General features: G+C 34.7%; 2 protein-coding genes across 2 annotated transcripts; one reads left to right on the top strand and one right to left on the bottom strand.

Annotated features, from left to right (window-relative positions):
• Positions 1 to 32,934: 32,934 nt before the first annotated feature.
• Positions 32,935 to 38,501, bottom strand: LOC148941910 (cuticle protein 19-like). Its single transcript, XM_089103412.1, has 3 exons — positions 38,439 to 38,501; positions 36,266 to 36,376; positions 32,935 to 33,370 (listed from the first exon to the last, which is right to left on the bottom strand). Exons 1-3 carry the CDS (start codon positions 38,442 to 38,444, stop codon positions 33,008 to 33,010), a joined length of 480 nt encoding a protein of 159 aa, XP_088959538.1. The 5' UTR covers positions 38,445 to 38,501; the 3' UTR covers positions 32,935 to 33,007.
• Positions 38,502 to 62,042: 23,541 nt separating this feature from the next.
• LOC148941909 (uncharacterized) lies at positions 62,043 to 69,835 on the top strand. The gene is made up of 3 exons (XM_089103414.1): positions 62,043 to 62,163; positions 67,450 to 67,557; positions 69,414 to 69,835. The coding sequence occupies exons 1-3, from the start codon at positions 62,158 to 62,160 to the stop codon at positions 69,774 to 69,776; spliced, it is 477 nt and encodes a 158-aa protein (XP_088959540.1). The 5' UTR covers positions 62,043 to 62,157; the 3' UTR covers positions 69,777 to 69,835.
• The last annotated feature ends 2,254 nt before the right edge of the window (positions 69,836 to 72,089 follow it).

Here is a 72,089-nt window from a genome sequence, read left to right as displayed (position 1 = left end):
AAAATAAAATAGAAAAACACACATCCGTGATCTTTCTTCTGGCAAAAAGTAGAAAATTCCACATTTTTGGTAGATAGGAACTTGAAACCTATGTAGTAAAATTTTCTGATACGCTGAATCTGATGGTTTGATTTTCATTAACATTCTATGAATTTTAAGGGGTCTTTCTTCCTTTTTTCGTAAATCAGGCAAATCTTTTCAGGCTCGTAACCTTTGATGGGTATAAAAAATAACTTAATAAAACTTATATATTTAAAATCAGCATACAAATTCAACTCTTTTAATACATCTATTGGTACAAAAATTCTATTTTTTAGAGTTTTGGTTAGTATTGAGCCGGGTCACTGCTTAATTTCAGTTTTTTTACAACGAAACGTTTGATTTTCCACTTTCATAGTACAAGTACAACGCTAAATAAGAAAAAAATTCATTCGTACTGTAAATTGTTACTTTTTATCGATGGGTGTGACTATAATGTGGCTCGCGCATTATACATTAATAGCAATCTCTGCTCGGTCCAAGGTCAACTTCTTACAGGAGCTTGTAAAGAATATTGGGGATTTTATATGAAGAGTTAAAGGTTAGGAAAGTTAGAATAGCGAAACTAAATGTGGGAAAACTATGTGAAAAAAAAAGTGAAAGTAACAAATTTATTTTCTAGAAATGAAATTGAAGAAAAACAGAGGAATTGAGTTAGTTCTAGAATCTCTCAGTATAGACCTAATACCATAGGATAGAAGAAAAAAAGAAGAAGACTTTAAAAATATGTATTAGACAAGCATTTTGTTTAGTTTTCAATATTATTTTTCAATATTCTTCAAGTGCCACCTTTTGTTAGAAACCGCCATATTGTTGCGAAATAAGTATTGCTGAGCTTATGAAGGCCGTTTAGGAGGTAATTCAGAATTACCTGATAAAACTAGAGCTTCTGGATCACGAGTGGGCCCACCTTCTCAAATAGTTATGTTATTATGTAGTTCTTTCTGTTTGTATCTGTTTTTCTTGCCAGTTTTGCTTTTTCTTTCTTTTCTTGTTTGTGCTCTTTCTTTTTCTGTTGATTGTCTTTTTCTGAAGACAGGTTATTAATAAAATTCACTATAAACTCTGTTTGTTTCTATTCGTCTTAGCCGAGTGGTTGGTGCGCTGTATTCTGAATCCTTTATCGGAAGGGTGAAGGTTCGAATCCTAGTGCATCCAATTATTTTGTTTGGGACGGGGGTCAGTGGTGAGACTATAAGCTCAGCCAGAATCGACCCAGCTCTGAATTGGCACCTGAAAAAATCTGGGGAAGGTAAGCAGGAAGGGTGTGTGAAAGCACACGATGGCTGGCCTACATCCTCCCATTGCATTTCCTGGCTGAAGGGCCTTGATCAGATCAGCACCGCTGATCTTAAAGACGGAGATCAGCACCGCTGGTTTGGACTTTAAGGGTCTATTACCGTATCCTTTACTTTTTACCTTTATCCTATTTATTAAAAAAAGAATATATGGAAGGTTCAGTTCTAATTCTCTTCCCATAGCTCTCGAAACTGTCCCAAAAATACCCAAAACTGTCCTTTCTGCATCCTTGTGGCAATAGCCATCAGTGAAAACAACCCTTTTCAGTGAAACCGACCTTTCTAATGCGTAGAGTCTACTAGCCCAATCCCTGGAGCTTCTGTTATAGAGGAATTAGGGTTGATTGTGTATTTGAGAAGTTAGTCGATGGTTCACCTTCTTCTTATCTGTATGTTTGCTTTCACCATTATACAAAAGACAATATCAGTAATATAGCCTCTATTGGCTCCATCATATCCCTCATCCGATATACTGTTAAAGTTGCTAACACCTTTTTCGGTATCATTCCAAGAATATGCATCCCGGTTTCGGAGAATTTCTTGGTATGTGTCCGAGAATTTCAAGAATGATGCGTTATCTAATCTTGCGTAATCATTCAAGCTGTCGGTGAGAAAATACAATACGTCCTGTGATAGCCCTCACATCTGGTCTTTTGATATAACAGCTGAACCAACAACATTTTAGCTTCTAAGCAGTTTTCCAAAGATTTTATGAAATTTATGTCTGATGTAGGAATCGAACTTGAGACCCATCATTTCATATGGTAAAAGAACAAAACGTTGCTTGACTAAGCCAACAAGTCATTGATTATATTATATTCTCAAAAATAAATTCTAGGCAATCACTGTATTGTTTCTAGGACGCAAGCCATCTGGTGTTAAGCGTCACTACATCGTAACAAGAGGATTGCGGAAGCAATTTCTCAATTGGGGTTGGATATATGGTAAAGGCTATCGGTGATTTGTTTCCTGGCACCTTTTTTTGGATCATTCCGAGAAAATGCAAACCACAGTTATTTGAGATGCTTGCTGGACAAACATATTCTTTTGATGGTTAATGAAACTTGTTTCGATCTCCAAAAATTGTAATGACTACAACCGGACAGGTATTATTTATGTATTGTAATGGTCCTGAGCACATCAGTTTTCCATTACCTGGGCATGCACATAAGTTTGGATCCCCACATTTCCCTTCAGGCCCCTGTGTCCCCTCCAGTACCCAATTATCTCCCCCCTGATTTTTTCGGGGGGAGGGGAACAGAATTTTTTGTTTTTTTTTATACACAGGAACGCAGTCACACGTATTACTCACAAATGTCATAACCTCCAGTCAAAGCAGAAAGTTTCACTGGAATACTCACCACATTGACTCCTTCAACAAAAAGATATGTTTCGAAGTGTTTCATATGTTCATCTATAAGCACAACCCCCTCTTCCCAGTTTCCAACAACACGTGCAGAAAAAGAAAACTGAATCTGGTCACTGTGGCCAACAAAAAAGAAACCAGCTATTGCAAGTTCTCTGGTATCAATGAAATCTTTTGACCACCTACTATTAAACGTCCTTAATCTAAAATCCTGTCGTTTAAGAGCATACCTTCCACTTCTGACAGTAAAGGTCGGGAGGTATACCTTGGTGGTTGCAGATGAAAATTAATCGTATCGGTCCAAAATTTCATTGCGTCCAGTTAAATTAGGACGCTTCACTGGAATGTTTCCCGCATCAACTCCTTGAACAAAAGGACATGTTTCAAAGTGTCTTCTATGTTCATCTATAGGCAAATCACCCTCCTCCTGATTTCCAACCAAACATGCACAAAAAGCAAACTGAACTTGGTCACTGTGGTCAACAAAAAAGAATCCAGTTTTTGCGAGTTCTTTGGTATCCCTGAAATTCTTTGACCACATTCCATTAAATGTCATTAGTCTAACCCTCTCATTTAAGAGCAGTGCATTTTTATCTGACCAAAATTTTTAGGATATACATTTTAAAACTTGTTTGTCATGATATGTGCAACTATGTGATACCTATCTTTAAATTTTGTTTCTTATACCATTCCAGTGCAAAACTAATATTGATCAAAACATTCAATGAATCAACTACCGTCGATGACGAAGCACATGGTACTAATAAGGCGGCTTCATAATAAAGCAAACAGTAGCTCAGAAATACAGGCACAAAGAGAGAGAAAGAGAGAGAAAAGTAAACAGCGACTCAGAAACACGGGTAAAGAGAGAGAGAGGGTGACAAGAACACCTAAAACACACAAAGTAAGAAACACAGGTACGGAGAGAGACAAGCAAAAAGCCACTCAAACATACTGGAACAGAGAGAAAAAAAAAGGCAAAAACACCTACAAACACTCACTGTCAGACAAAAAGGCAAGCAAACAGATGCAGAAGCAGGCAAACAGCCGCTCAGGCCCACAGGCAGAGAGAGAGAGAGAGAGAGAGAGAGAGAGAGAGACAAAAACACATTCAAAATCACAAAGTCAGACACAAAGACACACACAGAGACAAGAAAACAGCCGCTCAGACACAAAGGCACAGAGAGACAGATAGAGCAAAATAATGCATACAAACAAACAGAGTCAGACACATAAACATATAAGGACACACACAGACACAAGCAAACAGCCGCTCAGAGATACAGGCATAGAGAGGGAGACAGAGAGACAAGCAAACGGCCGCTCAGGCACACAGGCAGAGAGAGAGAGAAGCAAACAGCCACTCAAACACGAAGGCAAACAGAGAGAGAGGAAAAAAACAACACAAACATAATGAGTCATACACACAAACACACAAAACAGACGCAAAGACAAGCAAACACTTGGTCAGGCACAAAGGCAAAGAGAGAGAAACAAACAAACAGCAGCTCAGACACACAGGCGGAGAGATCATTTGCTAATAGAGCTCTTTTAGGGATAGACGAGTTGGTTGAATTACTTTTCTTTCTAGGTGGGCACCCACCATTAGAGTAATCCAGCGGTATTGCGCTGCCTGTGATTTTTAAACTCTCTCTCTGTGTGCCTGTGCGTCTGAGCAACTTTTTGCTTATGTCTCTGTACCTGTGTTTCTGAGCGGATGTTTGCCTGTCTCTGTGTCTTATTCTATGTGTTTGTATTTTTAACTCTGTGTGTTTGTATGTGTCTATGAATCTCTCTCTCTCTCTCTCCCTCTCTCTCCCTCTCTCTATCTCTCTTTCTCTCTCTCTCTCTCTCTCTCTCTCTCTCTCTCTCTCTCTCTCTCTCTCTCTCTCTCTTTCTCTCTTGCTCTCTTTCTCTCTCTTTCTCTCTCTCTGAGATAGCCATTTTGTTCAGCGTAGTTGATTTCCAGATAGAAAATATATTTTTGAGGAGGACATTCCCCCACAACCCTCACGGCAAGGGTATTAAGTTATGCCCTGGGGGAATATAAGGTTTTTATTGAAATCTTTGTCATAGAAACTTCAAAAGAGGCTCATTCGATTGGAAATTCAAAGGGCTAGTGCCCTTTTTAATAGTCGAGAGTGATTTGAAGGCACCTAGCCACCCTCTCACGCCCACCATTTTCCCAAACACATCCAACAAAAATTTTGAGATAGCCATTTTGTTCAGCGTAGTTGATTTCCAAATAGAAAATATGTTTTTGAGGAGGACGCACCCCCAAAACCCTCGGGGCAAGGGTTTTAAGTTATGCCCTGAGGGAATGTAAGAACGATGTTTTCACAATGTGCTATTTATTATTTTTCCTTTGGAGCAGGGCACTTGATATGAAAGGGGTCGTCGTAGAAACTCCAAAAATGGTTCATTCGATTGGAAACTGAGAGTTATAGTGCCCTTTTTAATAGTCAAAAGTGATTGGAGGGCAACTAGTCCCCCCACGCCCATGATTCCCCCAAACACATCCAATGAAAATTTGAGATAGCCATTTTGTTCAGCAATGTTGATTTCCAGGTAGAAAATATGTTTTTGAGGAGGACACTCCCCCGCAACTCTCAGGGCAAGGGTTTTAAGTTATGCCCTGAGGGTATATAAGGTTTTATAGAAGGCGTTGTCGTAGAAACTTCAAAACAGGCTCATTCGATTAGAAATTCGAAGGGCTAGTACCCTTTTTAATAGTCAAAAGTGATTGGAGGGCCACTAGCCCCCCCCCCACGCCCATTATTCCCCCAAACACACCCAATCAAAATTTTGAGATAACTATTTTGTTCAGCGTAGTTGATTTCCAGATAGAAAATATGTTTTTGAGGAGGACACTTCCCCACAATCCTCAGGGCAAGAGTTTTAAGTTATGCCCTGGGGGCATATAAGGTTTTATAGAATGCGTTGTCGTAAAAACTTCAAAACAGGCTTATTCGATTGGAAATTCAAAGGGCTAGTACCCTTTTAATAATCGAAACTGATTGGAGGGCAACTAGCCCCCCGCCCATGCCCATCATTCCCCCAAACACATCCAATCAAAACTTTGAGATAGCCATTTTGTTCAGCGTAGTCGATTTCAAGATAGAAAATATTTTTTTGAGTAGGACACTCCCCCACAACCCTCAGGGCAAGTGTTTTAAGTTATGCCCTGGGGGCATATCAGGTTTTTATAGAAGGTGCTGTCGTAGAAAATTCAAGACAGGCCCATTCACTTGGAAATTCAAAGGGCTAGTGCCCTTTTTAATAGTCAAAAGTGATTGGAGGGCAACTAGCCCCCCCCCTCGCCCTTTTTTCCCCCAAACACATCCAATAACAATTTTGAGATAGCCATTTTATTCAGTGTAGTTGATTTCCAGATAGAAAATATATTTTTGAGGATGATATTCCTCCACAACCCTCAGGGCAAGGGTATTAAGTTATGCCCTGGGGGCATTTAAGTTTTTATTGAAATCTTTGTCATAGAAACTTCAAAAGGGGCTCATTCGATTGGAAATTCAAAGGGCTAGTGCCCTTTTTAATAGTCGAGAGTGATTTGAAGGCACCTAGCCCCCCTCTTACCCCCACCATTTTCCCAAACACATCCAATCAATATTTAGATAGCCATTTTATTCAACGTAGTTGAAAGTTTTGGAAATTAGGTCTTTAAGGGTGACAACCCCCCACAGCCCCCAGGGCAAGGATTGCAAGTTGTGCCCTGGGGGCGTATTAGGTTTTTATTGAAAGCGTAGAGGCTTCAAAAGGACTCATTCAATTGGAAATTGAAAGGGCTAGTGCCTTTTTTAATAGTTAATAGTGATTGGAGAGCGACTAACGCCCCTCTCACGCCCACCATTTTCCCAAACACATCCAATCAAAATTTCGAGATATCCATTTTGTTCAACGTAGTTGAAAATTCTTGAAATAAGGTCTTTTAGGATGATAACCCCCTCAGAGCCCTAAGTGCAAGGTTGTAAGTTATGGCCTGAGGGCATATAAAGTTTATATAGAAAGTTGTTATAAAAATTTTAAAAAACGGCTCATTTGATTGGAAATTCAAATTGCCCTTTTTAATAGTCGAAAGTGACTAGAGTAATTAACCCCCTTCTTTCGCCCACAAGTTTCCCAAAAGCATTCAAGCAAAATTTAGAGATAGCCATTTTATTCAAAGTAGTTGAAATTTCGGGAAATTATGTATTTAAGGATGACAAACCCCCCAGAGCCCCAGGGACAAAGGTTGTAAGTTCTGCCTTGGGGGCATATAAGGTTTTTATAGATACAGTTGTCGTAAAACTTCAAAAAGGGCTCATTCAGTTTGAAACTGAGAGGGCTAGTGCCCTTTTGTAATAGTTGAAAGTGATTGGAGGGTAACTAACCCCCCTCTCACGCCCACCATTCCTCCAAACACATTCAATAAAAGAATTTCAGATAGCCATTTTGTTCAACGTAGTAGAAAGTACTGGAAATTAGGTCTTTGATAAGGACACCCCCCCCTCAGCACTCAGGCCAAGGGTTGTAAGTTATGCCCTGGGGGCATATAAATTTTTATTGAAAGTTTGTCGTAGAAGCTTCAAAAGGGCTCATTTGATTGGAAATTGAAAGGGCTAGGGCCATTTTTAATAGTTGAAAGTGATTGAAGGGCGACTAAAATCCCTTCCATGCCCACCATTTTCCCAAAGATATCCAATCAAAATTGTTAGATAGCCATTTTGTTCCACGCAGTTTAAAGTTCAGGAAATTATATCTTTAAGCAGGACACTCCCCCCACAGTCTTGAAAGCAAGGATTTAAGGCTATGCCCTGGGGGCATATAAGTTATTATTGAAATTTTACAAAATAGAATTTTGACAAAAATAGCCTTCACTCTTTGGACTGGCTAAACCAATCTGGAGAAGAACCCTCGAAGAATTCAAGATACAAAACCCTGCCGAAAATTTAGTCCAAAAGGAGGTGTTTCCGAAGCTATTGAAGCTCCTCTGGGATGAGCTGGCAAAGGATGACAGTGTCAACCTTCAAAATGGGTCCACAGCATGCTTTGACAGAAAGCGTTGCATCGAAAAGATTCCCGATAGGCGAAAAATGACGAAATCCGTGAAGCAGTTGGTGATTCTCTCATAACTTCCTTTGAAAAAAGGTGATTTGTCACTGTTGGTACTGTGTCGCGTAAGGGAACAAAGCTTAACAAGGCTCCTGGAAAATTACTAGCTGAATCGAGCGACAGAGAAGATGAAGATCTTGAGGATTCAAGGGCGAGTGAAGTGAAATTTGGCAAAGCTAAAATGAAGCAGAATAAAGGAAAGGGAGCTGGAAAAAAGTTACGAGAAGTCTTGAATCTAGACTGCTCATCAGACGACGCATCAGACACCTTGCTAGAAAAACTGTACGGCGATTCCAGTGAACTTAGTTGGGATGAAGGCCAGAACAGTGAACATGAGGGTGGTGACAACTCTACTTGTAAGAAGTACTCAAGTCTCCCAATTAAACTGTCTGACTTCTTTGCTGTGTTCTATAAGAAAGATTTCTACATTGGGCAAATAGAAGACTTTCCAGATGAGGGGATGGTAAAGTTCAAATTTATGGAACGTGTGAGCAATGCTGACTTCAGTTACAACTGGTTGAAGAGAGGTGATGTCAGTGTTGTTGAAGAAAGATATGTTTTCGCTGGACTACTCGTTCGAAAAGGACATGGACCCTTCCAAATTGCAGGGCATCGTGAACTTACAAAGTCATACAAAAAACTTTGCAAAGAACACAAATTCTAGCCCCCGGTTTTCCGGGATTTTTCTGCAAGTTCTGTTTTTTGACATGATCTTAGTCTAATTTTCTGTAATTTCGTTTTTAATTTTGTTCAATATAAGTGACCTTTTTTACATTGGATCTTAGAGGAAAAGGTCTGTAAATATGTGGTTGTTCAAACTTACCGAAACCATGGCCAACTTTGAACAAATTATGAAACTACATGAATAATACGTAAAAGAAAATAACGTCGTTAAAAGTTGGACGAAGTGTGGGTAACTTTGGACACCATTTTCAAAAAAAAAGAAAGATTATGGCCATGTGGGAAGGCACAGAAAAAATCCTTAAGGTCCACCCTCTTCAGCGGTCCGACATTCATATGGAAATGTGTTTCTAGGTTGTTATGTTACCATTTACAAAAATTTATTGCGAAATAAAGGAGAAAAAAAGGTACTTTTAGTTCAAAGTAACCCCGTTTAATGCCCTTTTTAATAGTCGAAAGTGATTGGAGGGCAACTAGTCCCCCATCCACCCCCACTAACCTATTTGCCCATTATTTTTAAAAACTAAATGTTGCCAGAAGATTAAATCAAATGCACCGTATTAATGCTTGTTACCAATAAGGCATCTCATCCATCCCAAGAACGACTGAGGGTATTATGTTAAAACTTTCGGGGCTACTTCTGCTCTTAAAATTTAACCAATTCAAAATAGTGTAAGTGTCTCCAAGCTATAAAATAAAGTAAACAGATTTTTTTTTTGCGAGTGGTATCAAGTTTTCTATTTCAGGTCAACTAGAGGAGGTATGAAACTAAATTAAACACTACTATTTGTGTCCAGATTTTTAAAAGGGTGTATGTTGTAAAAAATTCTGAAAATTTTTCTCCAGCATAAAATTAGCAGGTCAAACTATAAAGTCTTAAACAAAGAAAAGATTTAAAGTATTATTTTCTTTTCCCTGGAAAGACTATGTCAATATAAAACGAACAGAAATTAATTTAAAGAATACTTTTTCCACAAAATAAGTTTTTCAAAGAAAAGTAAAGAACTCCCATAAACCAAAAATGAGTAAAAATAAAGTCGAATAATCTACAAAGCGTGAAACTACCACAAATAAGCATCGATAAATAAATGAAACCCAAAACGAACAGAAATTACAATAAATAACCGAGTCAAACTCAAAACGAGCAGAAATTAACATGAGTAGGGCTTATAACCCCTATGCCTTCCCAAGGCCAGAACATAATTTGCAATTTACTGAAAAAAATACAAATGAATGTGCATTGTCAGTTCAGTATACATATAGTGATATTTAGTAATCAAAATGTTCAGATTATTTGATCTATTAAAGTTATAAAAGTAAAAACATTTATATTTTTTACTTTATTTATCGACACTGATTTGTTCATTTATTTATCGGGTTACATTTATTTATCGATGCTGATTTGTGGTAGTTTCACGCTTGGTATATTATTTGATTTTATTTTTTCTCATTTTTGGTTTAAAGGTGTTCTTTACTTTTCTTTGAAAAACTTATTTTGTGGAAAAAGTTTTTTTTAATTAATAACAGTAAAAGGAGTCTTAAAACCCCTATGCCTTCCCAAGGCCAGAACATAATTTGCACTTTACTGAAAAAAATACAAATGAATGTGAATTGTCAGTTCAATATTTATATACTGATATTTAGTAATCAAAATTCTAATATTATTTGATCCATTAAAGTTATGAAAGTAAAAACCTTTATATTTTTTAATTAATAACAGTAAAAGGAGTCTTTATCGCACTTGGTGGTCTAATTTTAATCTTCACTGCAAGTTTTTGATACAAATCACAGAACGTAAGGACTACCGACTTGTCAAGACCGCAGTTGTATACGCTTAACAGGAGTTGACTATGAAAACCGGAGTCAAATGCTTGACTTACATCTAAACCTGCAATAATAATAGATTTATCAATTCGCTCCCACTCTATAAGAATATTACACATAAAATGATGCACATATCCTCTAATGCTACCTTTTTTTAACACCAATGGGTTTCTGGGCGTGTAACATGCTCAGTTTATCTTATCAATTACTAGTATTTCAACAATATTACAAAGAACGGAAGCAACAGTAATTGGCTTATGCGAACTGCACTGAGATATGGATATTTCCCCTTTTTGATAAGTGGAGTGATGATACCGATACCAAAAGAATCGGGCAATAAACCACACAAGAATACCATTTGGTACATTGACGTTAAGTGTTCAAACAGTATCGGACTGCCATTCACTAGATACAAGCCAAAAATATTATCAACTCTCTTTGAGTTTTCTCAAAACTCTTTGAGTTTTGCTAATGGCATCAGAGACACTGGAGAAAGTTACTATAAAGCCCGGACTTTTAGTAGGCTCTGAGAGTCTTTTTCTAGTTCCTTAGCAAAACTCTGTTCAAGCTGGGGATCAGGTGCACAAAAATTAGAAGCGTAGTTGTCAGTGCATTCTTTCTCGAAGGGCTTACATGAGGAGGATCAGAATTCTTAATACCTCTGTTATTTTTCAGAAACTTCCATACCATGGAAGGGTCGATCTTGATTCGAGTTCTATTTTCTTTTATTATGTGAGCCTGGTTTTGAGCTAGACAATTTAAGAATTTGTATTTCGTAATCTAATTTTATTCTAGGTTGTTATGTTACCATTTGTTACCAACTAGGTTGTTATGTTACCAACTAGGTTGTTATGTTACTATTTGTTACCAACTAGGTTGTTATGTTACGAACTAGGTTGTTATGTGTACAATCTAATTTTATTCACTATGCCAACTTTAGGCCAACTATTGTCACACCACAACTGAAACCAAAACTGCAACTGACGGCGGGCATCACTAAGCTCGGGGTTTTCGTTTCACCTTGGTATTTCTGTTCCAATTCGAACTTTTCTAGTAGGTACAACTATAGTTTCGGCCACTCTCAACGTATATACGATTTCACAGCAATAGGTATTCAGTGATAACTGCTTGTCAGTCTTACCTATGCCCAAGTTAGTCAGCAATAGGTGATAAGGAGCTTTAATTTTTGACAATATGTTACTACAAAATAAATGGTTAGTTTGGACATCAATTTTTTGCCACTCCTGTTTTCAGACACAGCGGTTCTGATTCTTAAGTGGGGTACTAGGATTACTTGAAACAACGCGGAAGATATTTGAAACCGGTCGATGCTCAGAAACACTGATTGCATTGTTAATCCGGGAAAAGGGAAGAACTACATCCAAACATAGTGCAAACTTCAGGGCTAGATGACAAGGCCTGTCTTTAGAGTTCTTATGTGGACCTGCACACTGAGGGCATTTCTCCGGATTAACACAGTTAGGGGAAGTATGACCAAATGCTTGGCATTTATAGCACTGAGGGGACAAGAACTTGTATTCTGCAACAGGCAGCCGCTCATAGCCAATCTTAGGAGGACTGTCTATTGCTTTTTGTAAGTGTTCTCTAGTTTCGAATGTCAGCAGTCGACGTTCCTGGGGGAGTGCGACGAATAACGCCAAAATACTAACTTGATATTACTTTGGCATCTGCACTTTTATTAGAGTTAGCACTAGCTTCCGCAAGTTCCGTTGCGTCAGTTTTATTAGACATGGCAACACGCCATTAATCCTTTCACGGCTTCAAAGCAACAATACTTGAACTAGAATTGCCAGCTAAAGAGTCTAGAAAAATCTTACGGGCATTCGGACTGTCAAGATTTTTGGGGGGATTCTTTACGACCACTTTATAAGTTGGCTTTTCAGGCACTATGATCGGAGCAGAATTCTAAGGGACAGTCTTAATACTTTTTTGTTCGGCAAAATTTTTAAATTCCATATACTTTTAACTTTTAAGCCTTTTCTTTTTTTTTCATTTTCAATGTTTCATTTTTAATATAATTTTTAAGCAATTAACGTTAACTTCAATCAAACTAACATCAAATACCTTTCAACCCAATATTTCATTTGGACTAAACTGTCGTATACGGAGAAATTGCTAAAATAGAAAAAAGAAGAAAGAAAGACAGCAGCGCAAACCCTAAGAAGAATCACATAGTTCGTTGCAACGAGTTTATGTAAGAATTCACTCTAGCCAATTGAAACCGAAACTCAAGAAAGTAGAAACTTTTCAGGAACAATACACATATCAAAGGAATTTGGTTTTCATGGTAGTTCCAAAACAATCCTTATTTATGCTTTAATTTTTTTATTATTTGCGTTTGTCATATTACAAATCTTTTCAAGTGCTAATATTTCTAATGTGGTAATATTAAAAACATTCTATACAATATTGTATTATTGTTAAATGTTTTTCTGACTATTTATTATTCATAAATATTTGTAAAACATGATGTGTAGCTGGAAACTATTTTTATTTCATATAATAGTATATTATGCGCTTATATACTTCTAAATGCAAACAAACCTTAAAATAAAAATTTAATTTTTGGAAAGCTGATTAACCTTAAAAGATGGTAACTCTGATTTAAGGTTCCAGCTAGTTGGTTCTAATTAACTCGAAATTGAGTATACAATGATGATTTGGTTATTTAATGATTCAGAATTTTCGATCAGGATAATATACACACCGGTGTTCAGGGTTGCCACCGTCAGTAGGATTTTACTAGATCTAGTAAAAAAAAAATCTAGTAAATTTAGAGGATCTAGTAAATTTCCCGAAATTTGGCAAAAAGACAGGATTTATAGTAAACAAAACTTTTTTTTATTTTCCATGAGTTCAGCGACAAAAATTATCGTAAACATATGACAATTTACAATTTTTGCTTGTCTGTCTGAGAGACAGACAAGCAGTCACCTATTTTCATATTTTTCAGTCTCCTATAGTAAAAATCGATGTTTTTTTGCGCGTGCGGCTACGCCGCACGCGCAAAAAACATTTTTGAGCATTTAGTAAAAACAGATGCGATCTAGGAAATTTTTCCTCTCCGATTTAGTAAATTCTTCCAGGTCAGGGTGGCAACCCTGCCGGTGTTACCAAAACCTAGAAACAAAATGTAGCACTAATTGTATGAAAAATGTACCTAAGACAAAAAAAAGATATACCTTATCCCAAATTATTTTCCGCGTGTTACGAATCGCGTAACACACGGATCGTCGGTGACGTAAAGTACTATCTATAAAAATTTTGCATAGGACATTTTCATTCAGTTTCTTCCTCCATTCCTTTGTTTTTCTTTCTTTTCTAATACAGTACATTACTCCTGACAGTACTTGAAGAAATTGTTCGGAGTAACATATATTACTACAATAACATTTTACTACAGGCCAACAAAAGTCGTTGTTTTTCGGCCATTTACGAATATTTATAAACTTGGCAAATTTTAGCAAACATTTTCAAACTCAAAACGAGCAGAAATTAAAATGAGTAGGGCTCAAAACCCCTATGCCTTCCCAAGGCCAGAACATAACTTGCACTTTACTGAAAAAATATTGGTTCAAGGTTTAATTTTAAAATATATGTACAAAATAGACATAAATAAAGGGTAAACGCCAACGTTTTTACTTTTATAATTTTAATAATTAAAATATTATTAACATTTCGATTACTAAATATCAGTATATGTATATAAAACTGACAATGCACATTCATTTGTATTCTTTTTTATTAAAGTGTAAATTATGTTCTGGCCTCAAGAAGGCATAGGGGTTTTGGGCCCTACTTATGTTAATTTCTGCTCGTTTTGAGTTTGACTCGGTTATTTATTGTAATTTCTGTTCGTTTTTGGGTTTCATTTATTTATCAATGATGATTTGTGGTAGTTTCACGCTTGGTAGATTATTTGATTTAATTTTTGCTCATTTTTGGTTTAATGGAGTTCTTTACTTTTCTTTGAAAAACTAATTTTGTGGAAAAAGTTCTTTTTTTAATTAATTACTGTTCGTTTTATATTGACATAGTCTTTCCAGGGAAAAAGAAAATAATAGTTTAAGTCCATTCGCTTTTTAAGACTTTGGCCTGCTATTTGTATGCCGGAGAAAAATTTTCAGGAATTTTAAACAACATATACCCTTTTAAAAATCTGGACACAAATAGTAGTGTTTAATTTAGTTTCATACCTCCTCTAGTTGATCTGAAACAGAAAACTTGATACCATTCGCAAAAAATCTGTTTACTTTCTTTGATAGCTTGGATACACTTACGCTATTTTGATTTGGTTAAATTTCAAGAGCAGAAGTAGTCCCGAAAGTTTGAACATAATACCCTCAGTCGTTCTTGGGATACTGCTTAGATATCTTATTGAGAATTAGCGTTAACACGGTTCATTTTGATTTAATCTTAAGGCAAAATTAGTTTTTAAACATAATGGGCAAATGGAAGGGTGAGCGTGGGAGGAGGATTAGATGCCCTATAATCATTTTCCACTTTTAAAAGGGCATTAGCCATTCCAATTTCCAATCTAATGAGCCCTTTTCCAAGTTTCTACGATAAGTCCTTCGATACGAAGTGTCCTGGTCTAAATAAAAAAAAAATAAATAAATAATACATTATGCCAACATCGTTCTTTACATAGGCAGCGCGATTGCGCTGTCCATCATAATTTCTGTCCGTTTGAGGTTTTAATGTTGCTTCTTTCTTTCAGTAGAAACAATTTGTTTTTTTTTCATTTAATCACTGATCAATATTTACACGAGTCTGCAATTTGCCTAAAACTGGACACCTTTCCTGTTGCAGAATCTGAGTAATCAAATGCAGACTGAAACCATATGTCATCTCATTCAGAAGAAAAGAGGCACTCAAGTTCACAGCATTCACCTAACACAGTTGTCAACAGCCGTTTTAGTTAAGAGACTCAAATATAAACAATGGGACAATTATTTAATATTTGACAAGAATATGTATTTATTAATGTATCAAATCTATATCACAGCTTTAGACCTTGACTCAATTGCGAATGCCCCACCCGCAATTGCCCCCACCCACAAATATTGCTATTTACGTTAGTTCTACCCTGTGATGAAAGGACGATAAACTTTCTATCTACAAGTAAAATGAATCAATTTTTGCAGTTCTGAAAAAAAAGATAACTTTCACTGGTTTCAAAGTTTGATAACTACATTTACCACGCAGGCTCCTTTTTCCTTAATAAAAAGTTTTCAAACTGAGGTTGGAGATTCAAACTGATTTTCAAACTGAGGTTGGAGATTTTCAAACTGAGGTTGGCTTTTGTTTTTATTCTACTGGATTCCCAACCATCACGAATCCAAGTGTCATTATAGCTTGATTTTTAGTCTTTCATTTTCAATCGGTAAGATTTGATAGTTGATACACAGAAAGATGTTTTTGTCGACCTTTGGACGCCGGAAGTGAAGTGTCTGTGTACGAAAAAATTAAAATAGCTGACTGCTTTTCTGTCTCTTAACTTGACTATGCTGAACAGATCAGGGTGAAATAAAATATTTGTAGATGAAAGAATACAAACATAGGTACAAAAATACTGGATTGTACCACATTGTATAATAATTTTGTACATTTTGTAAAATGTACCATATTTTGTGGGATTGTGCCAGTAGAGGTGAAATGTACCAAAATGATACAATTGTACCACGTTTGGCATCACTGATACACACTTACTTTGATGATATTTGAATTAAAAACCTATTCTTAAAGAATACTTGTGTCGTATAGTATCGAATTAAACAAAAAAAAATTCAATTACATAAATATTTTAATGGGAACCCAAATTTGAAATTACTTGGGCTCTGCCAAAACACAACTGGCTTGCAAAAAATACAACATGTCAATAAGGGTTGTCGCTCCAACGAAGCTATTGGTACTACTCGGGGTGTCTAAAATATACTACCATGGCATAAAAAGTACCAGCTACCCTAAAAATAGTCGCATGTGACACAAGGAACATATCCTAAGGATCAAATCTTCTTTGAACCCTATAGTTTTATCTTTGTCTAACCCTGTAAGCCAGAGTTGTTGTTTTTTTCTATAACTAGTTCTTCTCAACTGACTGTTGATATGACAGAAAAGAGCAGCTTATATTGGATGCAACTACAAGTATAATTGTCTTATCTCTGGATGTTCACTTTCAACAGCATAAAAATTAAAGAATCCCAACGGCTAATATTTTTAAATTTGTAATTTTTGCCAGAAGAACGATCACGGATACATTTTTTTTTTCTTAGGGTGGATCGTAAAGAACCAAAATCTTAGAAGATCGGGAGAGAGCTCTTTTGAACAGATTTCAAAAGTTCTAGTGTCCTATTTAAATTATTAAAAAGACTGAAGGGAAACAAGCCCACCCTCCCACGTCCATATTTCCCCAAGGACTTATGATTAAAATTTGAGATAGCCAATTCTTCAATATACTTTATAAAGTTTAATGATTATGCCTTTGGGTATGACAAAACCTCCCACAGACCTCAAGGAAAAAGCTATAGTTTATGAAATTTCTCAATTGCTTGCATACAGTATTTGTTTCTGGGAAGTATTTGCTTCTGAATAAAAAAGTTCGTGGGACCAAACTGAAAGTTAGGGGTGATATGGCTCAAAAGCAGCCAAAAATCTAAGAAACAGTCTTGATAACAATAGATAAATCAACAGAATTAAATTTAGATAATAATTCAAAATTTACAAAATTTATAAAGTTTAATATTACCCATGAAAAGTTAAGAGCCCAGAGAAAATTTACCCAATTTTTTCAAAAAGGGGTAAAATACCCCCAGAAAATTAAGGGATATGAATGAAAATCATACCATCAGGTTCAGCATATTAGATAACACAACTGTAGAGGTTTCAGGCTCCTATGTACAAAAATGTTGAATTTTAAATTTTTCACCAGAAGAAAGATTACGAATGTGTCTTTTTTAAGGAGCGATTACATCGAACCAGCAACCTTAGAATATCGGCATGGAGGGTTTATCGTAAACTATAATTTCAGTACCCTACTTAAGTAATCAGAAATATTTAAGGGCAGCTAGCTCCCCCTCCTATGCCCCTTTTCTCAATAAGGTTGTCAGATCAAAATTCTGAGATAACCATTTTTTCAGCATATTCAAAAGAACTAACAGCTCTGCCTTTGAGGATGGCTTTAGGCCCCACAGCTCCCATGGAACGCGCTGCATGCTATGAACTTAGCCCATTGTTTGCACATAGTATTGGCTATTGAGAAGTATGTAGACATCGCATAAAAAGCGCAATTTCAGTGTAAAGAGTGAGGTATTGAGAAGTGGGCTGTCTTTTCATACACGGAATAATTTCTTTTTGTTTTAGGTTAAATGTTACTCCTTACTTTCAATTGGAAAAAAACTCGTTTTTAATTTAATTTCTGGTCGTTTTTCAAATAATACAGAGAAATCTATGATGCAACACATGGTAGCAACATTGCCATGGATTTTTATTTACTACCATTATTTGATAATTTATGTTTGTTTTAAGTTTTAATGGTGCTCCTTACCTCTAATTAATTTTTTTTATCTAATCTATGACAAATTTTCCAAAAATGCCAGGAAATCCTCCCCTCTTTTTTGTGTAAAATTTCTCCTGGAAAATTCCCCCACAAATTTTCCTTCCCATGGAAAACTCTTCCCGTGGAAAAAACCCTCCCCTAAAAAATCTCATCCTTATCATCCTAAAAAAAAAACTCAAAATCAAAATTTGCGGTTAATCGTAATTTCTTGGGAAAGTCGGAAAAACAGCATTTCTTAAGAATTACCATAATCAGTTTAAACAAAGGCAGATGTTCCACCTAATCAAAGGCAGCGCAATAGCGCTGCTTAAGTAAAGAACGATGTTGGAACAATGTATCATTTGTTTAGACCAGGGCACTTCGTATCGAAGGAGTTGTCGTAAAAACTTCCAAAAAGACTAATTCAATTGGAAATTGAAAGGGCTAGTGCCCTTTTTAACAGTCAAAGGTGATGGAAGGGAAACTGGACCCCACCCACGACCACCATTTCCCTAAGCACATTCAATCAAAATTTTGAGATAGCCATTTTTTTCAACATAGTTGAAAGATCCGGAAAGGATGTCTTTGAGGATGACAATCCCTACTCCACCCCCCCACCCCCACAACCCTCAGGATAAGGGTTGTAAGTTATGCCCTGGGGGCATATAAGATTTTTATAGAAGGTGTTTTCGTAGAAACTTCAAAAAGGGCTCATTCGATTGGAAATTGAGAGGGCAAGTGCCCTTAGTAATAGTTGAAGGTGATCTTAGGGTGAATGCCCTCCTCCCCCACCCATCATTTCCCTAAACACTTCCGATCAACATTTTCATATAGGCATTTTGTTTAACGTAGTTGAAAGGTCAAGTAAATATGCCTATGAGGATGACCCCCCCCACAGCCCTCAGGACAAGAGTTGTAAGTTATATTCTTGGGGCGTATAAGAATATTATAGAAAATGTTGTCGTAAAAACTTCGAAAAGGGCTCATTCGATTGGAAATTGAAAGGGCTTGTGTCCTTTTTAATAGTCAAAAGTGATTGGAGAGCAACTAACCTCCATCCCACGCCCACTATTTCCCCAAACACTTCCGAACAATATTTTGAAATAACCACTTTGTTCAATTTTGTTCGTATTTGAAAGTTTTGGAAATTGTGTCTTTGAGGAGAAAAACCCCCCTTCCCAGTCCTCAGGGTTTTAAATTGTGCCCTATGGTTATATAAGGTTTTTATAGGAAGCGTTGTCATATAAACTTCGGAGGGGGCTTAATGGATTGGTAATCAGAAGTTCTAGAGCTCTTTTTTAGAGTCAAATTGATCGGAGGGCAGCTACACCCCCCCCCCCCCATATACACACGTCGTTTTGTCCCGAAATGTATCTGATTGAAGTTTTGAGATAGCCATTTTGTTCAAAACAGTCTAAATATCATATAAAAAGGCTTTTGGGCCTGAAACAAACACCAGAGCCTAGGGGCAAGGGTTTTAAATTATGTCCATGGATTTTTTGAGGTTTTAATTGAAGGAGTGGTTGTATAAACTTTAGAGGAGGCTCGTTTGGTTAAAAACTGGAATTTCTAGTTCCCTTTTAAGAGTCAAAACTGATTGAGGGTAGCTAGTCTTCCCCCTTTCCGACAACCCCTCTTCACCAAACGAATCTGATTAAAATTGTGAGTTAGCAATTTTGCTCAAAATCGCCTAAAGGACTAAAACAGTACCTTTAGGATTGACGCAACCCCCCGTGCCCTTGGGATAGGGTTGTAAGTCACAGCCTGGGGTCATGTTAGGTTTTTATGGAATGGGTGGTTGCATAAACTTCAGAAGGGGCTCATTTGATTTGAAATTGAAAGTTATAAGGTCCTTTTTAAGAGCCAAAGTGATTTGAGAGCAACCGACCTCCCCCCCCCCCCTAGCTCTTCACTTACCCAAAGACATCCAATGAAAATTTGGAGATGGAAATTTTGTTCATTTTAGTTGAAGAGTCTGAGAATCCGCTAGGGGGGGGTTGGACACTTCCTCGGAGGTGACCAGGGAACAGGTCAGTATCTTAGTGGAGGGAGGCAGGATAACCATAAATGTACGCTTGAAAATTAGCGCTTTGCGGAAGGAATAAAAATAAAACAGTGTTGAGCTGGTGACGGAGAGAACGGTTCCCCTCCCTCGGAGTCCTCTCCCTTCGTCTTTCGTTAAATTTGGCAAGTTATTCTGAATCATTTTAAAGCTACAACAACGCCTAAAAAACTACATCTATTATCAATGCATCCTCTGAAAATGAATGCTACTATGTGTGAGCTGAAAGCTATTGTTAGGATAATGTGAAATATCCATAAAATTATCTTATGAAAAGGGGTATTTCCTTAAAAGCTCTTGATATGTTTTAAATTCCATGTAATATCCCCCCTCCCTTACCTTCAGGGGTTGCAGGCTAAAAGCCCCCCAGTTTTCTATAATAGATGGTTCTTTTTTGCGTTTATGATAATATGACATTTTCATCTTTTATTCCTTGTCGTGTTTTGTAAGATGTCTTTTTTATGTTTTATTGCTTGTCAATTTGTATTTTATTTTCATTGTCTGTGTTTTTAAGATGTAGTCTTTAGCACGAGTAAGACACACTTTTCTATGGATTTTAATAGAAAAGCATAGCGAGGGATTTCAACCACAGGTGAATTTTGTCTAGTAACAACGCGGGGGAGTTTTTTAGCTGGGGGGTATGTCTAGAAAGGCATTGTAGGGGATTTCAGCCTTCTAGAAATTTTGCCTAGAAAAGCATCGTAGGGGAGTTCAATCACCTGGGGGTGTGTCTAGACATGATTTTGCCTAGAAACATCATTTATTTCAAATATGTCCTGAAAAGATAACAAACATCAATAAAACAATGAAACATCAAACAACATAACCAACAAACAACAAAACCAAGAAACAACATCAACATAACATAACAACATAACATCAACATAACATAACATCAAACCACATAACCATCAACATAACAAAATAACCATCAAACATAACAACATAACATCAAACCACATAACCATCAACATAACAACATAACCATCAAACATAACCATCATAACATAATCAACATAACCAACAAACAACATAACAATCAAACAACAACCAGCACTCATAACAAACTAATATCAACATAACCAACTAACATCAAACATAATCAACATAATATAGCCAATAAACAACATAACCATCAAACATCAACCAACACTCATAACCATCAAACATCAATATAACCAACAAATATCAAACAACATAATCATCAAACAACATAACCAACAAATCACATAACATAACAGAACAACATAACACAACATCAACATAAAATAACCATGAAGCAACATTAACATAACAACATAACCATCAAACAACACAACCAACAACCATCAAACCACATAACCATCAACCTAACCAACAAACATCAAACAACATAACATAATAACATAACATGATAACATAACATAACATCAACAAACAACATCAAGAAAACCTAACCATGAAACAACATCAACATAACAATCAAACAACATCAAACAACACAACCATCAAACAACGTCAACAAAACATAACATAACAACAAACAACATAACCAACAAACAACATCAACATAACATAACAACATAACATAACATCAAACCACATAACCATCAACATAACAACATAACCATCAAACATAACAACATAACATCAAACCACATAACCATCAACATAACAACATAACCATCAAACATAACCATCATAACATAATCAATATAACCAACAAACAACAAAACCATCAAACAACAACTAGCACTCATAACAAACAAACATCAACATAACCAACTAACATCAAACATAATCAACATAATATAGCCAAGAAACAACATAACCATCAAACAACAACCAACACTCATAACCATCAAACCTTAACACAACCAACAAATATCATACAACATAACCATCAAACAACATAGCCAACAAATCACATAACATAACGGAACAACATAACACAACATCAACATAAAATAACCATGAAGCAACATTAACATAACAACATAACCATCAAACAACACAACCAACAACCATCAAACCACATAACCATCAACATAACCAACAAACATCAAACAACATAACATAACACCATAACATAACATCAACAAACAACATCAAGAAAACCTAACCATGAAACAACATCAACATAACAATCAAACAACATCAAACAACACAACCATCAAACAATATCAACAAAACATAACATAACAACAAACAACATCAAACAACATAACCATCAAACAACATCAACATGACATAACCAACAAACAACATAACCAACAAACAACATAACATAACCAACAAACAACAACAAACATAACATAACCAACAAACATCAAACATAACCAGCAAACATTTCTTAATTTCCCTATCTTTGCGTTTGAAATCCTGGATACCTATGCGCTTGAACCAATGGAGGGGGTACTACTAAGGCATACGATACCAAACAAGTGTGGGGGTCAAAACTGGAAATTAAGAGCAGCGAGACAATGAAAATCAACCTGGACAGCAAGAATCAAAACTTGTCAAAATTGAAAATGATAGCAATGATGATTCGGTTTGGGATTTTTTGCATGGATAAGGTCATCAATGCCTACCATACCATTGTTAAAAAACAAGGGTTCGGCAATATGTATTTCATAATTATGAAAGATAAGCCGAGGTGTAATGAAGCAAATAAATTGAAAAAGTTAGTGATGATGATTGGGTTTTGGATTTTGACATGGATAAGGTCATGAATACCTACCATGCCTTTGAAAATCAAAAATATGGACTGTGTAAATCGATGGAAGAAAAAGAAGTATTTGTCCCACCGCCTGAACAATTAAAAGAAACAAAGGTGGTGGTCACTGCCTTTCATGCCTTGTAAAATCAAAAATCTGGACTAGATAAATCGTTGGAAGAAAAGGAAGTTTTTGTCCCACTACCTGAACAATTCAAAGAAACCAAGGTTATACGACATGTCTTTCATAATGACAAAAGACAATCCGAGGCAAAAGTTAAAGGTCCAAAAAAAATATAATTTTATAAAGGAACCACTTCTAATTTAAGGTCCATTTGGACGTCATGACCTAAAGAAAAGGCTCAAAATGTCTGCTTTTAGGAGAGAAATGACAGTGAAAATCTATGTATAGAAGGCTGCTGCGTGCCGAGTGACGGGGCCCGGTGATATATATATATATATATATATATATATATATATATATATATATATATATATATATATATATATATATATATATATATATATATATATATATATATATATATATATATATATATATATATATATATATATATATATATATATATATATATATATATATATATATATATAACGAAGAGAGGTGAAAACGAAGTTCTAAGCAGTATATGCGCGCCCCTCCCACAAAAATTCTTGGTGGAGCTCATTGCGAGCCTTACTTTTTCCACCTCTGTGCCGGTATGCATGGGAATGTGATATTTTATGCTACGTAGATATTTTCATAAATTCCTACTCCCCTCCCTACCTCGTTCTTTATTTATCTGAAGGCTCGTGGAGAGCTAGCAGCTAGACCCCGGCACCACGCCGGTAACGGAAGACCGGTGGCGGCATGCCGACGGCGCGCCGCTGATAATTTTTTTTGCACCGCCACCGGTGAGTTGTCGGGGGCGCGCAACCGGCGCGATCAATGTTGACCGAAAACAATAATGTTTTCATCAGTTTTTCTCAAATCCCAGCTTGAATTTACAAAAGATTCGGGCCTCTTCATGAGTTAAAATTTCGCAAGTTGCTGGCTGAAAGCTGGTCGTCTTCGGCAGATCAGATTCTTATGCTGATTTCAAATATATAAACTTAATCAAGTTTAGTCTTACCCATCAAAAGTTACGAGCCTGAGAATATTAGCCTTATTTTCAAAAAAGAGGGAAAACACCCCCTAAAGTCATAGAATCTTAATGAAAATCACACCATCAGATTCAGCGTATCAGTTAACCCTATTATAGAGATTATTTGAAAAAAACTACGTTTTCTAAAGAGTTAAACAGGCTGAGTCACAAGTTCGAACCTTAAAACGCACCGGGATTAGGTGGTACAGTTGGGGGGCTGCCGCCCCCCAAACCCCCGCTTCTATATATGAAAGGGACTGTACCCTCCTCAACGCCTCGCTCTTTACGCTAAAGTTTGACTTTCTCACAACTCTTTTGTTTAAATAATAAAAACTTTAGCGTAAGGAGCGAGGCGTTGAGGAAGGCACAGCCCCTTTCATATACGGAAAAGGGGGTTTGGGGGGTGGCAGCCCCCCAACTGCACCTCCTAATCCCTGTACGTTTTAAGGTTCGAACTTGTGACTCAGCCTCTTTAAATATTTAGAAAACGTAGTTTTTTTTCAAATAATTTCTGAACGTTTTTGTACAGTTTATTACTTATTATTGCTTGACTAACTGTTAGCTGATCTTTTCAGGAGTTAAAGATGGGGGACTGCCACCTCCCAAACCCCCCGCTTTTGAAGATTCTTGTGTTAAGGCTTTTAATTCCTGAATGCTCAAATCAAATGCACAGTAAGATTTTGATCAGACACCCAAGGCCCCATGTTATCAAAGCAGTGGAGACTTACCTGTAACCTGAAGGCCGACTGTGATATTTTTCTGGAGACTCCTGTTGAGCCGAAGGATTTAATAGATTTGATTTTAAAAAAAAACTGTGCTTCTTTTTTAAACTTTAAATTCAATCTAAAAAAAAATTCTCTGACGGAGATACGAACTCAGATCTTTCGCCTGACAGTCAGGAATAGCAACAACTCTACCCCAGAGACAGTACAATATTTTTATTCTGTGCGATGTATTTTTGACGCAAGCAAATCACCACAAAACTTGATATTTGGTTTTTGGAAAACAGGGAAGGAGTGATCAGATTGGACTGAAATTTTAAGGATAAGCTCCCAGGCCCCAGGAAATTTTATCCTCTAGATTTCAGCCCGATCGAACAACGTTAAAGGGGGGCTGTGGTGGGAAAAATTAACATGGGCTCTTATAGGAAAACGAGGTTTTTCGTAAATGTAAATTCGGGGGATAATATTTTCGGTCTGAAAATATCAAAAGGCCCTAAGAGGTCGAATTCCGCTTCGAATGAGTCCTCATTCACCCGGATCCGTTGCCAACTGTGGCCTGTAGGCGTGGCTGATAAAAAAAAAGAGAAATGAACTTTAAGTAGCTATATTTGGTTTTTGGGAAAGGAGTGATCGGATTGAGCTGAAATTTCGAGGATAAGCTCCCGGGCCCTAGGAAAGCTTAACATATAAATTTCAGGCCTAATCGGACAACGTTAAAGGGGGGCTGTGGTCGGAGGGTCGAAACTTCCGGCCCACTTTTACCCATGAAGATAAAGTCGGAGGGGGTGAAATTTTGCACGTTTCTTAGTTGGAGCTTGGGCAACAAAATGCAATCACCGCTGTCGCTCTGCGACCGCTAGGACTGGAAATCGCTTAACATTGTGGTGGGTCGCCTCTTTATAGAGGCACAAGTGTGCGTCCTTGATTTAAAGAGATTTAATGCAAAAATGTGGAATTTTTTATCTTTTTCTGCCAGAAGAAAGGTCGCGGATGCATTTTTGACGCAATAAAGAATTGACACCATTTTTTTTAAAGTCAACCAAACGCCGCCGCCTCTGCCTGTGGAGGTAAGCGTGCGGCGCACCGGTCGCGTTGCGATTAGCAGCTCCGGCATTAAAACCTGCTCTTTTAGGCATCTGTCCAACCCTCACCAGCAGAATGACTCCCCCCTACATGATAGCCGATACAATTGCTCATCACTAAACCTAAATTCACAAAAAAATGAAGTTACTTAACTAAGTTAAATCCAGCACTGCCACCCTGCGGGAGTTACTTCTTCTGAGACTGGGAAGCATGAAATATAGTTGTGATACTTTTAAATTGATTAGTTTCCCAGAATTTTAAATTGATTGGACTTCTTTGAGGCGAAGTCGTAGTTTGGTGCCATAAAATAGCAGAAAACAACACCTTTCCGTGGCACAATCCTTACTGTCACTAAAAATTAACTTTTAATTTCCCTTCGAATGAGCTCTCTGCCAATTTTCTAGGACTTTTGGTTTGATACTATCACCCTTGAAAAAAAAAACAAATGGACGTGCATCCACGATCTGTCTTCTTGCGAAAAGGATACGAAATTCTACATTTTGCAGATTTGAGGTTGAAACCTCTATGATAGAGGTTTCTGGTTGAAACCTCTCGGGCTCGCGTCTATTAGCAGCTCGGGCCTTAAAACCTGCTCTTTTAGGCATCTGTCCACCCCTCACCAACAGAATGACTCCCCCTCCCCTACATGATAGCCGATACAATTGCCCATCACTAAACCTAAATTCACAAAAAAATGAAGTTACTTAACTAAGTTAAATCCAGCACTGCCACCCTGTGGGAGTTACTTCTTCTGAGACTGGGAAGCATGAAATATAGTTGTGATACTTTTAAATTGATTAGCTTCCCAGAATTTTAAATTGATTGGACTTCTTTGAGGCGAAGTCGTAGTTTGGTGCCATAAAATGGCAGAAAACAACACTTTCCCGTGGCACAATCTTTACAGTCACTTAAAAAATTAACTTTTAATTTCCCTTCGAATGAGCTCTCTGCCAATTTTCTAGGACTTTTGGTTTGATACTATCACCCTTGAAAAAAAAAACAAATGGACGTGCATCCACGATCTGTCTTCTTGGGAAAAGGATACGAAATTCTACATTTTGCAGATTTGAGGTTGAAACCTCTATGATAGAGGTTTCTGGTTGAAACCTCTCGGGCTCGCGTCTATTAGCAGCTCGGGCCTTAAAACCTGCTCTTTTAGGCATCTGTCCAACCCTCACCAACAGAATGACTCCCCCTCCCCTACATGATAGCCGATACAATTGCCCATCACTAAACCTAAATTCACAAAAAAATGAAGTTACTTAACTAAGTTAAATCCAGCACTGCCACCCTGTGGGAGTTACTTCTTCTGAGACTGGGAAGCATGAAATATAGTTGTGATACTTTTAAATTGATTAGCTTCCCAGAATTTTAAATTGATTGGACTTCTTTGAGGCGAAGTCGTAGTTTGGTGCCATAAAATAGCAGAAAACAACACCTTTCCGTGGCACAATCCTTACTGTCACTTAAAATTAACTTTTAATTTCCCTTCGAATGAGCTCTCTGCCAAATTTCTAGGACTTTTGGTTTGATACTATCACCCTTGAAAAAAAAAAACAAATGCACATGCATCCACGATCTGTCTTCTTGGGAAAAGGATACAAAATTCTACATTTTGCAGATTTGAGGTTGAAACCTCTATGATAGGATTCTCTGATACGTTTAATCTAATAAAGCGATCTTTGCTAAGATTGCTTGCTTTTGAGATCACCCCCGCGGAAAAAAGCAACAACAAATAAACATGCATCCACGATCTTTCTTCTGCAAAAAAAGAAATACAAATTCCCCATTTTATAGATTGGAACTTAAAACCCCTACGGTAGAGTTCTCTTATATGATGAATCTAATAAAGTGATTTTCACTTAGATCACTTGCTTTTTTGTGTTGCCTCTCCCTTTTTTAGAAAATCAGTCAAATTTTCTCTGTTTTGTAGCCTTTGGTGGGTAACAATAAACTAAATGATTTTTATTTGTTAAGAATGAGATTTAGAAGCCATTGCTTTTAATGTGTCAATGTTTCCAAAATTTCATTTTTTTTTTTATTTTGGTGAATGCCTAAGTCCCTTTTTACTTGCAGTTCATTACCACAAACCATTTGATAAGATTCTCTTGTAATAAGCAATTTTATTTGAACCTTCATTTTATTCAGTTGAATGTGATCATAGAAAGAACGAGAATAAATTTGAAAGATGGATTGTAAGTTTAAATTTAGTCGTATTTCGCTTACTCTGAATTTTTTTTTAAACATCTGAAGATATAAGGGCTTTCCGTATAAGATATAAGAGACATATTTATAAGATATAAGATATAAGAGACATATTTGTGTCACAAAATGGCATAAAAAACCATATTTCTGTGGCACAATTTTTTCTTACTTAAAAAGGGTGCTAGAACTTTAAATTTATGTTTGAAAGAACCTTCTGCCAGTCTTCTATATGCTGTCTTTGGAAGTAAAAGTAGTGGGTGATAAATCTTAGAAAAATGACATGGATGGAAAATCAGTCAGGGATATCTAAAAATTATGGCACCGAACAAAAATTAAGAAGACGCAAATTTTCATTGAAGGTGTACCTGTCCTTGGAATTCTGCATATTGCTAAGGTTTGAATATTTACGGGCCAAAAGCGTCATCACATCCAACTAATTACCATTGCTTATTTATTTCCACAGTTCTGCAAGGATCATCAACGATCTTCATCAACATTAGCAGTACTACATTCATCAACAACGATCGAAATGTAGTACTGCCTGAAAAAAATTATATGTTGAAAAAGCCAAAAGAAAAATATTTGAAAAACGGTTATAATGCATGGTATATCTAACTGGGTTCCAAGGGTAATGTTTTTATTCCAGTGACTGCACCACCGTAATACTTTTCCCGTATTATTTGGTATTTATCGAACAGTTCTTAAGGAGTAAGTAAGGAGTGACTAGGTCAAGTAGCATCCGAGTCTCTAAATGAGGCATAGAATAAACGGTTTTAATGCATGGTATATCTAACTGAGTTCCAAAGGGTAATGTTTTTATTCCAGTGACTGCACCAGCGTAATACTTTCCCGTATTATTTGGTATTTATCAAACAGTTTTTAAAGAGTAAGTAAGGAGTGACTAGGTCAAGTAGCATCCGAGTCTCTAAATGAGGTATAGAATAAACGGTTTTAATGCATGGTATATCTAACTGAGTTCCAAAGGGTAATGTTTTTATTCCAGTGACTGCATCACCGTAATACTTTTCCCGTGTTATTTGGCATTTATCAAACAGTTCTTAAAGAGTAAGTAAGGAGTGACTAGGTCAAGTAGCATCCGAGTCTCTAAATGAGGTATAGAATAAACGGTTTTAATGCATGGTATATCTAACTGAGTTCCAAGGGGTAGTGTTTTTATTCCAGTGACTGCATCACCGTAAAACTTTTCCCGTGTTATTTGGCATTTATCAAACAGTTCTTAAAGAGTAAGTAAGGAGTGACTAGGTCAAGTAGCAACCGAGTTTCCAAATGAGGTATAGAAATAACGGTTTTAATGCATGGTATATCTAACTGAGTTCCAAGGGGTAATGTTTTTATTCCAGTGACTGCACCATCGTAGTACTTTTCCCGTATTATTTGGCATTTATCAAACACTTCTTAAGGAGTAAGTAAGGAGTGACTAGGTCAAGTAACAACCGAGTCTCTAAATGAGGTATACAAAAAACGGTTTTAATGCATGGTATGTCTAACTGAGTTCCAAGGGGTAATGTTTTTATTCCAGTGACTGCATCACCGTAATACTTTTCCCGTGTTATTTGGCATTTATCAAACAGTTATTAAAGAGTAAGTAAGGAGTGACTAGGTCAAGTAGCATCCGAGTCTCTAAATGAGGTATAGAATAAACGGTTTTAATGCATGGTATATCTAACTGAGTTCCAAAGGGTAATGTTTTTATTCCAGTGACTGCATCACCGTAATACTTTTCCCGTGTTATTTGGCATTTATCAAACAGTTCTTAAAGAGTAAGTAAGGAGTGACTAGGTCAAGTAGCAACCGAGTCTCTAAATAAGGTATAGAAAAAACGGTTTTAATGCATGGTATATCTAACTGAGTTCCAAGGGGTAATGTTTTTATTCCAGTGACTGCATCACCGTAATACTTTTCCCGTGTTATTTGGCATTTATCAAACAGTTCTTAAAGAGTAAGTAATGAGTGACTAGGTCAAGTAGCATCCGAGTCTCTAAAAGAGGTATAGAATAAACGGTTTTAATGCATGGTATATCTAACTGAGTTCCAAGGGGTAGTGTTTTTATTCCAGTGACTGCAACACCGTAATACTTTTCCCGTGTTATTTGGCGTTTATCAAACAGTTTTTAAAGAGTAAGTAAGGAGTGACTAGGTCAAGTAGCATCCGAGTTTCTAAAAGATATATAGAAATAACGGTTTTAATGCATGGTATATCTATATGAGTTCCAAGGGGTAATGTTTTTATTCCAGTGACTGCACCACCGTATTACTTTTCCCGTATTATTTGGCATTTATCAAACAGTTCTTAAGGAGTAAGTAAGGAGTGACTAGGTCAAGTAGCAACCGAGTCTCCAATTGAGGTATAGAAAAAACGGTTTTAATGCAAGGTATATCTAACTGGGTTCCAAGGGGTAATGTTTTTATTCCAGTGACTGCACCACCGTACTACTATTCCCGTATTATTTGGCATATAACAAACATTTCTTAAGGAGTAAGTAAGGAATGACTAGGTGAAGTAGCAACCGAGTCTCTAAATAAGGTATAGAAAAAACGGTTTTAATTCATGGTATATCTAACTGGGTTCCAATGGTAATGTTTTTATTCCAGTGACTGCACCACCGTAATACTTTTCTCGCATTATTTGGTATTTATCGAACAGTACTTAAGGAGTAAGTAAGGAGTGACTAGGTCAAGTAGCATCCGAGTCTCTAAATGAGGTATAGAATAAACGGTTTTAATGCATGGTATATCTAACTGAGTTCCAAAGGGTAATGTTTTTATTCCAGTGACTGCACGAGCGTAATACTTTCCCGTATTATTTGGTATTTATCAAACAGTTTTTAAAGAGTAAGTAAGGAGTGACTAGGTCAAGTAGCATCCGAGTCTCTAAATGAGGTATAGAATAAACGGTTTTAATGCATGGTATATCTAACTGAGTTCCAAAGGGTAATGTTTTTATTCCAGTGACTGCATCTCCGTAATACTTTTCCCGTGTTATTTTGCATTTATCAAACAGTTCTTAAAGAGTAAGTAATGAGTGACTAGGTCAAGTAGCATCAGAGTCTCTAAATAAGGTATAGAATAAACGGTTTTAATGCATGGTATATCTAACTGAGTTCCAAAGGGTAATGTTTTTATTCCAGTGACTGCATCACCGTAATACTTTTCCCGTGTTATTTGGCGTTTATCAAACAGTTCTTAAAGAGTAAGTAAGGAGTGACTAGGTCAAGTAGCATCCGAGTCTCAAAATGAGGTATAGAAAAAACGGTTTTAATGCATGGTATATCTAACTGAGTTCCAAGGGGTAGTGTTTTTATTCCAGTGACTGCATCACCGTAATACTTTTCCCGTGTTATTTGGCATTTATCAAACAGTTCTTAAAGAGTAAGTAAGGAGTGACTAGGTCAAGTAGCAACCGAGTTTCTAAAAGATGTATAGAAATAACGGTTTTAATGCATGGTATATCTAACTGAGTTCCAAGGGGTAATGTTTTTATTCCAGTGACTGCACCATCGTATTACTTTTCCCGTATTATTTGGCATTTATCAAACACTTCTTAAGGAGTAAGTAAGGAGTGACTAGGTCAAGTAACAACCGAGTCTCTAAATGAGGTATAGAAAAAACGGTTTTAATGCAAGGTATATCTAACTGGGTTCCAAGGGGTAATGTTTTTATTCCAGTGACTGTACCACCGTAATACTATTCCCGTATTATTTGGCATATACCAAACAGTTCTTAAGGAGTAAGTAAGGAATGACTAGGTGAAGTAGTAACCGAGTCTCTAAATGAGGTATAGAAAAAACGGTTTTAATTCATGGTATATCTAACTGGGTTCGAAGGGGTAATTTTTATTCCAGTGACTGCACCACCGTAATACTTTTCCTGTATTATTTGGCATTTATCAAACAGTTCTTAAGGAGTAAGTAAGGAGTGACTAGGTCCAGTAGCAACTGAAGCTCTAGATGAGGTATTTTGATAATAATTTATAAATCAAAAGAATTTGCTTTTTATGGTGTTTAAATCAAAAACAAGATTTTTCAAATAAAAGTAAGGAGAAATATTAAAATTCAAAACGAACAGAAATCATTCCATATAAAAGGGGGTTGTCCCCCTCCTCAATACCTTGTTCTTTATGCTGAAGTTTTCTAATAATGAAAAAAAACTTCTTATTCTATGTAAGCAGTCCTTGTATTTCTTCTGGCAAAAAAGGTTCTATATTCTGGTAAATAATGAAAAATTCAACATTTTTACTAATGGGAGCTTAAAATGAGTACAGTAAGGTTCTCAAATATGCTGAATTTGATGGTGCAATTTTAATTAAGATTGGATGTGTTTCTTTGGCTTTTTGTTGGTGTCTTCGTCCATTTTGAAAATAAGACAATTTTCCTTAGGCTCTTTACTTTTGATGAGTGAAAATAAACTTAATGAGTCGTATTTATTTGAAATCCGCATAAAAAGCCAATTCTTTTGATGTATTTATTGATTTCAAAATTTTGATTTTTAAAGTTTTGTCTACAATTGAACCGAGTCACTGCTTACTTACAGCTTGTTACCACGAATTTTATATTCAAAATATACAAAATTCCTAAAGTTTAATATTACCCATCAAAAGTTACAACCCTTAGAAAATCTGTGTGATTTTAAAAAAAAGTGGGAAAACAGCCCCAAATGCCAAGGACTCTTAATGAAAATCCAACTATCATTGTATCAATTTAGCGTATCAAAACCCTAAGAAGAAATCCATTTCTCATCTGTAGAAATGTGGAATTTTGTGTTTATTGCCTGAAGAAAGATCACGGATACGTGTTGATTTGTTTGTGTTTTTTTTTTCTCGAAAAAAAAAAAACGGGTGATTTTATCAAACCAATGGTCCTAGAAGAAAGAGAGAGGACCATTAAAATGCAGATTCTTGATTATTCTGTATAGCCAGTCAGAAAAAATAAACCCAATATTTTCTGGAAAAGAAACTATAAGGTTTTCCAGATTTTAGAGGAGGTTTTGTAGCTCTTTGACAATTCTAATATCATCAAAATATCTCAATTTCCAGCTCTCACTGCTTCTAAAGCACATTCAGCTGAACTATGGAAACACGAAACAAGAAGTGTTGCTCCAAAAAACAACAAAATAGTTAAAACATCAAATGTGTTCTTATAAATTTTATTATCCATACTAATGCAAAAATATATTCATCACATTCTATATAAGGGAGATCTCTTAATATTTTGGCCTGTAGGCTGGGGCCTTGTAGGCGGGAGAGGGATATGCAGGTGCAGGGTATGCTGGTGCTTTGTAAGCAGGGGCTGGGTATGCTGGTGTTTTGTATGCTGGTGCTGGGTAAGAGGTTTTGTATGCTGGCTTGTAGTCATATTTAGCTTCACCGGAATACTGAACATCAGCGACATATCCGGTGTAATCATCAGCAGTATAGGTAACGGTCTGAACACGGCCATCTGGAAGTAGAGTCTGGTAGCTGCCTTTTACGTAACCATTACCATCTGAATTTTCTTGGTGGTTGTAGTCATTGTATGTGTAGTCGTCCTTCACTGCCCAAGCAAAGTCATAGGGAGCTGGGGCATACTAAAACAAACAAATGTAAAATCAGAAGAACTATAATCAAAGTGGAAAATTAACAAGAAGTTAACCAGCTGAAGAACTGCCATTCCAATTTATTTTTAGCGTAGGGGAGGGGTAAATCTTAAGTTCTAAATTGTTCCTATGGGCAGGGTAAAGGCCATAAATATCAGAGGCACTTCTTATGTAATACCTTGTGTTGGATATTTAGTATTATAATCTTATAGTTTTGTACGTAGGCATTTGCCCTCTTGACTCCTCCAAACGAATGTTCTTCGTAGAGGATAGATTTTTCTTATACTTTCAAAATAAAAATAAATATAAATTTTTCCTTTAACGCTGAAACATAAAACAACACCCAATAGATAGTTTAAGGGAGTTAAGATTAGAGAAGAGATAGTTCAACTTTTGTTGTTTTTCCCATTTTATGTTTTGTTTCGTTTTTGTATCCGTTTTTTTCTGTTTTCTGTTCTGTTTTTGTGTTGTTTTTTTTTCTTTTTATCTTTCTTCAAAGCCTTTTCTTCTTAAAGATTTTTGTTGGTTAGAAATCGATGATCGATGACCAAACAGTTCGTGGTAACGAACTATAGGTAAGTTGCTACCCGGCTCAATGGTAACCGAAAGTCTAAAAAACGGAATTTTGATACCAATAGATGCGTCAAAAGAATCAAATTTTTATTGTGATTTCAAATATATAAGTTTAATCAAGTTTAATCTTACCCATCAAAAGTTACGCGCCAGAGAAAATTTGGCTTATTTTTGAAAAAAGGGGAAAAGACCCCTTAAAAGTTATAGAACCTTAATGAAAATCACACCATCAAATTCAACGTATCAGAGAACCCTACTGTGGAGGTTTCCTGCTCTTATCTACAAAAATGTGGAATTTTCCATTTTTTTGCCAGAAAAAAGGTCACGGATGCGTGTTTATTTTTTTTCCCCAGGGGTAATCGTATTGACCCAGTGGTCCTAGAATATCGTAGGAGGACTCATTGGAACGGAAATTAAAAGTTCTAGTGCCATTTTTAATTGACCCAAAAAATGGAGGTCAACTAGGCCCCCTCTGACGCTAATTTTTTCTCAAAGTCACCCAATTAAAATTTTGAGATAGCTATTTTGTTCAGCATAGTCAAAATCTAATAAATATGTCTTTTAGGATTACTTAATTCCCCACATTTCCCAGGGGAAGGGCTGCAAGTTGTGAACTTTGCCCATTGCTTACATATTGTATTGGTTATTGGGAAGTATACAGACATTTTCAGGAAGGATTTTTTTCTGGTGGGGGGGCTGAAGGAGGGGCTTACTCGGGAGAATCTTTCCGTGGAGGATGTTTGTTTGGGGTAAGGGATATTTCTGTGGAGGGGGCACCGGGTTTCCAAGCATTATTTAAAAAATGATCAGAAATTAAATTTAAAAAAACAAGTTTTTTTCAACTGAAAGTAAGAAGCAACATTAGAACTTAAAACAAACAAAAATTATTACGTATATGAGGGGGTTCGCCCCCAAGTCATTACCTCACTCTTTACGCTACAGTTTTTTTTTTAGGTCTTTCAAAACAGCTATCTATTCTAATTAAACGGTCTTTGTTATTCAGGGGTTTGTGAATTAAACAAAATTCTAACTTTTAACGTACAGAGAGTGGTATTGACTAAGGGGAGAATCCCCTCATATAGGTAATAACATTTACGTATTAAAAAAAACAATAAAAAAAAACAAGCGATACGGCTCAATAGTAACCGAAACTTTTAAAAACAGAATTTTGATGTCAATAAATGTATCAAAAGAATGGGCTTATAATGCTAATTATAAATATATAAATTTTATTAAGTTTAGTATTACTCATCAAAGGCTACGAGCCTGAGAAAATTTACCTGATTTTTTAAAGAGGGGGGAAACATCCCCTACAAGTGAAAGACTTTTAATGAAAATCATACCGTCAGATTCAGCGTATCAGAAAACCCTGTTACATAGGTTTCAAGCTCATATCTGCAAAAATCTGCAACTTTGTATTTTTTGCCAGAAGAAAAGTATACGAATATAGAAGTTCGTTACGTAAGTTAATTTGTAAATTACGTCAGAACCAAATTTAGAGACAGCCATTTAGCAAAATAAAAGTAAAATTTTTATGCAAATTTTGTTTTCTTATTCAATGACGGTGAGCCAAAATAAAAGCTGCATTAACTAAAAAACGATCAGAAATGAAATTAAAAAAAACAAGTTTTTTAAGCTGAAAGTAAGGAGCAACATTAAAACTTAAAACGAACAGAAATTATTCCGTATATGACAGAGGCTGTCCCCTCCTCAACTCCTCACTCTTTACGCTAAAGTTTAACTTTCTCACAACTCTATTTTTGTTAAACAATAAAAAATTTTAGCGTAAAGAGCGAATAATTTCGCTCTATACGGAATAATCTCTATTCGAATAATACGGAATAATTTCTGTTCGTTTTAAGTTTTAATGTCGCTCCTTACTTTCGGTTTAAAAAACTTGTTTTTTTTATTTAATTTTATTAAGATTCGACAAAAGAAAACAAAGCAAAACGGCCTTGCCTTAAATATTTTATGCTGACTTTGTTTTGTTTCTTTGTTTCTTTACCTGTTTTATTTTTGCTTGTTTTTTTTTCGTTTCCTTTTAAGAAAAAAAGGAAATGAAAGCAAAGAAAACAGCAAACCACCATTTTTGTATTGCATCTCTTCATATTATTGAGTTTTACATCTCTGTAATGTGTTCTTTCATTTCCGCCTCTTTTTTTTATTCTTAGATCCAGAGTGGCTGCCCGCTTTCTATCATTTTTTGCTTTACGTTTTAATTTCTTTCCTGTCCCTCCTCTTTATTATTACTGTCATTTAGGCTATTAACATAAACAAAAACTATACTAAAAGTAAAAATAACTGGAAACTCACATCAGTTTTGTATGATGGCGTGTAATCGGGCTTATAACCAGAATAGCCTGTTGGTTTAGGATACTGAGGGTCAGCAACAGACAAGGCAATAAAAGTAGCTATGATAAAAGCCTGAAAATGAAAAATGGTTTAAAAAAAAAATAATAAAATAATTTATTCGTCCTTAATTTAGCTCCAAAAACTCCTATTCAGGACAAAAGTCTGAGACAGTGGCGGATGCAGGATTGTTTTAGGGGCAGGGGGCGCAAAATAGGTTGATCCGATAAATTTGCGTTAGGAACAAGTTAAATTAACGCAAACTTGTGTTAATTAAGTAAAATACACCACTTTACACAATACTAGGGGGCGCCACAGCGCCTCCCTTTGGATCCACCACTGGTCTGAGAGATAAGGATGTTATGCACTGAAGTGGAATATATTATTGGGTGGTATGTGGAATTTGGACATTTTAAGTACTTGATTTAACAATTGAATTTCTTCATACTGCCAGGAATTTGCATTTTTAATGTTTCTCTCTTTTTTATTTCCGTTTCTACTCTGTTGTTATTTTGTTGCAGAAAATAAATTGATTTTGTTTTTATTATTATTATTAAAATAGTAATTGCTTAACTTAAACCTCAATTTAAGTATGAAGAAAATCTCAGATTTGAATTTCTTTTCGGAATTTGCCACTTTTAGGCATTGACATGGATATAATGCTTTATCAGATATCAAATATAAGTTGATTTCCCTGAGATTAGTAGCTTGTGATATAATACTTTAGTATACTGTAAAAAACAAATAAAAACAAAAATTTTAGAATAGAAAAAATTTAACATTATCTCTGCTACGTCAATATTAATATGATAAATATTTTGGTAGATTTTGATAGAAGAAATTTAAAGTTAATTCAAAAGTTGTTAAATAAAAAAATGTAAAAGTACATTCCAAAGACAAGCTATTTTTATGCTTCTAAGTCACCTTTGATTCACTTTAAGCTACCTTATAACTGACTCTCACCAATTGCGGTGATGCTCTGTTGTCAGATCCTGCAAAGCTTTCAATCTCATTTTTCCCAAAAAAATTTGAGTTTTGCATCACCGAAGCTCGTCTTTTAAAGAAGTAAGAATTCTATGTTTTACAAGCCATCTTGGTCAAAAAATGCAAATGAAAAAAAAAAACGATTGATCCCCTACGAACATACATTTGTGCCTTCACTGTGGAACTATAACATTTTCGTACTTCAATACGAAAATCGCATTGCGATTACGAAATAAGCGTTGCTGAAATTCAAACACTGTAAAGTCATATTTAGATCTTTAAAATAAACCTAAATTGCAAAAAGAGATATATAAGTTTGTGAATAAAATGAAATCTGTCTAATTAGTATAAAGTCTTTGTAGCCTGATCACCAAAACTCGATGCTACTGCTACTACTACTCCTCGTCTCACCACAAAGCCATCTAAGGCCAACAGAACACAAAGCCGTTTCTGATATATTTACCTCGAGCGCTGTAGCTCATGAATGGCCTTGCGCCAGGAAGGTTTGAATGGCATACCATCAGAATTTCAGTAGAAAAATATAATACATATGGAAATTAGATTGTTTGATTGCTGCATTTATAAACCTACTTTTTGTTTCTTCTTTATACCAACTCAGCTAAAAAATTAATATCAATGTAGATTTTTATATTAATAATTAATTAATGTGAATTTTCTGTAATCTATAATACAGACTATTAAGCATTTTAGGAGATATCTACAAAAATTAATCATTTTGTATTGGTGAATACTGCTGAGAATATAGTCTTTAATTATTCTTTCATACTGTCTTACTTTTCTCTTTTATTTCTTAGCTTTATATTTTGTTCTTAATTTTGTCTATTACTCGATTTTTTTCATTTTCTTCATTTTTACTTAACTTTTGCTCTTTACTTAGTTATACTTTAACTTTATAATTATTCATAAAACTTTTCAATAGATGGAAGCAGGAGAAAATTGCCTTATGTTGACAAAACTTTTACAATTTTTGTTTTCACAGACAGAAAAGCATTACATGTATAGAAATAATCTAAAATTTCCACGCTTTTATATTTTCGCTCATCTTGGAGGGGAAGGGGGATTAGTACAAAGTCTTCCCCTCTCCTTGTGGGTTCCCAAACCACTAAATGTTAGTAAGTACACATTCTCTTACCTTCATATTTATATTAAGGTTGTAGCTTGATCACTAATTTTTCAAATTGCAAGTTAAAAACTGATACAAAAATTCAGTGTGTTAAGGTATTTATATATTTTGGTTGCTTAAGACCAACGCCCTTTCCACACAATTCAAGTTCTATGCTATTCGTCATAACATTTGACCAAAATATTATGAGCTATATTACCTGCTGTAAAAATTATAGGGCATTGCTGGTGGAACGTCTTATATCGAAACCCAAAAATCAAAAAGTGCTTTGTGCATAAAACAAACGAACTTGAACCTACCAGACTATGAGAAAAAGATTATAGATCTGTTTATAGTGAGTTTGCCACCAGGGGCGTAATTTGTTATTGGGCAGGGGTGAGCAAGTTCCCCCCGGACCCCAGTTTGTCTCCACTCAGCTGAAATTTAATGTCTTCAAAAATGTTATTGAAACTAAGATAGGTGTACATAATTAAAGCAGCCACAGAAACAAATAAGTTTTTTGTATACCTTTGCGTTTATGGTACTACAGGGCTTATTTATTTTTCTTTTCACTTGGTCATTTTCAATTGATTTGGGAAAATTGACTCCAGCTTCCCCCCCCCCCCATGATTTTGACGAAATTACTCCGAAATGACTAAATTTTCCAAACTGAATCCCTCACTTCTGTATACTTATGCGAAGCAAAACTAGGGAAGTCGATTTCGATACTCTTCAGTATCTAGAATAAATATATCATATTTCTAAATTCTGGCTCGTACTTACGAGTGATAGTAAAGTGACAGTAAAGAAACTTCTGGAGCTCGAAAATGATCACAAAATGTTATAATAAACCTTTATTATAATTGAAGCTACAAAAATCGTAGCTTCAAATAATTTAGGAGAGAACAGGTCTTTTAATTTTGGTCTAGTCAAGTCTCAAATGAAAACAATTTATAGCATAATAAACAAAAATATGCAATAAACAGGTTTCAGCTTCTTAAATTATAGTTTAAGATAATGTTTGAAAAAATTTAAATCATAATAGCTTTTTGTTATGAAGTAATTTTCTTACATTAATCAAACAGTTTGTTGTACCAAACTTCGTGTAAGGGGAGACTCGGCCGAATAGTAACCTAAACTTTAAGAAACGGAATTTTGATGACAATTAATATAGCAAAAGAAATTGGCTTCTTATACTGATCAAAATATACAAAATTCCTTAAGTTTAATGCTACCCATCGAAACCTACGAGCCTGAGGATATTTGTTGGATTTCTGAAAATAGGAAATATTTCCAAAAAAAAATTATCTACAAAACATGAAAGTATCTCCAAAACGCAAGGCAATCTCAATGGATACCACTCTATTGATTCAACATATCAATGTTCTATTTATACAAAATTCAGGTATTCCGTGTTTTTGCCATAAAAAAGAGCTCGGATGTGTGTTTATTTTTTCTTCTTTTTTTCCAATGAGTGATGGTATCGAACGAAGGGTCCTAGAAGATCAGAAGAGGGCTCTTTTTAAATCAAACTAAAAGTTCAAACTGCCCCTTTTAAGTTAATAAAAATATTAGAAGGTAACTAGCCTCCCACGCCCCTTTGTTCCCCAAAGACATCTCATCAAAGTTTTGAGACGGTGATTTTGTTCAATATAGTCGAAAGGTCCAATAGCTATTCTTCTGGGAATGGCATGGCCCCCTGCAGCCTATGAGGAAAGGGTTGTAGGCTTTGCAGTTTCCCATTGCTAAAGTATAGTATTTGTTATTTGAAAGTAAATAGAATTTTTTGGGGGAAAGATTTTCTGCGGGGGTATTTTCCCCCGGGAGAGTTTTAGATGATAAGGAAAGTCTATGGGAAAGGTACATCACGGAATAGGGAGGGGTATTACCCGGCAAGATGTGAAAAACGATTAGAGATCAATTAAAAAAACAAGGTTTTTCAATTGCAAGTTAGGATCGACAATAATAATTAATATAAACAGAAACTACTCCGTATATAAGGGGGATGCCCTTTCCTAAATCCCTCTTTACCCTAAAGTTTAACTTTTGTCACGAATTTTTAAGGCGGACTGGTCAAACACAAGGGTCGTTTAATTTGGATTATATGTCGATAAATAGAAGTTCAAATAGGGATAAAATCCTTTTAATAGACAGTGATGATGATAACAGTGATAGAAATTCACAAAAAATACTAGATATTTCGGTCATATATGCAGTGACCGTCATCAGTAGTATTTTTAAAGAACTTTAAGACATTAAAGTAAAGAGGGACGGATTGAAGAGGAAGAAGCCCTCCTTTTACGGAATAATTTCTATTCGTTTTAATGCTGCTTCGTACTTTCAGTTGAAAAAGCTTGCTTATTATTCTATTTAATAATACAATTGAACGTAATTATACGTTTGTTTATTGTAACACAAGATTGAGATCGCTTGGATGCGATAGCTGAACCCAATTTTTTAGAAAATAAACAACGGACACGAATTATACAGCGTTAAAGAGTGGTAATAGTGCAGTTGTTAGTCAGTTTACTCTTCGATAATTGCACGAAAAAGTTTATTCTTTAGTTTCATTGGTTCATATTTGAGACGTATTCTCTTAAGCCAATCATATCATTCCTTATCTCTGGAGAGAAAAATATCCCAGGCTTTTTTGAAACCCGATTCATTTTAAAAACTCCCGTTTAAAAAGCCAATAAAAAGAAGGACAAGTTTTATTCACAAGACCTTTTTAATTACTTCCTCTGTTTCAAATTAATTTTGGGGGAACGTGAGTGAAAAATCAGCCAAATATCAGCAAACAATATGGCCTAAAACAGCTTCAGAAGGTGTAGCTTTGCTTTGAAGGTTCTTGGGAATCAACAGGCTGCTAATGTTTGGATGTTTACAGACAAAAAGTGTTTTTACATCTAACTAGTTAGTTTTGCTTAATTATTTCTACAAATCACCATAGCAACACTGACAAAAATGTGGTACTGCCCTAAAAACTTCTTAGTATTGTAACAACTAAAAGAAATATCTTAGAAAATCACGGTATTCAGGTATAAATAGACCTAAGATAGGTCCAGTGGTAACTTATTTTTTATTTTGATGTCCTTGTTTCTTTAAAAAGAAACGAATGAATACTTTTAAAAAGTCCTTTAAGAGCAAAGGCACACGTTTTGATTTATAATAGACAACACCATGGGCGCCTGCAAGGGGGGAAGGGGGGCCATGCCCCTCCTCCCCGGAAATTTAGGACTATAAAGTAAATATAAGCGGACCAACGGAAAATGAGCAGAATAGGGGAAAAACATGGAAAAAATGTGTTTTGCCCCATTTTTATAAACAGTTAAGTCTAAAGGTATAAATATGTTGGTGTTTGATAACCCAGTTCAAAACAGTCGATATTGTTAAAAAATATCAGTCCAAAGGTTCGGCATTGCTCAGCAGAACTGATTGCTGGGAGTTTATATCTGAGTTTTTGTAAGTAGGCTTTTTTTTGTGCATTTTTTTGTAATTAATTACTTTTTTCGTTTTTATATACTTTTACTTTAATTAACATATTTTTTCCATTGCTTTAAAAAAAAATATTTATCTCTAAGCTTCATTAAATAAAAAGAAAGTTTTTTCAACTGAAAGTAAGGAGCAACATTAAAAATTATAACGAACAGAAATTCTTATGTGTGTTAGAGGGGTTTCCCCCTCCTCAATACCTTGCTCTTCACACTACAGTTTTTTGTCCCTTTAAAAATTGTTAATTAGTGTTCTAACCAAACTACCCTTGTGCTTCAGGAATTGTTTTTAAAGAATTGGGACAGAACTTAAACTTTAGCATAAAGAGCGAGGTGCTGAGGAGGGGCTACTCCCCTCATATACGTAATAATTTCTGTTCAATTTAAATTTCAATGTTACTCCTTACTTTCAGTTGAAAAAACTTATTTTTACTTAATTTCTGATCGCTTTATAAATGAGGCCAGGATACCTGGCTTCTCCTCCAAGAAAAAATACCCCTTCCCACAGAAATCTCCTCTGGGGAATTCAACCCTGGGAAAAATTTACCCCGGACAATTACCCTTAACATCTCCAAGGCTAAAATTTAATCGGTAAAGAGAAAGCAAAATATATACAGAAATTTTTATGGGAATTCTGGCAAATTCACCCAGTATTTCCCCTGAAATTTCACCCCCTGGAAACTTCCGTCTCCATGTAAAATTCTCCCCGTGCAAAATCCTTCCAGCAGAAAATTCATCCTCTCCTCCCCACTCGAAAAATGTATGCATACTTCTAATAGCAAATAAAACAATAGGTAAATTTTATAACTTAAAAACATTTCCCCAGGGGCTGTATGGGGTTATTTTATCTCTAAGGACATAGTTATTGGGCCTTTCACCTATGCTGAAGAAAAAAGTTATAACAAAATTTTGGTCGGACTATGTTGGGAAAAAAGTGGCACGTAATTTTTCTTTTATATATCTATTGGCATCAAAATCTGTTTTTTTTGGAGCTTCGGTTACTATTAAGCCGGGTCGTTCCTTACTTACAGTTCTTTACCACGAACTGTTTGATTACCACTCCAAATCCAAACAGAGATCATTGAAATATTGATCGTTTTTTCTGTGTTACCAAAAGTATTGTATTCATAAAACTTTACAGTTTCATGAAATGTAATTACAAAAATAGAAAAGGATTTTCAACTAAAGTAAGGAGTTAAACAAACTTAAAACTTAAAACAAACAGAAATTACTTATAAAAGTAATAAAATTCATAGAAACAAATTCTGATATATTTATAAATTCTTTTTTGTAAGCCCCCGCCATACAAACATCCTGGATACAGCCCTGTACATACGCATTATTTTTTTTAGGGGGAGAGGAGGAATAGTTAAAAGAATAATTTGAATTAGAATAATCAAAAATTAGATTAACATAAGAATTCAAGTGAGTAATTAACTCTTTCTTTGGTAGGGGGGGCTCCCTACGTACGCCTCTTCTATGAATATTTTCTTCTTTTGTTGAGCCAATTTCACAAAGCTAAATTATTTATTTGAATGTAGGCTACATTTTATTTACCTTCATTGACTAATAAGTTACTTATTTTTACTAAAAAATTATTTTTATCAAAATCCTTAATCATTAAAGACAAGCAATTCTAGTCGGTTGCTGGCTATGTTTTAAGTTTGATTATTAGAAAAAAAATACGTTTTCTAAAGAGTTAAAGAGGCTGAGTCACAAGTTCGAACCTTAAAACGTACAGGGATTAGGAGGTACAGTTGGGGGGGTGGGGCCCCCCCAAAACCCCGCTTTTTCAGCCTCTTTTGTTAAGATCTTTAAGAGTCCTCATTCACCCAGATCCGTTGCCAACTGTGGCCTGTAGGCGTGGCTAATAATAAAAAAAAATAATTTATGAACAAGTTTTTGAGGATATAGTCCTGCTGCTGCTGTGCTTCCGTCAGGGAGTAGAAATTCAATATTTATGCTTCTTTTCGGACTTAGCTAATATAATCAGAATCATGTCATGATTTTTTAGTATAAACTACATTATAAAGATAAAGATATATCTTATTATAAAGACACAGATATATATATATATATATATATATATATATATATATATATATATATATATATATATATATATATATATATATATATATATATAATATCTATATATATATATATATATATATATATATATATATATATATATATATATATATATATATATATATATATATATATATATATATATATATTATATATATATATATGTATGTATGTGTACACGTATGTATCTTATATTTTTTGGATATTAATTTAATTACAGCCTGAAAGTATAAACTGAAAATTGAAAAAAAAACGACATGTTGATGGAATTACTTATTACATACTAAAATTCAACACAAAAAGTAATGCCAGCGACAAAATGAAACCTTCAAAATGCAAAAAAAATGGAAAAGTAGCATATCTAAATGCTATAGTTAGACCTTATTTAATTTTTTGTTAGTACATACTAAAATAATTTAAATCATTGTAATTTAGCCATTAAACAGTCCGTAAAAAAGGCTCCATGTTTTTTCTCGAATATACACGTGCAGAAAGGTTCTAAAACCCTAAACTAAATGATACGTATATTGCGTTCAACCTTGACCGTATTTATTTATGGATTATAATAAGTTGTGTTTGAGGTAGTTCTCCGCTTACCTTCTTATTTTTTTTTTTTTTTTTTTACTTATACCAGCAAACATTTATAAGAGTAAATTTACATAAGAGTCGTAAATCAGGGCTTCCATTTCTTATTTAAGTCATTTGATCGATAAAATCTGACACTTGTAAGTCACTTTTTTCCGAGGGATTGACCACTTTCAAAATCTTGTACTCTTGATGGAGTATCATGCATTGTGCAAATGTTTCACACGTGGTTTGAACTGCAATACATGACCTAAAGTAACGTGATGTATAGAGAGTTTATCACGCGTGGTGGAACAGTTGAAGTTTTGAAAAGGAAGTCAGGTACTGGAGAGTGGATAAACCCTCACTTTTTTGTTTATTTTATACTAGAAAATCGTGACATGATTCTGATTATATTGACCAAGTCCGAAAAGAAGCATAAATATTCAATCTCTACTCCCTGACGGAAGCACAGCAGCAGCAGGACTATGTCCTCAAAAACTTTGCAGATAGGAGGAGACGGGAGCAAGAAATTGGAGTAGGATCAAGATTTGTAAATAACCAGAAATGGTTGAACTACATAAACATATACAAGGATAGAACAAAATTAGAAAAATGGGGCTTTTACCTAAAATCTTGGTGTCTGAGTAGCTGATCAAACTTAAAACATAGCTAGCGACCGACTAGAATTGCTTGGCTTTAATGATTAAGGATTTTTATAAAAATAATTTTTTAGTAAAAATAAGTAACTTATTAGTCAATGAAGGAAAATGTAAATAAATTGTAGTCTACATTCAAATAATTAATTTAGCTTTGTGAAATTCACAGAAGAGGCGTACGTAGGGAGCCCCCCCCCCAAGAAAGAGTTAATTACTCACTTGAACTTTTATGCTGATCTAATTTTTAACTACTCTAATTCAAATTATTCTTTTAACTATTCCTCCTCTCCCCCTAAAAAACAAAGCGTATGTACAGGGCTGTATCCAGGATGTTTGCTGGGGGGGCTTACAAAAAAGAATTTATAAATACATCAGAATTTGTTTTTATGAATTTAATTACGTTTTTACGAGTTGGGCAAACATTCCAGGGGGGTATAAACCCCCTAGCCCCTTCCCTGAATACGGCCCTGCCTTCGTGCCCGTTTTGAAGCCTGAGGAAATACTTTAAGACAGTTAATGTATATTCTTTTTCAAGTATAAAATATATTTCATAATTATTACAGGCCCAAATTTTGGTACACGCAGTTATGACCATCAGCGGTGGGGTTAGGGCTAAAAATCCTTTTATACTGCATTTGGTGTCTCAAATATTTGTTTGCTCATTTTTTTTTTAATTGCTTGGGAGAGAGTCCTTTGGATTGAGTTTAGGAGAAAATTCCTATCCCCCTGTTGTCAGTATTAATAATAGTATGAGGGTAGTTGCAAATTTGCATGATAGATTGCCCAAGTTGCTCTTAGGTCTTTCTAAGGTGAATGTCTATGTTTAATTTTGAAAAATTAACTTTGTGTAACCTTTTCCAGCTAAAATGGGAGATTCAGCGTTTCAGAATTCGCGTCTAGCCTTATAGTAAGTTATAGTAATGTTTTTTTTTCATTTATCAGCGAAAAGTTCGTGCTTCTATGCATCTCCTATATTTTTGGGGCAGGTAATTTTCGATAATCTTGGGAATAATTTTGGGATAGTTTCACACCTTTTTGAGCTAAAATATTTCCAATTTTTGGTACCGGTTGAGCCTAAATTTTAATTGAAGGAAGCTCCCGCCTCAGAAACACCAAATATAAACAAAACAAAAATTCATGAGAGAAAAAGGAAAGGGCCCAAATATCCAAGCCTCTATGTAATTTTTCTGGATAAGGCCATGAAAACGATCTCGACTGAAGAATTTTACACTGGGCAATGCAGCCCAGTTTGTTATCAGAAAAAAGGAAATAAATACAGAAACAGAAAAAGAAAAGGTGTAAAAGAACAAATAGACAAAGGGAAAAGAAAAAATGAAACCCTGAACGAACAGAAATCAAAATAAATAATCACGTCAAACATAAAAAACGAGTAGAAACGAAAATGAATACACTACTCAAGTAAAATGAATATAAATTACTACTAACAGGAGTGTTGCTACTGTCTTTTCCCCTAACCATGATCTTTCTAAGGCCCATTGCGTGCAAAGTGCTTTACTGAAAACCAAATGTATTCTAAGCATTCTTTTTGTAATTATAAATAGAATTTTAATATTATGTATAAATATTGTAACATTGAAAATAAAAAAAATATTGTAAATTAAACGGGAATCATTAATTTGCTGAGATTGCCAGGAACAACAATCAATATATATTAAAAGTTGAATTTATTTTCATCAGTTTTTACAAATCATCTTTACCACTTTTTACAGTGATCTTTTTTCGTTGTTGTTTTGAAAAATCGAAACACACTGCACGGAATAGATATACTTTTCAATAAATGCTAATGATACAAAACCTTTAGAAGGTTTACGGTTAGGAGAGGGGCCAATAACACATTCTTGTCCGTTATCATTTTGTTCGTTTTCCAAGAAAATGTTAGCCCTACGAATAATAAACTAAGATTGGCAGAAGCAACAACAACAAATATTGTAAATAAGAAGTTCCTTACGTTTAAATTTTCTATACTAGCAGGGTTGCCAATACAAAAAACGTAGGGAGTGACTAGAACTTTTAAAATATCTTTTTAAAGAAAAATAAGATATAAAAATAATATTTACAAGAATCTAAGCGGGGGTGGGGGAGGCATTTTTGATCTTTTAAATATCTTTTAACAAAAACACAAAAAATATTCAAAATATTTGGAATTGGCACCCTTTTCTTACTAATTGTAAATATAAAACTAAATCACCTTAGTAACGAAGTCATTACACATAATGCATCACTGACTTTTCAGTAATTAATGGCTGTTGATCACGAAGTATATTGCTATGGTAGTTAAGTTAATGAGCTATAACATGTTGATTACTATTTTAGCTTGTCATAACAGTCAGATATTTTAAGTAAACAACTTCCGGATTTTTCATTAAAGTACCAAGGAAAATGAAAATTAAATTTTATTGTTTGAATTTTTTAATTGGATTGTTAATTGACTGTTTAATTGTTAATTTGATTGTTTTTAATTCTGAATTAACAAAATAATTTATACTAAATTACATAATAGTAACAAAATAACAAATAAAATATAAATAAGATAATAATAAATAACGAGTTTAATAAAATAATAATAAAAAATTTCAATAAAAATTGTTTTTTAATTATTTAATTGTTAATTTGATTGTTAATTTGAAATTTTCACGATCATATATATCACAAAAAAATAAGAAAATTCGGTAATGCAATTCCAAAAAAAAAGAAACAATATAACACAAAAGTACTTATGCAGTCTTTCTTTCTTTCTTTTACGTAAGGATGCCAAATTTAGTATAAAAAAAACGTGGATGAAAAATCAGCAAAAAGCGAAAATACACGGCACTAAACAGCTTAGAGTGGTAATAGTAAGGGTTTCCTTTAAAAATAGAACTGTGTTTAGGAATCAGAATGTTGTTAATGCTTGAGTCTTCACTGACGAAAAGCGTTATCAGAATTAAGCAATTAGTTTTGCTCATTTATTCTTTGGGTTCAATGTAGCAACACTGACGAAAATACAAATCTGCCAAAAGATCTTGAGATTAAAAATGATATAGATAATTTCGAAGACCACACTGCCTTTCCATGACAATAAATTAAAGTTCAAGTAGGGATAAAAAATTTTTAATAGACAGTGATAAATACAGCAAAAATACTAGATATTTCGGTCGCATATGCATTGACCGTCATCAGTAGTAATACTGCTGATGAAGATCCCTGTGTATATCTAGTATTTTTTTTAAAATTTATCACTGTCTATTAGAAGGATTGTATCCCTAATTGAACTTTTATTTATTGAAATAAAAAAAAATCGAAGAAAATAGAAAATGAATGGGTTCAAGTATGAATAGGTGTAACTTAGATTCAGAAGACAAAAATGATGGTATTTTAGAGTCTTTGAAATATTATGTGTATTAAAAATAATATGAGGTTGAAATAAAGAAAAGACTAAATAAATTTGTAGATAAAACATATAGATAACTATATAATGTAAAATAGATAAATATAAAGTGAATATAATATGAATAGTATATATATATATATATATATATATATATATATATATATATATATATATATATATATATATATATATATATATATATATATATATATATATATATATATATATATATATATATATATATATATATATATATATATATATATATATATATATATATATATATATATATATATATATATATATATTTATATCAAGATATATCAAGATATATATATATATATATATATATATATATATCTTGTTGCTTTTTTTTTACGCAAACTGCTTTTCTGGCAAAATAGGAGAGTCCTAATCCTCCCCTCGAAAAAAGGTTTATGTATGTTCTCGATATTTATTGTTTTTTTTGTTTTTTTGTTATTTTTTCATAGAGAATTTAAGAATTTTTTTTAAATAGTTTATCTTTTTCGTACTTCCAATAGGTTGAGGCTGTGAATGGGTTGAGACATCAGTGTCACTGATAATTATCTTTAAACACACGCATAAAATAATCGATTTCTTCAGGCTTTTTTTCTGGTAAAGTATAATTGCTTGTAACAATAGACCCTCGTGCAGAAAGTTAAATGTTTTAATTATCTTTACACAAACCCGATATAGATATACCGTAAGCATTTTGTTGGTTATACTTTTAAATGAGATTAAGACTTTATTTTACTTTTCTAAACTTCTTTTTTAAATACACTCTTTGATGGAAAAAACAAAATAAGTATATGTGTCTTTCTATTAATTAAATACTGTTTTAAGGAGCGATGTTTTTCTATTTATAAATAAAATGAAAACATTGAAACATAAATATGCAACGAGTAAAACTTTTAACTAAAACGAAAAACCTAACTTTAATTAGTGCAATAAATCTTAATTAGCTTGATTTTCAATTAAAATTTCATAAATATGCCTGCGTTTTCATTTCATTTTTATGTGTATTCTACAATTCTAATTATAAAAAATATGTTTACGGTGGTAAGGGGAATATTAGGGAGGCAAGAGCGGATCCAGGATTTTTGTTCGGGGGGGGGGGGGTTACTAATTTTCGACTCGGTTTTCGACTAATTTTACTAATTTTACTAAGGTTTTACTAACTTTCGACTAATTTTCGACTCAGTCAAAAATTTCGGGGGGGGGGGGTCAAACCGGGTAACCCCCCCCCCCCTGGATACGGCCTTGTAGGGAGGTATTTATTCGGGAGCATTTATAGGGAGGGTTAGGACTCCAAAATATACCTCGCACACGTACCTGAAGACAATCCATCCGAAACTCTTGCATAAATAATAGGGAAGAAAAATGAAACAGAAGAAAGGTTAGAGAGTTAGTTTTAGAAATAAATTTTCTCCAGTGCCAAAGTATAGAAATCTTTTACATTCCGATAGAATTCCAAAGAGGGCACCAGATGCCAAAATGACCCCATTTCTAAAAAAACAACTGGATATTAAATTGTGTATTCCAACTAAAATATAAGATAAATATATAACACTGATAGTTGGAAAAAAACAGAATATTCAACATCGAGCATAAGATCCCCTCCCCCCACACACAAAGCTCAATGGCTGGGATTGCAGGGAAAAGGAAAATATTTGGATTCGAAATTCTCCTAATATTTGAATCAACGTTATACAAATGTGCAGAAAAATGTCCTTATATCTTACACTTGCTTGCTTAGAAAAGTTTGAACAGTCTTGGCTGTCAAATCTTCCTCTTGGTACAACCCAATATTGCTTGGGGGCAATTGGTATCCCTCTATTTCAAGCAATTACTGATTGTATGTCCTGCATATACTGTTTGTAGTGAATTGTATCCATATATTCATTGCCTGAATAAATACCAGATAAAATAGAAAAAGTATCGCTGTATGTGAATAACATTAATAACACAACCGTGTATTAGAGAATCAAACGGCTTTGCCTGCAGGGGAGAAAAAGAGCAAGCAACTTGTCTAGACAAAGCCTGGGTGTTGTCCAAGGACGCCGGTAAAAATTTTCCAGGAGGGGGTCAAACACCAAAATATCAGTGGTGGTTGGGTGACAGAGAATATATTTCAGGAAATTTTTTTTGTAGGAATAAGTTTATTTTTAAATACTTTTCGGAAAAACTCTCAAATAAAAAGAGCAATTAAATTGCATACAAAATGAGACAAAATACAGTAAATTTTAATAAAACAAGGTTTCCTGGCAAAGGGATCAATTTATTTATTAAATGATATATTTCATTATTATGCAGGTAGTATTTAAACAAAATCAAACTGAAACCAAAATTACTGACAGATTTATTGCTTCCGTAGATTATAACAGATGTAGGCTTCTGTAGTCTAGTCTTGTCTAGATGTAGGCTTAGAATAGTTTACAGATGGAGTAGAGATGCTGAAAAATAATCCTGCCTGCATAGATACCACGTTTTGATATATATATATATATATATATATATATATATATATATATATATATATATATATATATATATATATATATATATATATATATATATATATATATATATATATATATATATATATATATATATATATATATATATATATATATATATATATATATATATATATATATATATATATATATATATATATATGTATATATGTATATATATATATATATATATATATATATATATATATATATATATATATATATATATATATATATATATATATATATATATATATATATATATATATATATATATATATATATATATATATATATATTTTCTCTAGAGTCAACCCGTTTTGGTTATATAGGCTATAGGCAGTGTTAGGAACAGAATTCATAATTATTTTGGGAATATTCATAATGTATTTAATAATGTCGAAGAAGTTTACCTTTGAGCTACAATGTTTTGTTATCAACTATGTTTTTTTCATCATTGGGAAAAGTTTTTTGTGGGTTTTCTTTTCTCTCGCTATTTGGTTTACCTAAATCTGTGTTTTATTATTACTATTATTAAAATGTTTTGTCCTAAATGAAATTAAATAAAAAAAGACAAGTTTCTTCAACTGAAGATAAGGAGCAACATTAAAAATTAAAATGAACAGAAATTCGGCACCTCGCTCTTTAGGCTAAAGTTTTTTTATTGCTTTTATAAAGCTTTTTATTGTTCTATTAAAAAAACCTTGTATTTCGGGAGTCGTTTTTTAATTACAGAGGCAAAATTCAAATTTTAGTTTAAAGACCGAGGCGTTAAGAAGGGAAAAACCCGCCGAATATACGTGATAATTCCTGTTCGTTTAAAGTTTTAATGTTGCTCCTTACTTTCAGTTGACAAACTTGTTTTTTGGTTTAATTTCTGATCGTTTTTTAAAAAATCTCTGAATATCTGGCTTCACCTCCACGGACAAATCCCTCGTACCCGTGGATATACTGTCTAGACAGTGTAATCCTTGCCAAAATTTATCCCGGACAATTACCTTTAACATCTCCACGCATACAATTGAGTTGGCAAAGAGAATGCAATACATAAGAAGAATTCCTTTAAGGAATTCTGGAAAATCCCCCAGTGTAAAATTCACCCTGATAAGTTCATCCCCTGGAAATTTCCCTCCTATGGAAATTCTCCCCATGGAAAATCCCCCCCGCAGAATATTCGTCCCCCACCTGAAAAATGTATGTATACTTTCCAATAACAAATAATATACGTAAACATTGCATAAATTTTATAGCTGAAAGATATTTCCCCAGGAGCTCTGCTAGGGTTTATTATCTCCAAAGGCACAGATATTAGACCTTTCAGCTTTGCTGAAAAAATAGCTACCTTAAAATTTTGGTCGGACGATTTTGATAAAAAAGGGACACGGAAGGAGGTCTAGCTACCCTCCAATATTTATAGTCACTTAAAAAGAGCACTAGAACTTTTAATTTCCGTTCGAATGAGTCCTTTTCTGATATTCTAGGATAACTGGGTCGATACGATCACCCCTGGGAAAAAAAACATGTATCCATGATATTTCTTCTGACAAAAAATACAAATTCCATATTTTTGCAGATAGGAGCTTTAAACCTCTGCAGCAGGGTTCTTTAATGCGCTGAACCTGATGGCGTGATTTTCATTAAGATTCTATCAAACAGTTCGTGGTAACGAACTGTAAGTAAGGAGCGACCCGGCTCAATGATAACCGAAACTCTAAAAAACGGGATTTTGATACCAATAGATACATCAAAAGAATCAAATTTTAATTCTGATTTCAAATATATAAGTTTCATTAAGTTTAATCTTACCCATCAAAAGTTACGTGCCTGAGAAAATTTAGTTGGTTTTCGAAAAAAGGGGGAATGACCCCTTATAGAACATTAGTGAAAATCACACCACCAGATTCAAAGCATCAGAGAACCCTACTGCAGAGGTTTCGAGCTTCTATATGCAAAAATGTGGAATTTTCCATTTTTTGCCAGAAGAAAGATCACGGATGCCTGTTTATTTGTTTGTTGATTTGTTTGTTTTTTTGTTTTTTTTCCCAAGGGGTGATCGTATTGACCCAGTGGTCCTAGAGTATCGTGGGAGGGCTCATTGTAATAGAAATTAAAAGTTCTAGTGCGCTTTTAAAATGAACAAAAAAATGGAGGGCACCTAGGCCCCCTCCCACGCTCATTTTTTTCCCAAAGTGACCCGATCAAAATTTTGAGATAGCCATTTTGTTTAGCATGGTCGAAAATATGATAAAAATGTCTTTTAGGATGACTTGATCCCCCAAAGTCCCCAGGGGGAGGGCTGAAAGTTATGAACTTTACTCAATGTTAACATATAGTATTGGTTATTGGGAAGTATACAGACTTTTTCAGAGGAGATTTTTTCTGGTAGGTGGGGGAAGGAGAGGGTCGGGGGCTATATGGAAGGATCTTTCCATGAAGGAAGTTTTCATGGGGGAAGGGACATTGCTATGAAGGGGGCGCCGGATTTCCCAGCATTATTAAAGAAAAAGATCAGGAATTAAATAAAAAAAAACAAGTTTTTCAACTGATCAACTGATTGTGATTAAGAGGTCATTTTTAAAGAACTGGAAAAAAAAATTCGAACTATAGTTTAAAGAGCAGGGTATTGACTAGCGGGCGAACCCCCTAGTATACGTGTTAAAAATTTATGAATATAGAAGTTCGTTACGTAAGTTAATTCTAAGTTTCGTATATTTATTACTAATAAAAACGTTCGTAAATAAAATTAAACAAGTTTCGAGAAAGCCATTTAACCAAATATAACATGCAAATTTTGTTTGAATTATTCATGTACGATGAGCCAAAATCAAAACCTGTATTATTTCAAAAACGTTCAAAAATTAAATTAAAAAAGAAAGTTTTTTTAACTGAAAGTAAGGAACGACATTAAAACTTAAAACGAACAGAAATTATTCCGTATATGAAGGGGCTGTCCCCTCCTCAACGCCTCGCTCCTTACGCTAAAGTTTGACTTTCTCACAACTCTATTTTTTTAAACAATAAAAAAACTTTAGCGTAAAGAGCGAGGCGTTGAGGAGGGGACAGCCCCCTTCATATACGGAATAATTTCTGTTCGTTTTAAGTTTTAACGTCGTTCCTTACTTTCAGTTAAAAAAACTTGTTTTTTTTATTTAATTACTTTTAGAGGATGTTTCCCTCTTTAATCAAAAATCAGGAAAATTTTCTCAGGCTCATAGACATTGATTGGTAAAACTAAACTTAATGAAACCTCTATATTTGGAATCATTTCATATATCTATTGGTATTAAAATTCCTTTGTTTAGAGTTTTGGCTAATATATTGAGCCGGGTCACTCCTTACTTACAATTTGTTACCATAGCACGAATTATTTGATTTTTCATTACTATTTTATGTAAGGTTCTTCTTTTACTCTTCTTTTATTTTTCTTCTTCGTTTATTCTTCTTTTATTTTTGTCTAAGTATCTTCTTTCACAACCTCAATTTTTTGCTGTCTATTGTGGCATGTCCTGTTTATTCTTCGCTTCATGGAAGAATTACATTCATAACCGATATTTCACAATTGTGAAAAAACAACATTAAATAAAACCATGAGAAAGCACTGTAAAGATTTTTCAACAAGATTTTGGTAGATTTGTTTCTCAGTGTAAAACAGTGTTTTACTAAATTATCTTTGATTAGTTAAAAGAAGTAGGATGTCAGAGACCGTGGATGAAAAATCGGTCCTTATGTATTATAGCGACCACACTAATGAAGTTTGATCTGATCTATCTGCCTGCTTAAAACTCATTTGTCTGTCTGCATTCGGAGACAATTAGCTAGGCACAGTGAGATAAACAACTATATAGGTATATTCTAATTAAATATTTAATATATAGAGTTGGTATTTGGTTAGATTAGGTATTTAATATAACACTTACTTGGCTGCCTGGTTTCCATAATTCTTGTTATAGTTTTCACAATTTTATTTCTGAAATATTATTTTTTTTCATCATATTTTGGTATGTTTCATCAGGATTAACCAAACTTCACTTCCTGAGTAGGGTCGCTACGATGCATAAGTACCGAAATTCTTTTAAATTTGCTGAAATCTTTCGATATTTAGTGTAAAATGGTCAAACAAGAGAACGAAAAATAATGGGACACGGCATTATTCTTTGTCAGTGCGTAAGTTCGCCAGTGGCTTAATGCTACAGCGATGTTGAAGTGGTAGTAAGGTAATAGGAACAAGAGCGTCAACTAACTGGAAATACTACCAGCATAAAACAAAATACCTAAAAACAAGAAAGCATCATTTCTAATATTAAATACTACACGCATTTATTCATCACACTAGGAATTAGAACTATAGAGTTTTGATTTCCGAGGGAGGGGCTTAACCCTGATGCTTAGAAAATTAAGATATTCTTAAACCTTCAGAGCAGAGCTCATACTTTTTTTTGGGGGGGGGGAGGGTGAGTCTGGCCTGAGTTTAACCTAGGAGGGTCCTTGCTCCCTCCTCTTTAGTATACGCCTATTTGTTTGATATTACAAAATCTCAACTATATAATATAAACATTATTCCTTAGCATAAATACTAAAATGTAACTTTAGCTATGATGACAGTATTAAAACATATTAAGTAGACGTTATAACGCTCACTTGAATAACTCTGCTTAATTGTTTAAAAAAAAAATAGTTTAAAAAAATTGAGTTGTGAGAAAGTCAAACTTTAGCGTAAAGAGCGAGGCGTTGAGGAGGGGACAGCCCCTTTCATATACGGAATAATTTCTGTTCGTTTTAAGTTTTAACGTCGTTCTTTACTTTCAGTTAAAAAAATTTGTTTTTTTTTTCATTTAATTTTTTAAAGTTTTTTAATTAATGAAGGTTTTTATTTTGTCTCACCACACATGAATAATTAAAAAGAAATTGAATATTAATTTTACTTTTATTTGGTTAAATGGCTTTCTCGAAACCTGTTTAATTTTATTTACGAACGTTTTTATTAGTAATAAATATACATAACTTACGAATTAACTTACGTAACGAACCTCTATATTCTTATATTTTTAATACGTATATTAGAGGGTTCGCCCCGTAGTCAATACCTTGCTCTTTAAGCTAAAGTTCGAATTTTGTTCCAATTCTTTAAAAATGACCCCTTAATCACAAATGCCGTTAATTAGAATAAATAGCTCTTATGATAGTACTAAATAATATTTGGCTTAAAGAGCGAGGTACTGACCAGGGGATGAACCCAATCATATACGTAATGTTTTCTGTCGTTTTAAATTTTGATGTTGCTCCTTACTTTCAGTTTAAAAACTTGTTTTTTTTTATATATTATTTCTGATCTTTATTTAAATAATGCTGGGAAATCCGGCACCCCCTTCATAGCAATGTCCCTTCTCCCATGAAAACCTCCTTCATGGTAAGATCCTCCCACGTAACCCCGAACCACCCCCCCCCTCCTACCAAAAAAAAATCCCCTCTGAAAACGTCTGTATACTTCCCAATAACCAAAATTATATGTTAACATTGTGTGAAAGTTCAAAACTTTCAGCCCTCCCCCCGGGGACTTCGGGGATTAAGTCATCCTAAAAGACATAGTTATCATATTTTCGACCATGCTGAACAAAATGGCTATCTTAAAATTTTGATCGGGTGACTTTGCGAAAAAATGAGCGTGGGAGGGGGCTTAGTTGCCCTCCATTTTTTTGGTCACTAAAAAGAGCACTAGAACTTTTAATTTCCGTTTGAATGAGCCCTCCGACGATATTCTAGGACCACTGGGTCGATACGATCACCCCTGGAAAAAAAAAAAAACAGACAAAAAACAAACAAATATAGCCTACACGCATCCGTGATCTTTCTTCTGTCAAAAAATGCAAAATTCCGCATTTTTGTAGATAGGAGCTTGAAACCTCCGCAATAGGGTTCTCTGATACGCTGACTATGATGGTGTGATTTTCATTAAGGTTATAGAGCTTTTAGGGTTCTTTCGCCCTTTTTTCGAAAATCAGCCAAATTTTCTTAGGCACGTAACTTTTGATAGGTAGGACTAAACTTGATGAAACTTATATATTTGAAATTAGCATTAAAATATGATTCTTCTGATGTATCTATTGGTATCAAAATCTGTTTTTACAGTTTCGGTTACCATTGAGCCGGGTCGCTCCTTACTTACAGTTCGTTACCACGAACTGTTTGATGAAACCGGTTTTCTGTGTCCAGTCACAGTTAATCAGCGTAGCCTGAGCGAGATAAAGTACTATGCAGGTATTTTTGTATTAAATATCTAATATATACTGGTGGTTGGTTAGTTTAGGCACTTAGTATAGTGCGTTCTGGGTGGCCTGCTTTCCATAATTCTCTGTTGTAGTTTCCATAATTTTGTTACTAAAGTATTATAATTTCATCATATTTTAGTATATTTCTTTATGATTAACCTATCCTCATTTCTTGAGTGTGAAAATAAAAAAAACAAGTTTTTTAAACTGAAAGTAAGGAGCGACATTAAAACTTAAAACGAACAGAAATTATTCCGTATATGAAAGGGGCTGTCCCCTCCTCAACGCCTCGCTCTTTACGCTAAAGTTTTTTATTGTTTTAAAAAATAAAGTTGTGAGACAGAGTCAAACTTTAGCGTAAAGAGCGAGGCGTTGAGGAGGGGACAGCCCCTTTCATATACGGAATAATTTCTGTTCGTTTTAAGTTTTAATGTCGCTCCTTACTTTCAGTTTAAAAAACTTGTTTTTTTTATTTAATTTCTGATCGTTTTTTAGTTAATGCAGCTTTTATTTGCATAAAAATTTTACTTTTCTTTTGCTAAATGGATGTCTTTACAAATTAACTTACGTAACTAACTTCTATATTCGTATATTTTTCTTCTGGCAAAAAATACAAAGTTGCAGATTTTTGCAGATATGAGCTTGAAACCTATGTAATATTGTTTTCTGATACGCTGAATCTGACGGTGTGATTTTCATTAAAATTCTTTCACTTTTAGGGATGTTTCCCCCCTCTTAAAAAAATCGAGTAAATTTTCTGAGGCTCGTAGCCTTTGATGAGTAATACTAAACTTAATAATATTTATATATTTAGGATCATCATTATAAACAAATTCTTTTTATACATTTATTGACATCGAAATTTTTTTTTTAAAAGTTTCGATTACTATTGAGCCGTATCGCTTGTTTTTTTATTGTTTTTTTTTATTACGTATATGTTATTACTTATATGAAGGGGTTCTCCCCTTAGTAAATAACACGCTCTTTACGTTAAAATTTAAAACAAATTTTGATTCACAAACCCCTGAATCACAAAGGCCGTTTAATTAGAATAGATAGCTATTTTGAAAGCACTAAAAAAAACTGTAGCGTAAAGAGCGAGGTATTGACTTGGGGGAGAACCCCCTCATATACGTTATAATTTCTGTTCGTTTTAAGTTCTAATATTCCTTCTTACATTTCAGTTGAAATAACTTGTTTTTTTTTATTTAATTTCTGAATGTTTTTTAAATAATGCTTGTAAATCCGGCCCCCAATGAATTTAACTTGCTGTTACCCCAAAGAAACAACCGCCAAAGAATTTTTATCAATTTTAATCCCCTCCTCTAGCCTCCCCCCCCCCTCGAGAAAAAATCCTTCCTGAAAATGGTTGTATACTTCCCAATAACCAATAAAAAATGCTGGCAAGTCCGGCGCCCCCTCCATGGCAATTTCCCTTCCCCCATGAAAACTTCCTTCATGAACAGATCCTCCAACATAATCACCGACCCACCCTTCCCTCCCACTACCAGAAAAAAAACCTCCTGAAAACTTCTGTATGCTTCCCAATAACCAATACTATATGTTAACATTGGGTAAAGTTCATAACTTTTAGCCCTCCCTCTGGGAACTTCTGGGAATTAAGTCACCCTAAAAGACATATTCATCATATTTTCCACCATGCTGAACAAAATGGCTAACTCAAAATTTTGATCGGGTGACTTTGGGAAAAAAATAAGCGTGGGAGGGGGCCTAGTTGCCCTCCATTTTTTCTGGTCACTTAAAAAGGGCACTAGAACTTTTAATTTCCATTCCAATGAGCCCTCCCACAATATTATAGGACCACTGGGTCGATAAGATCACCCCTGGGGGAAAAAAACAAACAAACAAACAAACAAACAAATAAACACGCACCCGTGATCTTTCTTCTGGCAAAAAATCTAAAATACCACATTTTTGCAGAAAGGAGCTTGAAACCTCTTCAGTAGGGTTATCTGATATGCTGAATATGATGGTATGATTTTCAGTAAGGTTCTATAACATTTAGGGGGTCTTTCCCCCTTTTTTTGAAAATCAGCCAAATTTTCTCAGGCGCGTAACTTTTGATAGGTAGCACTAAACTTGATGAAAGTTATATATTTGAAATCAAAATTGAAATTTGATTCTTTTGATATATCTATTGGTATCAAAAACCCGTTTTCTAGAGTTTCGGTTACCATTGAGCCGGGTCGCTCCTTACTTACAGTTCGTTACCACGAACTGTTTGATCACTGTAACGCTTAATTACCCTTACTTATACAATTTTAAGCAGTCTACCTATCTAATCGGCTATGACAATAGCTCAAACGCAATAATTAATTTCAAACTCCAAATCAATGAACTGACGATATACACTAAGAAATATAGCGATATGACAAACGCAAAAAAAAGAATTTTGGACGTCACCTTCACTGTTATCATGGTTGCAGCGGTAACAGCAACCTAGTAAAGAGCGAAGCACAGCCCATAGTAACCAAAAGTTAAAAATCGCGTTTAGAAAAAAGCTATCTAGTGAAAAAAATTACCATCTGACACTGATTCAGGAATGGTGACTATTATTTCTATTCGTTTTAAAAGTAAAAGTTTATTGCGAAAAGAAATTTATGGTGATTTCAAAAAAAAGCTTAAAACCCCTCGAAAATAGCATCAGATCAAAATAAAAAGTGCACCATTGGAATCAGCATGGTCAAAAACCTAATAATAATAAACCTAACACCATGGTAATAATAAACCTAATAATGGGAAATTACAGTCCCCCTCTTTGAACAACAAAGAAAATCGCTTTTGTGCATCGACAGCACTGATCTGTCTCACTTTTTTTCTTTTTTTTTCTAGCAGGGTTAGGGAGTGGCTAGAGCATCATAGAGAGATGTGTAATAGATCATTCGAAAGGAAATTAAATTTTTAAGCGCCCTTTTTACGTGACCAAAAATATTGGGGGGCATATACCCCCCTCCCTACTGGCCCCCTGCCTCCAAAGTCGTCCAATCAAAATTTCGAGATAGCCATCTTGTTTAACAAAGTTCAAATGTCCAATATCTATGGTTTTAGTGATTATATGACCCTCCATAGTCCCTGGGGAAAGGGTTGTACGCTGTATCGGTGCCTGACGTATCGATATCACGCGCATCGGTATGGGCGTATTGCTATTGGATGTTTTGGTATCCTCATTTTTAGTAGCTCATATAAAAGATATTGCTCATATAAACGTCCTTCCTTCCTATAAATTCCGCCATCAGCAAGTTCCAAATTATGATTGCAGCGGTAGCTGCAACCTAGTAAAGCGCAAACCACAGCCCATAGCAACCAAAAGTTAAAAACGGCGTTTAGAAAAAAAGCTACCTAGTGAAAAAAAGTTGCCATTTGAAACTGATTCAGGAAAAGTGGTTATTATTTCAGTTTGTCTTAAAAGTAAAAGTTTACAGCAAAAAAAAATTATGGTGATTTAAAAAAAAGCCTGAGACCCCTCGAAAATGGCGTCAGATCAAAATGAAAACTGCACCATTGGAATCAGCATGGTCAAAAAACTATAGCAGGGAAATTGTGGTGCCCCTCCTTGAACAACAAAGAAAATCGCTTTTTTCCATCGGTAGCACTGATCTGTCTCCCGTTTTTTATTCTTCTTTTTTTTTCTGGCGGGGCTATGGGATGGCCAGAGCATCATAGACAGATGTGTAGTAGCTCATTAGAAAGGGAATTAAATTTTTAAGTGCCCTTTTTAAGTGACCAAAAAGATTGGAGGAAAACTAGCCCCCCTCCCTTCCGACCCCCTCCCCCAAAGTCATCCAATCTACATTTTGAGATAGCCATTTTGTTCATCATAGTTCAATGGTCCAATATCTATGGTTTTAGTGATGGTAAGACCCTCCATAGTCCCTGGAGAAAGGGCTGTACGCTGTATTGGTATCGGACGTATCGATATCACGCGTTTTGATATGGGCGCATTGTTATTGGGCGTTTTGATATCGCTTGTATCTTAGACAAATTTTTATTAGTTCATATAAAAGATATTGCTCATATATACGTCCTTCTTTCCAATAAACTCGACCATCAGCAAGTTCCAAATGGCACTATAAAAAGGCATTTTGGGTGCTTTAACTCAAGTGGAAAAGCTGGGGCTACTGGGCAACCAGAACTTTTTAGAGTAACGTTTAATGGCTCATTTGAAAGCTATTGCTCATATCTACGTGATTTTTATCAATTCTACCATCTGTAAGTGTGATATATCAATAAAAATACGGACGTATTTTCATCGCAACCCTGGGGGGGGGACAAAGGCGGACCAAATTTACCCGGATCAAGTAAAAATGTCAGTGGGAATAAAAAAAGCGTATAGTACCATAAATGAAAAGAATTACTCTAAGTGTAAAAAAAGCATGCGCAATTAAAGCCAAAACCGTGAAACTCTGCAACTCCCAAAACAAATTACAGGGCACCGCCCTATAAAAAATCCAGATCACCCATGACCTACCTAGGAATTAAATGACAAACCAGAAAACTAGGAAGGGAGTAGAACAAAAATCTGGCTTCATTAACTAGAACAGTAAAGTAATCATGACATGGGTATGACTTGCCAAGTCAATAACCAGCATTGACAATAACCTTGAACCTGGCAGTGGGCCACGCCCTCATTCTTCATCGAGATAACTATTAAAACTCTTTTTCAAATATCAGAAGTAATCAGTCTCGAACTTGAAACATATTTTTTAAGTGATAAACTTCAACCAAGAAAATGAAGGTAAATAAGCTTAATATTCGTATCTCAACCCAATACTATTACTGATATACCTAAAGGCCACTGTGAGGCTTCCCTTGTGGATTCCTCCATCCTCTGGAACAGTGTGAAAATTTATAAAAATATTGAAAACTCAATTGCCTACAGATTGTTTTGGGTGCCCGACTGACTGACCGTATTTCAAACTGTAGGCCGTACAGTTTGTACAGTTGTGGTTCAATCCCACTTTCTAGGCCTATAATGAGAGAAAGGTTGTGATGGCTATGGCACGTCTGCGGATGAAGAATGACAGATTACTAAAAATTATTTTTCTCGGCCAACTTTCTGGGGCTAAACGGAAAGCAGGTCGTCCAAGGTCGGGGTGGGAGGATGTCGTAAAGAAAGATACAAGAAAAATAGGGACTTCCTGGGAGGGTGTAAAGAGGGACGCTTTGAAAAGATTGGGATGGAGGTAGAGCGCGCATAGCTGTGTTTACCACAAGTGGCTGGGTGCTGCGGTGAGTGGTTTTTAGTAGTAGTAGCAGTAGCATAAAAATATCACAAACTCAGAGCATGATTTTTTTATCCCCCCCCCACTTGCCCCTGCAACACTGCACCGTCTATACCTCTGATTAATACTTTATACCATTTATTTGATCTTGAAACTTCATTAAACACGTTAAAAGAATCCGAGATGAGCCAATAAATAATACACCCCTCCCCCTATAGGCTACTGAAAAACCATTTGTACTCTAAGAACTTCAATAATGTCCAATATAACTGCATACTGGTGGGAGATACCCCTCCATCACTGACGGTCAGGAAACTTAATGTCTAAGAGCTGATTTTTTTTAAGTAGCCTTTATAATTCCGGGGACAGGAAAATCCCCCCCCCACCCCCTGAAAACTATTTGGCTTTATTACAAAGAAGAATGTAAAAATATATTTAGCAGTCACCTCAAGACAGTGCTCAAATGGAAGAAACGCACCCTTCTGGCTATAGTTTTGCTGCTGACTGCACAAGCAGCGTAATCAAAGTCTTCATTTCTAAGAATTACAGTCACTATTCTTCAGTCACTCACAGAACTCGCAGAATAATTTAGTGACTTTAAAATTTTACTAAAAACGCACTATTTGATCACCTTCCGAAAACAAAATTTTTTTTTACTCATCTAAGGTTCCTCAATTTAAATTATGACATAAATCTCAAAATGAAATAACATTTTCTGCATCATTTGCATTTTGGCGCAATAGATTTTTGATGTTTTATCTCTGAAAAGCGAAATTCAGCAAAAAGCTTCAACAAACTATTAGGTGAAAGGGTGAGGGTAGCACTATAATTAAGCTGAACTACATTTTTGAATCAAGTATGAGCAATCACGCTCGTAAAATTTCCCCAAGTAATCATTTTCTTACCTTTTGAAAAAATCAAACCCCCAATTTATTTTTAATTATTAAGTAAGAACTAGCCTATAGCTGAAGAAAAAATTATTCTACATGCATTTTATAGGCATTATGACTAGCAGCGTTAAATACTAAAAATTACAGGCAAAACTATCACAGTAATGGTTAGGGGAGTTCGCAGGGGAATGGGAGCTCTAACCCAGGTTCTCTCTAAAATCCTAAATTTTACTTATTTTTTTTTTTTTTTTTATTGCAGGCTTCACGGCTTCATCACAAATGATGATTTGCCGCTAGTCCTGGTAGTTACCCCATTTTCTAACACTGAGGTACTTGTTATACCTTCTCTTGAACGCGTCAAGGGAAGCTTATACGTGCCTGGTAATTAAGATTACCAGATTACCACTAAATTTAGAGCCCTCTAAGATCATTTGCACATTTGAGCACTAATACGAGGCCTTTATTTTGGGTTCCTGTTATGGCTTACAGGGCCCTTTTTTAAAATCGTAGGCAATTTCCAAGGCCGTTTCCAGGAGGGGGGGGGTTACCCGGTTTGAACCCCCCCCCCCCCCAGCCCCGAAATTTTTGACCAAGTCGAAAATTAGTAAAACCTTAGTAAAAATTAGTCGAAAACCGAGTCGAAAATTAGTAAAACCCCCTCCGAACAAAAATCCTGGATCCGCTCTTGGCAATTTCTACTTTTCTACTTGAATGTATTGCACGAAAATATGCCCTGTATTAAGGCATCCTCCTAAACGGGGGTTTGCAAGTTACAAAAAAATGAGATCAATAAAATTGTGACAGGAAGTATTGCAATCTTATTACGGTTTCACCCGGTTCTTATGGAATTTTATCTATTTTACTGCAATTTCCCTACAGATTAACTGATTATGAAATATCGATCTTTGCCGATGTAATATTTGTCAAAGTGAACTGCAAGTAGGTGAAACCGACAGCCGCGTCTTCCCCACTCCCCCGAACGTGTTGACAAGTTGAACCAATGAACAAGTTGAACAAAGTTGAACGTGTTGACAAGTTGAACCAACTATTTGACTTCTAAATATTTAAAAGCTTTTTTTTTCAACTATACATTTACTGTCCAGACACAATCATTACCCAAGGCCGTAACCAGGATTTTTTAAATTCTTTAAAGAATTTAGGCCGTAACCAATTCTTTAAAGAATTGGGTGCGCCAAAATAAAGGGGATAAAACGTTTCCGGAACCTCTCAGTAACGGTATGGATAGGTGAATATGTTGGAATTGCCAAGAAAGCTAAGCGGAGGAGACGGGGTCTAATAGGGTCAGGGTCAGTGGTAAAACCAGGATTTTTTTCGGAGGGGATTTTACTAAAAAAAATTTCGGAGGAGGGGGGGGGCTACACAAAAAACTAAAAAACTGCATACAAAATTTGTTTATATCCATTTTTTACGTTTTTACGAGTCAGAAAACACTTCGGGGGGGATTCAAACCCCCCTAACTCACCCCCCTTTAGGTATGGCCTTGTCATTACCCGCTTGTTAGTTTCAATCATAACACAATCCTTTACATTTGGGCACTGACTCTTCATTTGTTCTAAGTTGGTTCTTTTATTGTTGTATTAGCTTTTGAGGGCAGCCCCAAAAGCTAATTTCACCTAATACTATGTCAGGCACGTGAGTAGTAATTTGTCCGGAGGATAAAATACAGCCATTTATTTGATAATTTCAATAGGAAGTGCTGAAAAATTAAGAACATTTTGGGATTTCTCGGGGTTCCTGCCGGTAACCCCTTCCCCTAAGTTAGTTCTTTTATTCTGTCAAATTACACTTGGGGGCATATTTAACCAGGTTATAAGTGAAAGGTCTATAGAATAGAATAGAATTTATTTGCGCTAAAAACCCATAGGCTATGGCAAAGAATGCTTATAGTGAAGAATGCTTAAAATCGCTCAGCCACTTTTTATGGAAAATAGGATACCAATAGGTCAATTTTTAAGAATGACAGGTTGTTAAAAATCAGGCTCTTTTGCAACCAAGCTGGGGCTAAACGAAAAGAGGGCCGTACTTAAAGAAAGTGGGAACAGACCACAAGAGAAGATTTAAACGAAGTAGAAACTTCATTGAAGGGAGCAAAGATTGAATCCCTGAACAGGGTGGGGGAAAGGAGTTTGTCTGGCCATGTTGGCCTAAGGTGTCTTGCTGGTACAATGCGCTACTAGTAGAGTTCAATTACTTGATAAAAGAGTATGAGTAACCTGTAATAGAGGTAACTACCACTAATATCAACAAATTAATTACTTACGTCATCTAGCGTTTGGCGTTTCTTGACATTTTTCAAACTTCGTAGTTGCGTTTTTCTCAGAAGCTGAAGACTCTCAAATTAAGAGCAGACGCTTACTAATCAGAGTTGCCACCCGATAACAAAAAAATTAATAGATTTTAGTGATTTACTGTTGAGTTTAGTGATTTTCATCAATAATCTAGTCATTTATGTGCAAATTTACTTATTTTTTAGTTTTGGAAATAAAAAATCGCTAAAAATAATGATAAGTCACCAGGGGTGGCAACACTCTTACTACTTCTTACTACTACTCTACTTTTACCAGTTGCACTAGTAACCCCCCCCCCCCCCAAAAAAAAAAACGCCAAACGCTATATCCCTCTTCGTTAGGGATTCTTTTCCTTGCCAGCTGCCACTCTTGTAAGTTATCCATACTATTTACAGTAGATCATAGGCTAGAGGGATTAAGGGGGCTGGCTTATGTTTACGAATGAGGAATAAAAGGTTACCAGAGGGCTTGCTGCTGCAATGAATTGTTAGGGGTAGTAAGACTGTGTCATAGGCTAGAAAAATTTCGGAATCATGCGTTGTTTATCCGCCTTTACTGTAGACTAAATCCTAATGGTTGATTTAGAGAGGGGTCTATGGACTAACAGCTTCTACAAAAATATTTAAATTTTACTATTTACTCAATAGTTTCTAATTATTTTCTATATTTTTGCCTATCCTTGGTACCTTTTTCGAAAAGGCCCCCACACTCTGATAAAAGCCCTGGCTTCTTCGTGCAGAAGGTTATATAATTTATATATTTCTTATTTTACTAAGTAACCAAATAAAAAGAAAATCACAGAACGGGCTATGCATTAAATTTTTCTGTCACACTAGACTAGCTTGAATTATTTCTGAAAATAATTTGTGTTATCCCTTTTTAAATTACATAGCTCTCATAGGATATCTCTAATCCGTCATAAATTGAAAATAAAATCCTCGTGAAGGAAGTAGACGCTGAAACTTTCAACTAGAAAATTCACTGAAATAATGAAACCCAAGGAATGTCATATTAAATATATAACTGTCAAGGATACCAAAATATCAACAATATACTAAGCAAAAACTTGTCTAAGGATTCGTTTTCAGATGATCTGGAAAAGTAGCTTTAAAAAGAAACACTTCCATAAAAAAATATTCCATAATTTTTTTTAGTAAGGCATGGAAGGGGAGAGGGTAGACATTAAAAGCTATTTCCCGAATTTGAGTAGCAAACCGAGAACTTTATTTCTCAGAATGACTTTTGTATGTTTACTCACTTTGTTTATTATATCATGAATAATATTTTTTTATACGTTTTATTTATATATATATATATTTTATATATTTTTATATATATTATATATATATATATATATATATATATATATATATATATATATATATATATATATATATATATATATATATATATATATATATATATATATATATATATATATATATATATATATATATATATTATTTTTTTATATTTTTTTTTACATTTTTTTATAATATTTTTTTAATTATTATTTCATGAATTTGGAGGAAAATCATTACAAGCCTCATGGTGGACCGATTTATTCATATATTTTAATTCTCAGTTCACTCTTTTTCAGGCTTTCATTCTTGCTGCTTTTATTGCTGTTGCGGCTGCTGCTCCACAATATCCAAAGCCAGCATATTCAGGGTATAAGCCAGAGTACAAGCCATCATATAAAGCAGAAGTAAGTATTGTGAATTTTCAAGATTAATTCGATTCTAATTTTCCGAACTGCTTACTGTTTTGATTGAAACTTTTGCTGCAATTTGAAAATCTTGAAATTTGAAAAATTCGAAATATGATGAAACTGAAAATTATTTTAAAAATTTGGAACTTCAAATGAAATTCTAAAATCTGAATGAAAAATACAAATTTCAAGTTCAATTGAAAATTTAAACAGAAAACTATGAATTTGAATTTTGTAAAATTTAGAAATTTATTTGTAAATATTTTAAAAGTTATGGAAATCTGATTGTGAGGTGACGTAACTTTATGCATTGCTAACTCATTTTGTTTATATCAACATCCTAGCCACAAGGATTCGACAACTGTGGAAACTGCCAGGGGGATGGATAGAGAATATGATCCTCAATTTTTTCAAAATCAGGAATGTACCCCAAAGTTACAAAATATTCCTCAAATCTAATTTTCTGCACTGTTCTGATGATATTTTTCTGTTTGATTTAATTCAAAATTTGAAAAATTTGAATCGAAAATTTTGTTACAAAATATTTGAAATCTTGGTATTTTAGTCAAACAAAGCACTAAAATTCTTGGCCCTATGCGAGAGGGGGGGGATACCCAGCTTGAACCATCCACCCCCTTTATTTTTTTCCAATTCGTGAAACAAATAAAAATACATGAAAACAAACATTTGACCACAGATACCTCAATAATTACTTGTTTGTTTTGTATCCCTCCCCGAAAAAAATTCCGGATACAGCCCTGCCAAGAGTTGATGTTTAATTGATGGCTGCTCCATACACGGGTAAGTCTACAAAAGTATTAAGTCAAATAAAATAATGGGATCACTTATGTAGTAGGTCTTTTAAGGTCTATCAGGTCTCCCTTTAAAAAAGGCAATACACCAATTAGCACGTACCACGCGTGGTAGATAAGCACCTTACGTAGTGGGAGGAGGAATGGCATGGCAGAAGCTTAGCCTACTTGTACGTGGTATGGAGTGTGCTAGACGCGTGTGACAGTTGGTACTTATAGATGTCCACAAAGTGCCGGAGATTGCGCAGATTCTTCAAGAAATTCTTTGAAAGCTTAATTAAGACGAAATTCTTCAATTTTAATTATCATTAATTAAGCTCTTCATCATTAAACTTCACTAGGACCCCATATCCTCCCTAAGATATGTCAGAGAAGGGGGGGGGGTGAAAGCCCTCTTATTTACTATTGATTTACTTTTGGTATTAACCAAAAAGTAAGCTTTAGCAGGCTTCTATTTGTAAGATTTTTCACTAATAGCTTTTTCCATTAAGGTTTATGTTCAGTGCAAGGCCGTATCCACGGGAGAGGGTTATTGGGTTTGAACTCTTCCCCCGAGAATTTTTTCCAGCACGTAAAAAATTAACAAAATACATATAAACAAATATTTTATCCGTTTTGTAATTTTTTTTGTACCCCCCCCCCCCAAAAAAAAACATTCCTCGACGTGCCCTTGTAAACACAAAAAACAACGATTTTTCTTTATGACGGTAAAACTTATTCAAAACTCAAATTAATATTTTAAGTGGATTTTGAAAACAGATTTTATAAGCTTTTTGTAGGAAGACTTTCACGCTTCATCAGAACTGGGATCTCCATTCCCTATTTTGTCTTTGAATCGTTGGCCTATAATGCGTTTAGGTGATAAGTATCATGGGGTAATGGAGTGTCACGCTAACCTGGACTGAAAAAAGAACATACTTAACGAAAAGTAATTACTCGGTATAGAAAATTACGTACGAAGCGTAATAGACGCATGGGCCTTAAGATCCAGGTCTCACAACCGCGTTCTTCCTCTCAGACTAACATCTTATTTTTTTGCAGTATGCTCCATCTCCCTACAACTTTGCATGGGCAGTAAAGGATGACTACACTTACAATGACTACAAACACGAAGAAAGCTCCGACGGAAACGGATACGTCAAGGGCAGCTACCAGACTCTTCTCCCGGATGGCCGTGTCCAGACTGTAAGCTATACCGCTGATGATTACACTGGGTATGTTGCTGATGTTCAGTATTCTGGTGAACCAAAATATGATTACAAGCCAGCATATAAACCCGCTTATCCTGAACCAGCATACAAGCCATCCTACACAGCACCAACGTACAAAGCCCCAGCATACCCAGCACCTGCATACCCAAAGCCTTCTTACAGAGCACCAGCCTACCCATCCCCTAAGTACTAGAGAAAAAGTATCCTTATTAAAATATTTTTATATTTAGAAATAAAATCTACAAGTGATAACTTGTCAATATTTACTTTATTTTGAAGTTAGAAAAAAAAGAAGCAAGATAAAAGTTCTGAAATTACTTTGAGGTGTAAGACAGTTTCGAAAAGCCTATTCCCAAATTATATTTTTCAAGAAAAAATATCACTAGCCCGGCTGAAAAACAACAAACAAACAAAAACGAAACAAAACACACAAGAACCTTTCGAAGGGGAAAGAAAACTGTCCATAAAAGTGATCAACTTTTGATCACTTTTGACTCCAGCAGTTTCATGACTGTCTAAAAAAATAGACTAGATAATTTTTATTTACTTTTTATTTACTTTTTATTTACTTTGATATCAATCATAATTCTAGATTCAAGGTTCTAATTATTTATACTGTCAACAATTAATAAATAATTATAAAAATATCACAACTGTTTACAATTTTGCAATTACACTACTTTTACAATACAGTTACGTAATTGTAATAGCCTACTAATAATTTACCCCTTTATTACTCTGGCAAGGCAACGCAAAAAAGTTCCAATTTTCATGCAAGAACCCTCCGCCCTCCCACCGTAAAAAAAGAAAAATTCGATAAAATTATTTTAAAAAAGGAGAAAATTCTATTCTAATTTTCTGAAGAAAAATCTCCGAGCCCTTTAGAACCTCTATCCCCGGAGAACAACAAATGAAAATAAGTTACATAAGTTGGTGTCAGTTATTTGTCAGCTAATTGACCGTAAAACTAGAAATACCCAATAAGTGCATTATTTGTCATTATTTATACCATTATTTCTCTACAGGATGGGCAGGAGCAAGCTGCTTAATAATAATTTTAGTGGATTTATATAATCTAAAAGATATAAAATTTAATATTTATACTTCTTTGTTTCAATTATTTTGATTACTTTCCTAAAATTCACTGTATCGTCAACTAATGTGACACCCAGAAGCTGAAGTGTAAGAACTATATTTAAAGCCTGAGTACTTTTTTGAGCTACCTATAACCAGGGGCTTACTGTTCAGCTGTGGGAATTCAAATGGCATTTTTTTATAGCTATTCATCAAATTGAAATATACCCCCTACTTTACAAAACACACACGTAGAGCCGTTTTCTTCGATCAACCTCCATATACCTGATTTGGGTTTTAAAACCTTTAGATACTATATTTCCAACGTCTTATATCTCCTTGTTTGAATGCGGAAAGAGTTAAAATGTTATACTTTTATATTAGAATTATTTCAATCTTAATTTGAAGACCGGTTAAACCCGTTCAATATAAAGAACTGTTCGTTAATGACGATTTTAAAACCCAAAATGGATTTTAAAGCTTTCAGAATCTTATTAATTTGCATTGTTTAACGTACAACCCTTTGAATGTCTGCAGCCAATCTGTTGAACTTCTTTAAAGAAATTCAGTAAATAGCTTCTAGCTCACATTCTAGTTTATAAGAGATTGGCCGGGAACAATTTATCTTGAAGACTAGACAGACGCCTTCAATGCACAAGAATAATTTCGTTAATAACAACTAAATACCGTAAAACGATTTTATACAATTTGTTCTGCAATACCACAAGAAAAGTTCAATAAATAGCCTCTAGTTCAAATTCTGGTAAATTAGGAATTTGCAGAAAACAATATATACGGTAATAAACTTGTTCTGGAAAGTACTCGGTTTAGGTCAAGTTTTTGCTTAATTTTCATTAAAGATACGATAATTTTTCTAGATATTTTCAAAATTGAGCTTAATGTTGGATATGGAAAACTGAAAGTTTAATCGTTGAGTAGCTCTGAAATAGGAGCATTTGTTCGCGAATAGGTAGGGTGGTGTAAAAGTCTTTATTTTATATTTTTATACAATGGCACGAAAAAAGGTTTTTTTAAGCCTGGGGGAGGGGCATCATTTTTGAAAACACCAAAAATGTTTCACTGGCCATGCAGCTGTGATTTGGGAAAAGGATAAAGAAAACTCTTAATTATTATTATATTTTTGGTAAATGATACTTATGACTTAAATTATATACGATACAAAAGACGTTCCGTTCATTCGCTCAGATGAAAGAGGTTGACCGGGGCAAGAGATTGCTTCGATAAACTTAATGTGTGGATTGACCGCGGGCAAATTTTGGCCAAACCACCTGGTCAATCAATGATGCGAAATAATCGATCATTCGTAGATTGCGCTTAGATATGTTTTTTTCTGTGTGTGCATATTTTATGATTTAATGCCATATCCAAACTTTGTCTTGTATTTTACTATCAAACAGTTCGTGGGAACGAA

Source organism: Artemia sp. Qi Xiang Cuo, chromosome 17, assembly GCF_049724085.1.
Source record: "Artemia sp. Qi Xiang Cuo chromosome 17, ASM4972408v1, whole genome shotgun sequence".
Lineage (NCBI taxonomy): Eukaryota > Metazoa > Arthropoda > Branchiopoda > Anostraca > Artemiidae > Artemia > Artemia sp. Qi Xiang Cuo.
Note: the sequence above shows the minus strand (reverse complement) of the source record. Positions and strands in the feature narration are given on the sequence as shown.

Coding starts and splice junctions, on each gene's coding strand:
- LOC148941910 (XM_089103412.1), bottom strand. Junction 33,371..36,265: donor CGCCATCATACAAAACTGAT/GTGAGTTTCCAG, acceptor TGTTTGTTTTAG/TATGCCCCAGCTCCCTATGA.
- LOC148941909 (XM_089103414.1), top strand. Junction 67,558..69,413: donor AGCCATCATATAAAGCAGAA/GTAAGTATTGTG, acceptor ATTTTTTTGCAG/TATGCTCCATCTCCCTACAA.